The following is a 72,089-nucleotide window of genomic DNA, read 5'->3' as shown; positions in this document are numbered from 1 at the left end:
AGAGAGATAATTCCAAAAAGTGTCTGTGATTTTTAAGGATTGGCAAAAAGTGGGTTGTTTGGCTCTGGAAAATATCCAACCACTTGAGGATTTGATTTTTTCTACTCCTTGAGATTTTTGGCATCATTAGGCCACTTGCATCCTCAACATGTTTCTGGCATGCATGGACACCACATTTAAAGCATGTTAGGATCAGTTAGAACTCCCTTTCCTATAAAATTCCACCAAGCTAATTATTAGGGGGTTGTACTTGTGGAATTTCCCAAAAATGGATAACAAAACCTTGGAGTTTGTTTTTATAGTGCGTGAAATAATTTTCTTCACTTTTACATTTATTATGGTTTTCAAATTTTTTTTTGCATACATGGACTCTAAAATTTTTATTTTGTTGCGATCTATTTTGCCTCGTGTCTTTTTTGTTTACGAGAAAAATGGGAGAGTGAAAACTCAAGTTTGGATCTGAAAACAAAAAGTTGAACATCCACAATGCTGATAGAGATAATTCCAAAAAGTGTGTGTGATTTTTAAGGATAGGCAAAAAGTGGGTTGTTTGGCTCTGGTCAATATCCAACCAATTGAGGATTTGATTTTTTCTACTCCTTGAGATTTTTGCCATCATTAGGCCACTTGCATCCTCAACATGTTTCTGGCATGCATGGACACCACATTTAAAGCATGTTAGGATCTGTTAGAAGTCCCTTTCCTATAAAATTCCACCAAGCTAATTATTAGGGGGTTGTACTAGTGGAATTTTCCAAACATGGATAAGAAAACCTTGGAGTTTGTTTTTATAGTGCGTGAAATAATTTTCTTCACTTTTACGTTTATTATGGTTTTCAAATTTTTTTTTTGCATACATGGACTCTAAAATTTTCATTTTGTTGCGATCTATTTTGCCTTATATCGTTTTTGTTTACGAGAAAAACGGGAGAGTGAAAACTCAAGTTTTGATCTGAAAAAAAAAAGTTGAACATCCACAAATACCGAGAGAGATAATTCCAAAAAGTATCTGTGATTTTTAAGGATAATCAAAAAGTGGGTTGTTTGGCTCAGGTAAATATCCAACCACTTGAGTATTTGATTTTTTCTACTCCTTTAGATTTTTGGCATCATTAGGCCACTTGCATCCTCAACATGTTTCTGGCATGCATGGACACCACATTTAAAGCATGTTAGGATCAGTTAGAAGTCCCTTTCCTATAAAATTCCACCAAGATAATTATTAGGGGGTTGTACTAGTGGAATTTCCCATACAAGGATAACAAAACCTTGGAGTCTGTTTTTGTAGTGCGTGAAATAATTTTCTTCACTTTTACATTTATTATGGTTTTCAATTTTTTTTTTGTATACATGGACTCTAAAATTTTCATTTTGTTGCGATCTATTTTGCCTTATATCGTTTTTGTTTACGAGAAAAATGGGAGAGTGAATACTCAAGTTTGGATCTGAAAAAAAAAAGTTGAACATCCACAAATACTGAGAGAGATAATTCCAAAAAGTGTCTGTGATTTTTAAGGATAGGCAAAAAGTGGGTTGTTTGGCTCTGGTAAATATCCAACCACTTGAGGATTTGATTTTTTCTACTCCTTGAGATTTTTGGCATCATTAGGCCACTTGCATCCTCAACATGTTTCTGGCATGCATGGACACCACATTTAAAGCGTGTTAGGATGAGTTAGAAGTCCCTTTCCTAAAAAATTCCACCAAGCTAATTATTAGGGGGTTGTACTAGTGGAATTTCCCAAACATGGATAACAAAACCATGGAGTTCGTTTTTATAGTGCGTGAAATAATTTTCTTCACTTTTACGTTTATTATGGTTTTCAATTTTTTTTTTTTGCATACATGGACTCTAAAATTTTCATTTTGTTGCGATATATTTTGCCTTATATCGTTTTTGTTTACGAGAAAAATGGGAGAGTGAAAACTCAAGTTTGGATCTGAAAAAAAAAAAGTTGAACATCCACAAATACTAAGAGAGATAATTGCAAAAAGTATCTGTGATTTTGAAGGATAGGCAAAAAGTGGGTTGTTTGGCTCAGGTAAATATGCAACCACTTGAGGATTTGATTTTTTCTACTCCTTGAGATTTTTGGCATCATTAGGCCACTTGCATCCTCAACATGTTTCTGGCATGCATGGACACCACATTTAATGCATGTTAGGATCAGTTAGAAGTCCCTTTCCTATAAAATTCCACCAAGCTAATTATTAGGGGGTTGTACTTGTGGAATTTCCCATACATGGATAACAAAATCTTGGAGTTTGTTTTTATAGTGCGTGAAATAATTTTCTTCACTTTTACATTTATTATGGTTTTCAAGTTTTTTTTTTGGATACATGGACTCTAAAATTTTTATTTTGTTGCGATCTATTTATCCTCATGTCTTTTTTGTTTACGAGAAAAATGGGAGAGTGAAAACTCAAGTTTGGATCTGAAAAAGAAAAGTTGAACATCCACAAATGCTGAGAGAGATAATTCCAAAAAGCGTTTGTGATTTTTAAGGATAGGCAAAAAGTGGGTTGTTTGGCTCTGGTAAATATCCAACAACTTGAGGATTTGATTTTTTCTACTCCTTGAGATTTTTGGCATCATTAGGCCACTTGCATCCTCAACTTGTTTCTGGCATGCATGGACACCACATTTAAAGCATGTTAAGATCAGTTAGAAGTCCATTTCCTATAAAATTCCACCAAACTAATTATTAGGGGGTTGTACTTGTGGAATTTCGCAAACATGGATAACAAAACCTTGGAGTTCATTTTTATAGTGCGTGAAATAATTTTCTTTACTTTTACATTTATTATGGTTTTCAAATTTTTGTTTGCACACATGGACTCTAAAATTTTATTTTGTTGCGATCTATTTTGCCTTATGTCTTTTTTGTTTACGAGAAAAATGGGAGAGTGAAAACTCAAGTTTGGATCTGAAAAAACAAAAGTTGAACATCCACAAATGCTGAGAGAGATAATTCCAAAAAGTATCTGAGATTTTTAAGGATGGGCAAAAAGTGGGTCGTTTGGCTCTAATAAATATCTAACCACTTGAGGATTTGATTTTTTCTACTCCTTGAGATTTTTGGCATCATTAGGCCACTTGCATCCTCAACATGTTTCTGGCATACATGGACACCACATTTAAAGCGTGTTAGGATCAGTTAGAAGTCCCTTTCCTAAAAAATTCCACCAAGCTAATTATTAGGGGGTTGTACTAGTGGAATTTCCCAAACATGGATAACAAAACCTTGGTGTTCGTTTTTATAGTGCGTGAAATAATTTTCTTCACTTTTACATTTATTATGGTTTTCTATTTTTTTTTTTGCATACATGGACTCTAAAATTTTCATTTTCATGCGATCTATTTTGCCTCATGTCTTTTTTGTTTACGAGAAAAATGGGAGAGTGAAAACTCAAGTTTGGATCTGAAAAAGAAAAGTTGAACATCCACAAATGCTGAGAGAGATAATTCCAAAAAGTGTCTGTGATTTTTAAGGATTGGCAAAAAGTGGGTTGTTTGGCTCTGGAAAATATCCAACCACTTGAGGATTTGATTTTTTCTACTCCTTGAGATTTTTGGCATCATTAGGCCACTTGCATCCTCAACATGTTTCTGGCATGCATGGACACCACATTTAAAGCATGTTAGGATCAGTTAGAACTCCCTTTCCTATAAAATTCCACCAAGCTAATTATTAGGGGGTTGTACTTGTGGAATTTCCCATACATGGATAACAAAACCTTGGAGTTTGTTTTTATAGTGCGTGAAATAATTTTCTTCACTTTTACATTTATTATGGTTTTCAAATTTTTTTTTGCATACATGGACTCTAAAATTTTTATTTTGTTGCGATCTATTTTGCCTCGTGTCTTTTTTGTTTACGAGAAAAATGGGAGAGTGAAAACTCAAGTTTGGATCTGAAAACAAAAAGTTGAACATCCACAATGCTGATAGAGATAATTCCAAAAAGTGTGTGTGATTTTTAAGGATAGGCAAAAAGTGGGTTGTTTGGCTCTGGTCAATATCCAACCAATTGAGGATTTGATTTTTTCTACTCCTTGAGATTTTTGCCATCATTAGGCCACTTGCATCCTCAACATGTTTCTGGCATGCATGGACACCACATTTAAAGCATGTTAGGATCTGTTAGAAGTCCCTTTCCTATAAAATTCCACCAAGCTAATTATTAGGGGGTTGTACTAGTGGAATTTTCCAAACATGGATAAGAAAACCTTGGAGTTTGTTTTTATAGTGCGTGAAATAATTTTCTTCACTTTTACGTTTATTATGGTTTTCAAATTTTTTTTTTGCATACATGGACTCTAAAATTTTCATTTTGTTGCGATCTATTTTGCCTTATATCGTTTTTGTTTACGAGAAAAACGGGAGAGTGAAAACTCAAGTTTGGATCTGAAAAAAAAAAGTTGAACATCCACAAATACCGAGAGAGATAATTCCAAAAAGTATCTGTGATTTTTAAGGATAATCAAAAAGTGGGTTGTTTGGCTCAGGTAAATATCCAACCACTTGAGTATTTGATTTTTTCTACTCCTTTAGATTTTTGGCATCATTAGGCCACTTGCATCCTCAACATGTTTCTGGCATGCATGGACACCACATTTAAAGCATGTTAGGATCAGTTAGAAGTCCCTTTCCTATAAAATTCCACCAAGATAATTATTAGGGGGTTGTACTAGTGGAATTTCCCATACAAGGATAACAAAACCTTGGAGTCTGTTTTTGTAGTGCGTGAAATAATTTTCTTCACTTTTACATTTATTATGGTTTTCAATTTTTTTTTTGTATACATGGACTCTAAAATTTTCATTTTGTTGCGATCTATTTTGCCTTATATCGTTTTTGTTTACGAGAAAAATGGGAGAGTGAATACTCAAGTTTGGATCTGAAAAAAAAAAGTTGAACATCCACAAATACTGAGAGAGATAATTCCAAAAAGTGTCTGTGATTTTTAAGGATAGGCAAAAAGTGGGTTGTTTGGCTCTGGTAAATATCCAACCACTTGAGGATTTGATTTTTTCTACTCCTTGAGATTTTTGGCGTCATTAGGCCACTTGCATCCTCAACATGTTTCTGGCATGCATGGACACCACATTTAAAGCGTGTTAGGATGAGTTAGAAGTCCCTTTCCTAAAAAATTCCACCAAGCTAATTATTAGGGGGTTGTACTAGTGGAATTTCCCAAACATGGATAACAAAACCATGGAGTTCGTTTTTATAGTGCGTGAAATAATTTTCTTCACTTTTACGTTTATTATGGTTTTCAATTTTTTTTTTTTGCATACATGGACTCTAAAATTTTCATTTTGTTGCGATATATTTTGCCTTATATCGTTTTTGTTTACGAGAAAAATGGGAGAGTGAAAACTCAAGTTTGGATCTGAAAAAAAAAAGTTGAACATCCACAAATACTGAGAGAGATAATTGCAAAAAGTATCTGTGATTTTGAAGGATAGGCAAAAAGTGGGTTGTTTGGCTCTGGTAAATATGCAACCACTTGAGGATTTGATTTTTTCTACTCCTTGAGATTTTTGGCATCATTAGGCCACTTGCATGCTCAACATGTTTCTGGCATGCATGGACACCACATTTAATGCATGTTAGGATCAGTTAGAAGTCCCTTTCCTATAAAATTCCACCAAGCTAATTATTAGGGGGTTGTACTTGTGGAATTTCCCATACATGGATAACAAAATCTTGGAGTTTGTTTTTATAGTGCGTGAAATAATTTTCTTCACTTTTACATTTATTATGGTTTTCAAATTTTTTTTTTGGATACATGGACTCTAAAATTTTTCTTTTGTTGCGATCTATTTATCCTCATGTCTTTTTTGTTTACGAGAAAAATGGGAGAGTGAAAACTCAAGTTTGGATCTGAAAAAGAAAAGTTGAACATCCACAAATGCTGAGAGAGATAATTCCAAAAAGTGTTTGTGATTTTTAAGGATAGGCAAAAAGTGGGTTGTTTGGCTCAGGTAAATATCCAACAACTTGAGGATTTGATTTTTTCTACTCCTTGAGATTTTTGGCATCATTAGGCCACTTGCATCCTCAACTTGTTTCTGGCATGCATGGACACCACATTTAAAGCATGTTAAGATCAGTTAGAAGTCCATTTCCTATAAAATTCCACCAAACTAATTATTAGGGGGTTGTACTTGTGGAATTTCGCAAACATGGATAACAAAACCTTGGAGTTCATTTTTATAGTGCGTGAAATAATTTTCTTTACTTTTACATTTATTATGGTTTTCAAATTTTTGTTTGCACACATGGACTCTAAAATTTTATTTTGTTGCGATCTATTTTGCCTTATGTCTTTTTTGTTTACGAGAAAAATGGGAGAGTGAAAACTCAAGTTTGGATCTGAAAAAACAAAAGTTGAACATCCACAAATGCTGAGAGAGATAATTCCAAAAAGTATCTGAGATTTTTAAGGATAGGCAAAAAGTGGGTTGTTTGGCTCTAATAAATATCCAACCACTTGAGGATTTGATTCTTTCTACTCCTTGAGATTTTTGGCAACATTAGGCCACTTGCATCCTCAACATGTTTCTGGCATACATGGACACCACATTTAAAGCGTGTTAGGATCAGTTAGAAGTCCCTTTCCTAAAAAATTCCACCAAGCTAATTATTAGGGGGTTGTACTAGTGGAATTTCCCAAACGTGGATAACAAAACCTTGGGGTTCGTTTTTATAGTGCGTGAAATAATTTTCTTCACTTTTACATTTATTATGGTTTTCTATTTTTTTTTTTTGCATACATGGACTCTAAAATTTTCATTTTCATGCGATCTATTTTGCCTCATGTCTTTTTTGTTTACGAGAAAAATGGGAGAGTGAAAACTCAAGTTTGGATCTGAAAAAGAAAAGTTGAACATCCACAAATGCTGAGAGAGGTAATTCCAAAAAGTGTCTGTGATTTTTAAGGATTGGCAAAAAGTGGGTTGTTTGGCTCTGGAAAATATCCAACCACTTGAGGATTTGATTTTTTCTACTCCTTGAGATTTTTGGCATCATTAGGCCACTTGCATCCTCAACATGTTTCTGGCATGCATGGACACCACATTTAAAGCATGTTAGGATCAGTTAGAACTCCCTTTCCTATAAAATTCCACCAAGCTAATTATTAGGGGGTTGTACTTGTGGAATTTCCCATACATGGATAACAAAACCTTGGAGTTTGTTTTTATAGTGCGTGAAATAATTTTCTTCACTTTTACATTTATTATGGTTTTCAAATTTTTTTTTGCATACATGGACTCTAAAATTTTTATTTTGTTGCGATCTATTTTGCCTCGTGTCTTTTTTGTTTACGAGAAAAATGGGAGAGTGAAAACTCAAGTTTGGATCTGAAAACAAAAAGTTGAACATCCACAATGCTGATAGAGATAATTCCAAAAAGTGTGTGTGATTTTTAAGGATAGGCAAAAAGTGGGTTGTTTGGCTCTGGTCAATATCCAACCAATTGAGGATTTGATTTTTTCTACTCCTTGAGATTTTTGCCATCATTAGGCAACTTGCATCCTCAACATGTTTCTGGCATGCATGGACACCACATTTAAAGCATGTTAGGATCTGTTAGAAGTCCCTTTCCTATAAAATTCCACCAAGCTAATTATTAGGGGGTTGTACTAGTGGAATTTTCCAAACATGGATAAGAAAACCTTGGAGTTTGTTTTTATAGTGCGTGAAATAATTTTCTTCACTTTTACGTTTATTATGGTTTTCAAATTTTTTTTTTGCATACATGGACTCTAAAATTTTCATTTTGTTGCGATCTATTTTGCCTTATATCGTTTTTGTTTACGAGAAAAATGGGAGAGTGAAAACTCAAGTTTGGATCTGAAAAAAAAAAGTTGAACATCCACAAATACGGAGAGAGATAATTCCAAAAAGTATCTGTGATTTTTAAGGATAATCAAAAAGTGGGTTGTTTGGCTCAGGTAAATATCCAACCACTTGAGTATTTGATTTTTTCTACTCCTTTAGATTTTTGGCATCATTAGGCCACTTGCATCCTCAACATGTTTCTGGCATGCATGGACACCACATTTAAAGCATGTTAGGATCAGTTAGAAGTCCCTTTCCTATAAAATTCCACCAAGATAATTATTAGGGGGTTGTACTAGTGGAATTTCCCATACAAGGATAACAAAACCTTGGAGTCTGTTTTTGTAGTGCGTGAAATAATTTTCTTCACTTTTACATTTATTATGGTTTTCAATTTTTTTTTTGTATACATGGACTCTAAAATTTTCATTTTGTTGCGATCTATTTTGCCTTATATCGTTTTTGTTTACGAGAAAAATGGGAGAGTGAATACTCAAGTTTGGATCTGAAAAAAAAAAGTTGAACATCCACAAATACTGAGAGAGATAATTCCAAAAAGTGTCTGTGATTTTTAAGGATAGGCAAAAAGTGGGTTGTTTGGCTCTGGTAAATATCCAACCACTTGAGGATTTGATTTTTTCTACTCCTTGAGATTTTTGGCGTCATTAGGCCACTTGCATCCTCAACATGTTTCTGGCATGCATGGACACCACATTTAAAGCGTGTTAGGATGAGTTAGAAGTCCCTTTCCTAAAAAATTCCACCAAGCTAATTATTAGGGGGTTGTACTAGTGGAATTTCCCAAACATGGATAACAAAACCATGGAGTTCGTTTTTATAGTGCGTGAAATAATTTTCTTCACTTTTACGTTTATTATGGTTTTCAATTTTTTTTTTTTGCATACATGGACTCTAAAATTTTCATTTTGTTGCGATATATTTTGCCTTATATCGTTTTTGTTTACGAGAAAAATGGGAGAGTGAAAACTCAAGTTTGGATCTGAAAAAAAAAAAGTTGAACATCCACAAATACTGAGAGAGATAATTGCAAAAAGTATCTGTGATTTTGAAGGATAGGCAAAAAGTGGGTTGTTTGGCTCTGGTAAATATGCAACCACTTGAGGATTTGATTTTTTCTACTCCTTGAGATTTTTGGCATCATTAGGCCACTTGCATCCTCAACATGTTTCTGGCATGCACGGACACCACATTTAATGCATGTTAGGATCAGTTAGAACTCCCTTTCCTATAAAATTCCACCAAGCTAATTATTAGGGGGTTGTACTTGTGGAATTTCCCATACATGGATAACAAAATCTTGGAGTTTGTTTTTATAGTGCGTGAAATAATTTTCTTCACTTTTACATTTATTATGGTTTTCAAGTTTTTTTTTTGGATACATGGACTCTAAAATTTTTATTTTGTTGCGATCTATTTATCCTCATGTCTTTTTTGTTTACGAGAAAAATGGGAGAGTGAAAACTCAAGTTTGGATCTGAAAAAGAAAAGTTGAACATCCACAAATGCTGAGAGAGATAATTCCAAAAAGTGTTTGTGATTTTTAAGGATAGGCAAAAAGTGGGTTGTTTGGCTCTGGTATATATCCAACAACTTGAGGATTTGATTTTTTCTACTCCTTGAGATTTTTGGCATCATTAGGCCACTTGCATCCTCAACTTGTTTCTGGCATGCATGGACACCACATTTAAAGCATGTTAAGATCAGTTAGAAGTCCATTTCCTATAAAATTCCACCAAACTAATTATTAGGGGGTTGTACTTGTGGAATTTCGCAAACATGGATAACAAAACCTTGGAGTTCATTTTTATAGTGCGTGAAATAATTTTCTTTACTTTTACATTTATTATGGTTTTCAAATTTTTGTTTGCACACATGGACTCTAAAATTTTTATTTTGTTGCGATCTATTTATCCTCATGTCTTTTTTGTTTACGAGAAAAATGGGAGAGTGAAAACTCAAGTTTGGATCTGAAAAAACAAAAGTTGAACATCCACAAATGCTGAGAGAGATAATTCCAAAAAGTATCTGAGATTTTTAAGGATAGGCAAAAAGTGGGTTGTTTGGCTCTAATAAATATCCAACCACTTGAGGATTTGATTCTTTCTACTCCTTGAGATTTTTGGCATCATTAGGCCACTTGCATCCTCAACATGTTTCTGGCATACATGGACACCACATTTAAAGCGTGTTAGGATCAGTTAGAAGTCCCTTTCCTAAAAAATTCCACCAAGCTAATTATTAGGGGGTTGTACTAGTGGAATTTCCCAAACATGGATAACAAAACCTTGGGGTTCGTTTTTATAGTGCGTGAAATAATTTTCTTCACTTTTACATTTATTAAGGTTTTCTATTTTTTTTTTTGCATACATGGACTCTAAAATTTTCATTTTCATGCGATCTATTTTGCCTCATGTCTTTTTTGTTTACGAGAAAAATGGGAGAGTGAAAACTCAAGTTTGGATCTGAAAAAGAAAAGTTGAACATCCACAAATGCTGAGAGAGGTAATTCCAAAAAGTGTCTGTGATTTTTAAGGATTGGCAAAAAGTGGGTTGTTTGGCTCTGGAAAATATCCAACCACTTGAGGATTTGATTTTTTCTACTCCTTGAGATTTTTGGCATCATTAGGCCACTTGCATCCTCAACATGTTTCTGGCATGCATGGACACCACATTTAAAGCATGTTAGGATCAGTTAGAACTCCCTTTCCTATAAAATTCCACCAAGCTAATTATTAGGGGGTTGTACTTGTGGAATTTCCCATACATGGATAACAAAACCTTGGAGTTTGTTTTTATAGTGCGTGAAATAATTTTCTTCACTTTTACATTTATTATGGTTTTCAAATTTTTTTTTGCATACATGGACTCTAAAATTTTTATTTTGTTGCGATCTATTTTGCCTCGTGTCTTTTTTGTTTACGAGAAAAATGGGAGAGTGAAAACTCAAGTTTGGATCTGAAAACAAAAAGTTGAACATCCACAATGCTGATAGAGATAATTCCAAAAAGTGTGTGTGATTTTTAAGGATAGGCAAAAAGTGGGTTGTTTGGCTCTGGTCAATATCCAACCAATTGAGGATTTGATTTTTTCTACTCCTTGAGATTTTTGCCATCATTAGGCCACTTGCATCCTCAACATGTTTCTGGCATGCATGGACACCACATTTAAAGCATGTTAGGATCTGTTAGAAGTCCCTTTCCTATAAAATTCCACCAAGCTAATTATTAGGGGGTTGTACTAGTGGAATTTTCCAAACATGGATAAGAAAACCTTGGAGTTTGTTTTTATAGTGCGTGAAATAATTTTCTTCACTTTTACGTTTATTATGGTTTTCAAATTTTTTTTTTGCATACATGGACTCTAAAATTTTCATTTTGTTGCGATCTATTTTGCCTTATATCGTTTTTGTTTACGAGAAAAATGGGAGAGTGAAAACTCAAGTTTGGATCTGAAAAAAAAAAGTTGAACATCCACAAATACGGAGAGAGATAATTCCAAAAAGTATCTGTGATTTTTAAGGATAATCAAAAAGTGGGTTGTTTGGCTCAGGTAAATATCCAACCACTTGAGTATTTGATTTTTTCTACTCCTTTAGATTTTTGGCATCATTAGGCCACTTGCATCCTCAACATGTTTCTGGCATGCATGGACACCACATTTAAAGCATGTTAGGATCAGTTAGAAGTCCCTTTCCTATAAAATTCCACCAAGATAATTATTAGGGGGTTGTACTAGTGGAATTTCCCATACAAGGATAACAAAACCTTGGAGTCTGTTTTTGTAGTGCGTGAAATAATTTTCTTCACTTTTACATTTATTATGGTTTTCAATTTTTTTTTTGTATACATGGACTCTAAAATTTTCATTTTGTTGCGATCTATTTTGCCTTATATCGTTTTTGTTTACGAGAAAAATGGGAGAGTGAATACTCAAGTTTGGATCTGAAAAAAAAAAGTTGAACATCCACAAATACTGAGAGAGATAATTCCAAAAAGTGTCTGTGATTTTTAAGGATAGGCAAAAAGTGGGTTGTTTGGCTCTGGTAAATATCCAACCACTTGAGGATTTGATTTTTTCTACTCCTTGAGATTTTTGGCGTCATTAGGCCACTTGCATCCTCAACATGTTTCTGGCATGCATGGACACCACATTTAAAGCGTGTTAGGATGAGTTAGAAGTCCCTTTCCTAAAAAATTCCACCAAGCTAATTATTAGGGGGTTGTACTAGTGGAATTTCCCAAACATGGATAACAAAACCATGGAGTTCGTTTTTATAGTGCGTGAAATAATTTTCTTCACTTTTACGTTTATTATGGTTTTCAATTTTTTTTTTTTTGCATACATGGACTCTAAAATTTTCATTTTGTTGCGATATATTTTGCCTTATATCGTTTTTGTTTACGAGAAAAATGGGAGAGTGAAAACTCAAGTTTGGATCTGAAAAAAAAAAAGTTGAACATCCACAAATACTGAGAGAGATAATTGCAAAAAGTATCTGTGATTTTGAAGGATAGGCAAAAAGTGGGTTGTTTGGCTCTGGTAAATATGCAACCACTTGAGGATTTGATTTTTTCTACTCCTTGAGATTTTTGGCATCATTAGGCCACTTGCATCCTCAACATGTTTCTGGCATGCACGGACACCACATTTAATGCATGTTAGGATCAGTTAGAAGTCCCTTTCCTATAAAATTCCACCAAGCTAATTATTAGGGGGTTGTACTTGTGGAATTTCCCATACATGGATAACAAAATCTTGGAGTTTGTTTTTATAGTGCGTGAAATAATTTTCTTCACTTTTACATTTATTATGGTTTTCAAGTTTTTTTTTTGGATACATGGACTCTAAAATTTTTATTTTGTTGCGATCTATTTATCCTCATGTCTTTTTTGTTTACGAGAAAAATGGGAGAGTGAAAACTCAAGTTTGGATCTGAAAAAGAAAAGTTGAACATCCACAAATGCTGAGAGAGATAATTCCAAAAAGTGTTTGTGATTTTTAAGGATAGGCAAAAAGTGGGTTGTTTGGCTCTGGTATATATCCAACAACTTGAGGATTTGATTTTTTCTACTCCTTGAGATTTTTGGCATCATTAGGCCACTTGCATCCTCAACTTGTTTCTGGCATGCATGGACACCACATTTAAAGCATGTTAAGATCAGTTAGAAGTCCATTTCCTATAAAATTCCACCAAACTAATTATTAGGGGGTTGTACTTGTGGAATTTCGCAAACATGGATAACAAAACCTTGGAGTTCATTTTTATAGTGCGTGAAATAATTTTCTTTACTTTTACATTTATTATGGTTTTCAAATTTTTGTTTGCACACATGGACTCTAAAATTTTTATTTTGTTGCGATCTATTTATCCTCATGTCTTTTTTGTTTACGAGAAAAATGGGAGAGTGAAAACTCAAGTTTGGATCTGAAAAAACAAAAGTTGAACATCCACAAATGCTGAGAGAGATAATTCCAAAAAGTATCTGAGATTTTTAAGGATAGGCAAAAAGTGGGTTGTTTGGCTCTAATAAATATCCAACCACTTGAGGATTTGATTCTTTCTACTCCTTGAGATTTTTGGCATCATTAGGCCACTTGCATCCTCAACATGTTTCTGGCATACATGGACACCACATTTAAAGCGTGTTAGGATCAGTTAGAAGTCCCTTTCCTAAAAAATTCCACCAAGCTAATTATTAGGGGGTTGTACTAGTGGAATTTCCCAAACATGGATAACAAAACCTTGGGGTTCGTTTTTATAGTGCGTGAAATAATTTTCTTCACTTTTACATTTATTAAGGTTTTCTATTTTTTTTTTTTGCATACATGGACTCTAAAATTTTCATTTTCATGCGATCTATTTTGCCTCATGTCTTTTTTGTTTACGAGAAAAATGGGAGAGTGAAAACTCAAGTTTGGATCTGAAAAAGAAAAGTTGAACATCCACAAATGCTGAGAGAGGTAATTCCAAAAAGTGTCTGTGATTTTTAAGGATTGGCAAAAAGTGGGTTGTTTGGCTCTGGAAAATATCCAACCACTTGAGGATTTGATTTTTTCTACTCCTTGAGATTTTTGGCATCATTAGGCCACTTGCATCCTCAACATGTTTCTGGCATGCATGGACACCACATTTAAAGCATGTTAGGATCAGTTAGAACTCCCTTTCCTATAAAATTCCACCAAGCTAATTATTAGGGGGTTGTACTTGTGGAATTTCCCATACATGGATAACAAAACCTTGGAGTTTGTTTTTATAGTGCGTGAAATAATTTTCTTCACTTTTACATTTATTATGGTTTTCAAATTTTTTTTTGCATACATGGACTCTAAAATTTTTATTTTGTTGCGATCTATTTTGCCTCGTGTCTTTTTTGTTTACGAGAAAAATGGGAGAGTGAAAACTCAAGTTTGGATCTGAAAACAAAAAGTTGAACATCCACAATGCTGATAGAGATAATTCCAAAAAGTGTGTGTGATTTTTAAGGATAGGCAAAAAGTGGGTTGTTTGGCTCTGGTCAATATCCAACCAATTGAGGATTTGATTTTTTCTACTCCTTGAGATTTTTGCCATCATTAGGCCACTTGCATCCTCAACATGTTTCTGGCATGCATGGACACCACATTTAAAGCATGTTAGGATCTGTTAGAAGTCCCTTTCCTATAAAATTCCACCAAGCTAATTATTAGGGGGTTGTACTAGTGGAATTTTCCAAACATGGATAAGAAAACCTTGGAGTTTGTTTTTATAGTGCGTGAAATAATTTTCTTCACTTTTACGTTTATTATGGTTTTCAAATTTTTTTTTTGCATACATGGACTCTAAAATTTTCATTTTGTTGCGATCTATTTTGCCTTATATCGTTTTTGTTTACGAGAAAAATGGGAGAGTGAAAACTCAAGTTTGGATCTGAAAAAAAAAAGTTGAACATCCACAAATACGGAGAGAGATAATTCCAAAAAGTATCTGTGATTTTTAAGGATAATCAAAAAGTGGGTTGTTTGGCTCAGGTAAATATCCAACCACTTGAGTATTTGATTTTTTCTACTCCTTTAGATTTTTGGCATCATTAGGCCACTTGCATCCTCAACATGTTTCTGGCATGCATGGACACCACATTTAAAGCATGTTAGGATCAGTTAGAAGTCCCTTTCCTATAAAATTCCACCAAGATAATTATTAGGGGGTTGTACTAGTGGAATTTCCCATACAAGGATAACAAAACCTTGGAGTCTGTTTTTGTAGTGCGTGAAATAATTTTCTTCACTTTTACATTTATTATGGTTTTCAATTTTTTTTTTGTATACATGGACTCTAAAATTTTCATTTTGTTGCGATCTATTTTGCCTTATATCGTTTTTGTTTACGAGAAAAATGGGGGAGTGAATACTCAAGTTTGGATCTGAAAAAAAAAAGTTGAACATCCACAAATACTGAGAGAGATAATTCCAAAAAGTGTCTGTGATTTTTAAGGATAGGCAAAAAGTGGGTTGTTTGGCTCTGGTAAATATCCAACCACTTGAGGATTTGATTTTTTCTACTCCTTGAGATTTTTGGCGTCATTAGGCCACTTGCATCCTCAACATGTTTCTGGCATGCATGGACACCACATTTAAAGCGTGTTAGGATGAGTTAGAAGTCCCTTTCCTAAAAAATTCCACCAAGCTAATTATTAGGGGGTTGTACTAGTGGAATTTCCCAAACATGGATAACAAAACCATGGAGTTCGTTTTTATAGTGCGTGAAATAATTTTCTTCACTTTTACGTTTATTATGGTTTTCAATTTTTTTTTTTTTGCATACATGGACTCTAAAATTTTCATTTTGTTGCGATATATTTTGCCTTATATCGTTTTTGTTTACGAGAAAAATGGGAGAGTGAAAACTCAAGTTTGGATCTGAAAAAAAAAAAGTTGAACATCCACAAATACTGAGAGAGATAATTGCAAAAAGTATCTGTGATTTTGAAGGATAGGCAAAAAGTGGGTTGTTTGGCTCTGGTAAATATGCAACCACTTGAGGATTTGATTTTTTCTACTCCTTGAGATTTTTGGCATCATTAGGCCACTTGCATCCTCAACATGTTTCTGGCATGCACGGACACCACATTTAATGCATGTTAGGATCAGTTAGAAGTCCCTTTCCTATAAAATTCCACCAAGCTAATTATTAGGGGGTTGTACTTGTGGAATTTCCCATACATGGATAACAAAATCTTGGAGTTTGTTTTTATAGTGCGTGAAATAATTTTCTTCACTTTTACATTTATTATGGTTTTCAAGTTTTTTTTTTGGATACATGGACTCTAAAATTTTTATTTTGTTGCGATCTATTTATCCTCATGTCTTTTTTGTTTACGAGAAAAATGGGAGAGTGAAAACTCAAGTTTGGATCTGAAAAAGAAAAGTTGAACATCCACAAATGCTGAGAGAGATAATTCCAAAAAGTGTTTGTGATTTTTAAGGATAGGCAAAAAGTGGGTTGTTTGGCTCTGGTATATATCCAACAACTTGAGGATTTGATTTTTTCTACTCCTTGAGATTTTTGGCATCATTAGGCCACTTGCATCCTCAACTTGTTTCTGGCATGCATGGACACCACATTTAAAGCATGTTAAGATCAGTTAGAAGTCCATTTCCTATAAAATTCCACCAAACTAATTATTAGGGGGTTGTACTTGTGGAATTTCGCAAACATGGATAACAAAACCTTGGAGTTCATTTTTATAGTGCGTGAAATAATTTTCTTTACTTTTACATTTATTATGGTTTTCAAATTTTTGTTTGCACACATGGACTCTAAAATTTTTATTTTGTTGCGATCTATTTATCCTCATGTCTTTTTTGTTTACGAGAAAAATGGGAGAGTGAAAACTCAAGTTTGGATCTGAAAAAACAAAAGTTGAACATCCACAAATGCTGAGAGAGATAATTCCAAAAAGTATCTGAGATTTTTAAGGATAGGCAAAAAGTGGGTTGTTTGGCTCTAATAAATATCCAACCACTTGAGGATTTGATTCTTTCTACTCCTTGAGATTTTTGGCATCATTAGGCCACTTGCATCCTCAACATGTTTCTGGCATACATGGACACCACATTTAAAGCGTGTTAGGATCAGTTAGAAGTCCCTTTCCTAAAAAATTCCACCAAGCTAATTATTAGGGGGTTGTACTAGTGGAATTTCCCAAACATGGATAACAAAACCTTGGGGTTCGTTTTTATAGTGCGTGAAATAATTTTCTTCACTTTTACATTTATTAAGGTTTTCTATTTTTTTTTTTTGCATACATGGACTCTAAAATTTTCATTTTCATGCGATCTATTTTGCCTCATGTCTTTTTTGTTTACGAGAAAAATGGGAGAGTGAAAACTCAAGTTTGGATCTGAAAAAGAAAAGTTGAACATCCACAAATGCTGAGAGAGGTAATTCCAAAAAGTGTCTGTGATTTTTAAGGATTGGCAAAAAGTGGGTTGTTTGGCTCTGGAAAATATCCAACCACTTGAGGATTTGATTTTTTCTACTCCTTGAGATTTTTGGCATCATTAGGCCACTTGCATCCTCAACATGTTTCTGGCATGCATGGACACCACATTTAAAGCATGTTAGGATCAGTTAGAACTCCCTTTCCTATAAAATTCCACCAAGCTAATTATTAGGGGGTTGTACTTGTGGAATTTCCCATACATGGATAACAAAACCTTGGAGTTTGTTTTTATAGTGCGTGAAATAATTTTCTTCACTTTTACATTTATTATGGTTTTCAAATTTTTTTTTGCATACATGGACTCTAAAATTTTTATTTTGTTGCGATCTATTTTGCCTCGTGTCTTTTTTGTTTACGAGAAAAATGGGAGAGTGAAAACTCAAGTTTGGATCTGAAAACAAAAAGTTGAACATCCACAATGCTGATAGAGATAATTCCAAAAAGTGTGTGTGATTTTTAAGGATAGGCAAAAAGTGGGTTGTTTGGCTCTGGTCAATATCCAACCAATTGAGGATTTGATTTTTTCTACTCCTTGAGATTTTTGCCATCATTAGGCCACTTGCATCCTCAACATGTTTCTGGCATGCATGGACACCACATTTAAAGCATGTTAGGATCTGTTAGAAGTCCCTTTCCTATAAAATTCCACCAAGCTAATTATTAGGGGGTTGTACTAGTGGAATTTTCCAAACATGGATAAGAAAACCTTGGAGTTTGTTTTTATAGTGCGTGAAATAATTTTCTTCACTTTTACGTTTATTATGGTTTTCAAATTTTTTTTTTGCATACATGGACTCTAAAATTTTCATTTTGTTGCGATCTATTTTGCCTTATATCGTTTTTGTTTACGAGAAAAATGGGAGAGTGAAAACTCAAGTTTGGATCTGAAAAAAAAAAGTTGAACATCCACAAATACGGAGAGAGATAATTCCAAAAAGTATCTGTGATTTTTAAGGATAATCAAAAAGTGGGTTGTTTGGCTCAGGTAAATATCCAACCACTTGAGTATTTGATTTTTTCTACTCCTTTAGATTTTTGGCATCATTAGGCCACTTGCATCCTCAACATGTTTCTGGCATGCATGGACACCACATTTAAAGCATGTTAGGATCAGTTAGAAGTCCCTTTCCTATAAAATTCCACCAAGATAATTATTAGGGGGTTGTACTAGTGGAATTTCCCATACAAGGATAACAAAACCTTGGAGTCTGTTTTTGTAGTGCGTGAAATAATTTTCTTCACTTTTACATTTATTATGGTTTTCAATTTTTTTTTTGTATACATGGACTCTAAAATTTTCATTTTGTTGCGATCTATTTTGCCTTATATCGTTTTTGTTTACGAGAAAAATGGGAGAGTGAATACTCAAGTTTGGATCTGAAAAAAAAAAGTTGAACATCCACAAATACTGAGAGAGATAATTCCAAAAAGTGTCTGTGATTTTTAAGGATAGGCAAAAAGTGGGTTGTTTGGCTCTGGTAAATATCCAACCACTTGAGGATTTGATTTTTTCTACTCCTTGAGATTTTTGGCGTCATTAGGCCACTTGCATCCTCAACATGTTTCTGGCATGCATGGACACCACATTTAAAGCGTGTTAGGATGAGTTAGAAGTCCCTTTCCTAAAAAATTCCACCAAGCTAATTATTAGGGGGTTGTACTAGTGGAATTTCCCAAACATGGATAACAAAACCATGGAGTTCGTTTTTATAGTGCGTGAAATAATTTTCTTCACTTTTACGTTTATTATGGTTTTCAATTTTTTTTTTTTTGCATACATGGACTCTAAAATTTTCATTTTGTTGCGATATATTTTGCCTTATATCGTTTTTGTTTACGAGAAAAATGGGAGAGTGAAAACTCAAGTTTGGATCTGAAAAAAAAAAAGTTGAACATCCACAAATACTGAGAGAGATAATTGCAAAAAGTATCTGTGATTTTGAAGGATAGGCAAAAAGTGGGTTGTTTGGCTCTGGTAAATATGCAACCACTTGAGGATTTGATTTTTTCTACTCCTTGAGATTTTTGGCATCATTAGGCCACTTGCATCCTCAACATGTTTCTGGCATGCACGGACACCACATTTAATGCATGTTAGGATCAGTTAGAAGTCCCTTTCCTATAAAATTCCACCAAGCTAATTATTAGGGGGTTGTACTTGTGGAATTTCCCATACATGGATAACAAAATCTTGGAGTTTGTTTTTATAGTGCGTGAAATAATTTTCTTCACTTTTACATTTATTATGGTTTTCAAGTTTTTTTTTTGGATACATGGACTCTAAAATTTTTATTTTGTTGCGATCTATTTATCCTCATGTCTTTTTTGTTTACGAGAAAAATGGGAGAGTGAAAACTCAAGTTTGGATCTGAAAAAGAAAAGTTGAACATCCACAAATGCTGAGAGAGATAATTCCAAAAAGTGTTTGTGATTTTTAAGGATAGGCAAAAAGTGGGTTGTTTGGCTCTGGTATATATCCAACAACTTGAGGATTTGATTTTTTCTACTCCTTGAGATTTTTGGCATCATTAGGCCACTTGCATCCTCAACTTGTTTCTGGCATGCATGGACACCACATTTAAAGCATGTTAAGATCAGTTAGAAGTCCATTTCCTATAAAATTCCACCAAACTAATTATTAGGGGGTTGTACTTGTGGAATTTCGCAAACATGGATAACAAAACCTTGGAGTTCATTTTTATAGTGCGTGAAATAATTTTCTTTACTTTTACATTTATTATGGTTTTCAAATTTTTGTTTGCACACATGGACTCTAAAATTTTTATTTTGTTGCGATCTATTTATCCTCATGTCTTTTTTGTTTACGAGAAAAATGGGAGAGTGAAAACTCAAGTTTGGATCTGAAAAAACAAAAGTTGAACATCCACAAATGCTGAGAGAGATAATTCCAAAAAGTATCTGAGATTTTTAAGGATAGGCAAAAAGTGGGTTGTTTGGCTCTAATAAATATCCAACCACTTGAGGATTTGATTCTTTCTACTCCTTGAGATTTTTGGCATCATTAGGCCACTTGCATCCTCAACATGTTTCTGGCATACATGGACACCACATTTAAAGCGTGTTAGGATCAGTTAGAAGTCCCTTTCCTAAAAAATTCCACCAAGCTAATTATTAGGGGGTTGTACTAGTGGAATTTCCCAAACATGGATAACAAAACCTTGGGGTTCGTTTTTATAGTGCGTGAAATAATTTTCTTCACTTTTACATTTATTAAGGTTTTCTATTTTTTTTTTTTGCATACATGGACTCTAAAATTTTCATTTTCATGCGATCTATTTTGCCTCATGTCTTTTTTGTTTACGAGAAAAATGGGAGAGTGAAAACTCAAGTTTGGATCTGAAAAAGAAAAGTTGAACATCCACAAATGCTGAGAGAGGTAATTCCAAAAAGTGTCTGTGATTTTTAAGGATTGGCAAAAAGTGGGTTGTTTGGCTCTGGAAAATATCCAACCACTTGAGGATTTGATTTTTTCTACTCCTTGAGATTTTTGGCATCATTAGGCCACTTGCATCCTCAACATGTTTCTGGCATGCATGGACACCACATTTAAAGCATGTTAGGATCAGTTAGAACTCCCTTTCCTATAAAATTCCACCAAGCTAATTATTAGGGGGTTGTACTTGTGGAATTTCCCATACATGGATAACAAAACCTTGGAGTTTGTTTTTATAGTGCGTGAAATAATTTTCTTCACTTTTACATTTATTATGGTTTTCAAATTTTTTTTTGCATACATGGACTCTAAAATTTTTATTTTGTTGCGATCTATTTTGCCTCGTGTCTTTTTTGTTTACGAGAAAAATGGGAGAGTGAAAACTCAAGTTTGGATCTGAAAACAAAAAGTTGAACATCCACAATGCTGATAGAGATAATTCCAAAAAGTGTGTGTGATTTTTAAGGATAGGCAAAAAGTGGGTTGTTTGGCTCTGGTCAATATCCAACCAATTGAGGATTTGATTTTTTCTACTCCTTGAGATTTTTGCCATCATTAGGCCACTTGCATCCTCAACATGTTTCTGGCATGCATGGACACCACATTTAAAGCATGTTAGGATCTGTTAGAAGTCCCTTTCCTATAAAATTCCACCAAGCTAATTATTAGGGGGTTGTACTAGTGGAATTTTCCAAACATGGATAAGAAAACCTTGGAGTTTGTTTTTATAGTGCGTGAAATAATTTTCTTCACTTTTACGTTTATTATGGTTTTCAAATTTTTTTTTTGCATACATGGACTCTAAAATTTTCATTTTGTTGCGATCTATTTTGCCTTATATCGTTTTTGTTTACGAGAAAAATGGGAGAGTGAAAACTCAAGTTTGGATCTGAAAAAAAAAAGTTGAACATCCACAAATACGGAGAGAGATAATTCCAAAAAGTATCTGTGATTTTTAAGGATAATCAAAAAGTGGGTTGTTTGGCTCAGGTAAATATCCAACCACTTGAGTATTTGATTTTTTCTACTCCTTTAGATTTTTGGCATCATTAGGCCACTTGCATCCTCAACATGTTTCTGGCATGCATGGACACCACATTTAAAGCATGTTAGGATCAGTTAGAAGTCCCTTTCCTATAAAATTCCACCAAGATAATTATTAGGGGGTTGTACTAGTGGAATTTCCCATACAAGGATAACAAAACCTTGGAGTCTGTTTTTGTAGTGCGTGAAATAATTTTCTTCACTTTTACATTTATTATGGTTTTCAATTTTTTTTTTGTATACATGGACTCTAAAATTTTCATTTTGTTGCGATCTATTTTGCCTTATATCGTTTTTGTTTACGAGAAAAATGGGGGAGTGAATACTCAAGTTTGGATCTGAAAAAAAAAAGTTGAACATCCACAAATACTGAGAGAGATAATTCCAAAAAGTGTCTGTGATTTTTAAGGATAGGCAAAAAGTGGGTTGTTTGGCTCTGGTAAATATCCAACCACTTGAGGATTTGATTTTTTCTACTCCTTGAGATTTTTGGCGTCATTAGGCCACTTGCATCCTCAACATGTTTCTGGCATGCATGGACACCACATTTAAAGCGTGTTAGGATGAGTTAGAAGTCCCTTTCCTAAAAAATTCCACCAAGCTAATTATTAGGGGGTTGTACTAGTGGAATTTCCCAAACATGGATAACAAAACCATGGAGTTCGTTTTTATAGTGCGTGAAATAATTTTCTTCACTTTTACGTTTATTATGGTTTTCAATTTTTTTTTTTTTGCATACATGGACTCTAAAATTTTCATTTTGTTGCGATATATTTTGCCTTATATCGTTTTTGTTTACGAGAAAAATGGGAGAGTGAAAACTCAAGTTTGGATCTGAAAAAAAAAAAGTTGAACATCCACAAATACTGAGAGAGATAATTGCAAAAAGTATCTGTGATTTTGAAGGATAGGCAAAAAGTGGGTTGTTTGGCTCTGGTAAATATGCAACCACTTGAGGATTTGATTTTTTCTACTCCTTGAGATTTTTGGCATCATTAGGCCACTTGCATCCTCAACATGTTTCTGGCATGCACGGACACCACATTTAATGCATGTTAGGATCAGTTAGAAGTCCCTTTCCTATAAAATTCCACCAAGCTAATTATTAGGGGGTTGTACTTGTGGAATTTCCCATACATGGATAACAAAATCTTGGAGTTTGTTTTTATAGTGCGTGAAATAATTTTCTTCACTTTTACATTTATTATGGTTTTCAAGTTTTTTTTTTGGATACATGGACTCTAAAATTTTTATTTTGTTGCGATCTATTTATCCTCATGTCTTTTTTGTTTACGAGAAAAATGGGAGAGTGAAAACTCAAGTTTGGATCTGAAAAAGAAAAGTTGAACATCCACAAATGCTGAGAGAGATAATTCCAAAAAGTGTTTGTGATTTTTAAGGATAGGCAAAAAGTGGGTTGTTTGGCTCTGGTATATATCCAACAACTTGAGGATTTGATTTTTTCTACTCCTTGAGATTTTTGGCATCATTAGGCCACTTGCATCCTCAACTTGTTTCTGGCATGCATGGACACCACATTTAAAGCATGTTAAGATCAGTTAGAAGTCCATTTCCTATAAAATTCCACCAAACTAATTATTAGGGGGTTGTACTTGTGGAATTTCGCAAACATGGATAACAAAACCTTGGAGTTCATTTTTATAGTGCGTGAAATAATTTTCTTTACTTTTACATTTATTATGGTTTTCAAATTTTTGTTTGCACACATGGACTCTAAAATTTTTATTTTGTTGCGATCTATTTATCCTCATGTCTTTTTTGTTTACGAGAAAAATGGGAGAGTGAAAACTCAAGTTTGGATCTGAAAAAACAAAAGTTGAACATCCACAAATGCTGAGAGAGATAATTCCAAAAAGTATCTGAGATTTTTAAGGATAGGCAAAAAGTGGGTTGTTTGGCTCTAATAAATATCCAACCACTTGAGGATTTGATTCTTTCTACTCCTTGAGATTTTTGGCATCATTAGGCCACTTGCATCCTCAACATGTTTCTGGCATACATGGACACCACATTTAAAGCGTGTTAGGATCAGTTAGAAGTCCCTTTCCTAAAAAATTCCACCAAGCTAATTATTAGGGGGTTGTACTAGTGGAATTTCCCAAACATGGATAACAAAACCTTGGGGTTCGTTTTTATAGTGCGTGAAATAATTTTCTTCACTTTTACATTTATTAAGGTTTTCTATTTTTTTTTTTTGCATACATGGACTCTAAAATTTTCATTTTCATGCGATCTATTTTGCCTCATGTCTTTTTTGTTTACGAGAAAAATGGGAGAGTGAAAACTCAAGTTTGGATCTGAAAAAGAAAAGTTGAACATCCACAAATGCTGAGAGAGGTAATTCCAAAAAGTGTCTGTGATTTTTAAGGATTGGCAAAAAGTGGGTTGTTTGGCTCTGGAAAATATCCAACCACTTGAGGATTTGATTTTTTCTACTCCTTGAGATTTTTGGCATCATTAGGCCACTTGCATCCTCAACATGTTTCTGGCATGCATGGACACCACATTTAAAGCATGTTAGGATCAGTTAGAACTCCCTTTCCTATAAAATTCCACCAAGCTAATTATTAGGGGGTTGTACTTGTGGAATTTCCCATACATGGATAACAAAACCTTGGAGTTTGTTTTTATAGTGCGTGAAATAATTTTCTTCACTTTTACATTTATTATGGTTTTCAAATTTTTTTTTGCATACATGGACTCTAAAATTTTTATTTTGTTGCGATCTATTTTGCCTCGTGTCTTTTTTGTTTACGAGAAAAATGGGAGAGTGAAAACTCAAGTTTGGATCTGAAAACAAAAAGTTGAACATCCACAATGCTGATAGAGATAATTCCAAAAAGTGTGTGTGATTTTTAAGGATAGGCAAAAAGTGGGTTGTTTGGCTCTGGTCAATATCCAACCAATTGAGGATTTGATTTTTTCTACTCCTTGAGATTTTTGCCATCATTAGGCCACTTGCATCCTCAACATGTTTCTGGCATGCATGGACACCACATTTAAAGCATGTTAGGATCTGTTAGAAGTCCCTTTCCTATAAAATTCCACCAAGCTAATTATTAGGGGGTTGTACTAGTGGAATTTTCCAAACATGGATAAGAAAACCTTGGAGTTTGTTTTTATAGTGCGTGAAATAATTTTCTTCACTTTTACGTTTATTATGGTTTTCAAATTTTTTTTTTGCATACATGGACTCTAAAATTTTCATTTTGTTGCGATCTATTTTGCCTTATATCGTTTTTGTTTACGAGAAAAATGGGAGAGTGAAAACTCAAGTTTGGATCTGAAAAAAAAAAGTTGAACATCCACAAATACGGAGAGAGATAATTCCAAAAAGTATCTGTGATTTTTAAGGATAATCAAAAAGTGGGTTGTTTGGCTCAGGTAAATATCCAACCACTTGAGTATTTGATTTTTTCTACTCCTTTAGATTTTTGGCATCATTAGGCCACTTGCATCCTCAACATGTTTCTGGCATGCATGGACACCACATTTAAAGCATGTTAGGATCAGTTAGAAGTCCCTTTCCTATAAAATTCCACCAAGATAATTATTAGGGGGTTGTACTAGTGGAATTTCCCATACAAGGATAACAAAACCTTGGAGTCTGTTTTTGTAGTGCGTGAAATAATTTTCTTCACTTTTACATTTATTATGGTTTTCAATTTTTTTTTTGTATACATGGACTCTAAAATTTTCATTTTGTTGCGATCTATTTTGCCTTATATCGTTTTTGTTTACGAGAAAAATGGGAGAGTGAATACTCAAGTTTGGATCTGAAAAAAAAAAGTTGAACATCCACAAATACTGAGAGAGATAATTCCAAAAAGTGTCTGTGATTTTTAAGGATAGGCAAAAAGTGGGTTGTTTGGCTCTGGTAAATATCCAACCACTTGAGGATTTGATTTTTTCTACTCCTTGAGATTTTTGGCGTCATTAGGCCACTTGCATCCTCAACATGTTTCTGGCATGCATGGACACCACATTTAAAGCGTGTTAGGATGAGTTAGAAGTCCCTTTCCTAAAAAATTCCACCAAGCTAATTATTAGGGGGTTGTACTAGTGGAATTTCCCAAACATGGATAACAAAACCATGGAGTTCGTTTTTATAGTGCGTGAAATAATTTTCTTCACTTTTACGTTTATTATGGTTTTCAATTTTTTTTTTTTTGCATACATGGACTCTAAAATTTTCATTTTGTTGCGATATATTTTGCCTTATATCGTTTTTGTTTACGAGAAAAATGGGAGAGTGAAAACTCAAGTTTGGATCTGAAAAAAAAAAAGTTGAACATCCACAAATACTGAGAGAGATAATTGCAAAAAGTATCTGTGATTTTGAAGGATAGGCAAAAAGTGGGTTGTTTGGCTCTGGTAAATATGCAACCACTTGAGGATTTGATTTTTTCTACTCCTTGAGATTTTTGGCATCATTAGGCCACTTGCATCCTCAACATGTTTCTGGCATGCACGGACACCACATTTAATGCATGTTAGGATCAGTTAGAAGTCCCTTTCCTATAAAATTCCACCAAGCTAATTATTAGGGGGTTGTACTTGTGGAATTTCCCATACATGGATAACAAAATCTTGGAGTTTGTTTTTATAGTGCGTGAAATAATTTTCTTCACTTTTACATTTATTATGGTTTTCAAGTTTTTTTTTTGGATACATGGACTCTAAAATTTTTATTTTGTTGCGATCTATTTATCCTCATGTCTTTTTTGTTTACGAGAAAAATGGGAGAGTGAAAACTCAAGTTTGGATCTGAAAAAGAAAAGTTGAACATCCACAAATGCTGAGAGAGATAATTCCAAAAAGTGTTTGTGATTTTTAAGGATAGGCAAAAAGTGGGTTGTTTGGCTCTGGTATATATCCAACAACTTGAGGATTTGATTTTTTCTACTCCTTGAGATTTTTGGCATCATTAGGCCACTTGCATCCTCAACTTGTTTCTGGCATGCATGGACACCACATTTAAAGCATGTTAAGATCAGTTAGAAGTCCATTTCCTATAAAATTCCACCAAACTAATTATTAGGGGGTTGTACTTGTGGAATTTCGCAAACATGGATAACAAAACCTTGGAGTTCATTTTTATAGTGCGTGAAATAATTTTCTTTACTTTTACATTTATTATGGTTTTCAAATTTTTGTTTGCACACATGGACTCTAAAATTTTTATTTTGTTGCGATCTATTTATCCTCATGTCTTTTTTGTTTACGAGAAAAATGGGAGAGTGAAAACTCAAGTTTGGATCTGAAAAAACAAAAGTTGAACATCCACAAATGCTGAGAGAGATAATTCCAAAAAGTATCTGAGATTTTTAAGGATAGGCAAAAAGTGGGTTGTTTGGCTCTAATAAATATCCAACCACTTGAGGATTTGATTCTTTCTACTCCTTGAGATTTTTGGCATCATTAGGCCACTTGCATCCTCAACATGTTTCTGGCATACATGGACACCACATTTAAAGCGTGTTAGGATCAGTTAGAAGTCCCTTTCCTAAAAAATTCCACCAAGCTAATTATTAGGGGGTTGTACTAGTGGAATTTCCCAAACATGGATAACAAAACCTTGGGGTTCGTTTTTATAGTGCGTGAAATAATTTTCTTCACTTTTACATTTATTAAGGTTTTCTATTTTTTTTTTTTGCATACATGGACTCTAAAATTTTCATTTTCATGCGATCTATTTTGCCTCATGTCTTTTTTGTTTACGAGAAAAATGGGAGAGTGAAAACTCAAGTTTGGATCTGAAAAAGAAAAGTTGAACATCCACAAATGCTGAGAGAGGTAATTCCAAAAAGTGTCTGTGATTTTTAAGGATTGGCAAAAAGTGGGTTGTTTGGCTCTGGAAAATATCCAACCACTTGAGGATTTGATTTTTTCTACTCCTTGAGATTTTTGGCATCATTAGGCCACTTGCATCCTCAACATGTTTCTGGCATGCATGGACACCACATTTAAAGCATGTTAGGATCAGTTAGAACTCCCTTTCCTATAAAATTCCACCAAGCTAATTATTAGGGGGTTGTACTTGTGGAATTTCCCATACATGGATAACAAAACCTTGGAGTTTGTTTTTATAGTGCGTGAAATAATTTTCTTCACTTTTACATTTATTATGGTTTTCAAATTTTTTTTTGCATACATGGACTCTAAAATTTTTATTTTGTTGCGATCTATTTTGCCTCGTGTCTTTTTTGTTTACGAGAAAAATGGGAGAGTGAAAACTCAAGTTTGGATCTGAAAACAAAAAGTTGAACATCCACAATGCTGATAGAGATAATTCCAAAAAGTGTGTGTGATTTTTAAGGATAGGCAAAAAGTGGGTTGTTTGGCTCTGGTCAATATCCAACCAATTGAGGATTTGATTTTTTCTACTCCTTGAGATTTTTGCCATCATTAGGCCACTTGCATCCTCAACATGTTTCTGGCATGCATGGACACCACATTTAAAGCATGTTAGGATCTGTTAGAAGTCCCTTTCCTATAAAATTCCACCAAGCTAATTATTAGGGGGTTGTACTAGTGGAATTTTCCAAACATGGATAAGAAAACCTTGGAGTTTGTTTTTATAGTGCGTGAAATAATTTTCTTCACTTTTACGTTTATTATGGTTTTCAAATTTTTTTTTTGCATACATGGACTCTAAAATTTTCATTTTGTTGCGATCTATTTTGCCTTATATCGTTTTTGTTTACGAGAAAAATGGGAGAGTGAAAACTCAAGTTTGGATCTGAAAAAAAAAAGTTGAACATCCACAAATACGGAGAGAGATAATTCCAAAAAGTATCTGTGATTTTTAAGGATAATCAAAAAGTGGGTTGTTTGGCTCAGGTAAATATCCAACCACTTGAGTATTTGATTTTTTCTACTCCTTTAGATTTTTGGCATCATTAGGCCACTTGCATCCTCAACATGTTTCTGGCATGCATGGACACCACATTTAAAGCATGTTAGGATCAGTTAGAAGTCCCTTTCCTATAAAATTCCACCAAGATAATTATTAGGGGGTTGTACTAGTGGAATTTCCCATACAAGGATAACAAAACCTTGGAGTCTGTTTTTGTAGTGCGTGAAATAATTTTCTTCACTTTTACATTTATTATGGTTTTCAATTTTTTTTTTGTATACATGGACTCTAAAATTTTCATTTTGTTGCGATCTATTTTGCCTTATATCGTTTTTGTTTACGAGAAAAATGGGGGAGTGAATACTCAAGTTTGGATCTGAAAAAAAAAAGTTGAACATCCACAAATACTGAGAGAGATAATTCCAAAAAGTGTCTGTGATTTTTAAGGATAGGCAAAAAGTGGGTTGTTTGGCTCTGGTAAATATCCAACCACTTGAGGATTTGATTTTTTCTACTCCTTGAGATTTTTGGCGTCATTAGGCCACTTGCATCCTCAACATGTTTCTGGCATGCATGGACACCACATTTAAAGCGTGTTAGGATGAGTTAGAAGTCCCTTTCCTAAAAAATTCCACCAAGCTAATTATTAGGGGGTTGTACTAGTGGAATTTCCCAAACATGGATAACAAAACCATGGAGTTCGTTTTTATAGTGCGTGAAATAATTTTCTTCACTTTTACGTTTATTATGGTTTTCAATTTTTTTTTTTTTGCATACATGGACTCTAAAATTTTCATTTTGTTGCGATATATTTTGCCTTATATCGTTTTTGTTTACGAGAAAAATGGGAGAGTGAAAACTCAAGTTTGGATCTGAAAAAAAAAAAGTTGAACATCCACAAATACTGAGAGAGATAATTGCAAAAAGTATCTGTGATTTTGAAGGATAGGCAAAAAGTGGGTTGTTTGGCTCTGGTAAATATGCAACCACTTGAGGATTTGATTTTTTCTACTCCTTGAGATTTTTGGCATCATTAGGCCACTTGCATCCTCAACATGTTTCTGGCATGCACGGACACCACATTTAATGCATGTTAGGATCAGTTAGAAGTCCCTTTCCTATAAAATTCCACCAAGCTAATTATTAGGGGGTTGTACTTGTGGAATTTCCCATACATGGATAACAAAATCTTGGAGTTTGTTTTTATAGTGCGTGAAATAATTTTCTTCACTTTTACATTTATTATGGTTTTCAAGTTTTTTTTTTGGATACATGGACTCTAAAATTTTTATTTTGTTGCGATCTATTTATCCTCATGTCTTTTTTGTTTACGAGAAAAATGGGAGAGTGAAAACTCAAGTTTGGATCTGAAAAAGAAAAGTTGAACATCCACAAATGCTGAGAGAGATAATTCCAAAAAGTGTTTGTGATTTTTAAGGATAGGCAAAAAGTGGGTTGTTTGGCTCTGGTATATATCCAACAACTTGAGGATTTGATTTTTTCTACTCCTTGAGATTTTTGGCATCATTAGGCCACTTGCATCCTCAACTTGTTTCTGGCATGCATGGACACCACATTTAAAGCATGTTAAGATCAGTTAGAAGTCCATTTCCTATAAAATTCCACCAAACTAATTATTAGGGGGTTGTACTTGTGGAATTTCGCAAACATGGATAACAAAACCTTGGAGTTCATTTTTATAGTGCGTGAAATAATTTTCTTTACTTTTACATTTATTATGGTTTTCAAATTTTTGTTTGCACACATGGACTCTAAAATTTTTATTTTGTTGCGATCTATTTATCCTCATGTCTTTTTTGTTTACGAGAAAAATGGGAGAGTGAAAACTCAAGTTTGGATCTGAAAAAACAAAAGTTGAACATCCACAAATGCTGAGAGAGATAATTCCAAAAAGTATCTGAGATTTTTAAGGATAGGCAAAAAGTGGGTTGTTTGGCTCTAATAAATATCCAACCACTTGAGGATTTGATTCTTTCTACTCCTTGAGATTTTTGGCATCATTAGGCCACTTGCATCCTCAACATGTTTCTGGCATACATGGACACCACATTTAAAGCGTGTTAGGATCAGTTAGAAGTCCCTTTCCTAAAAAATTCCACCAAGCTAATTATTAGGGGGTTGTACTAGTGGAATTTCCCAAACATGGATAACAAAACCTTGGGGTTCGTTTTTATAGTGCGTGAAATAATTTTCTTCACTTTTACATTTATTAAGGTTTTCTATTTTTTTTTTTTGCATACATGGACTCTAAAATTTTCATTTTCATGCGATCTATTTTGCCTCATGTCTTTTTTGTTTACGAGAAAAATGGGAGAGTGAAAACTCAAGTTTGGATCTGAAAAAGAAAAGTTGAACATCCACAAATGCTGAGAGAGGTAATTCCAAAAAGTGTCTGTGATTTTTAAGGATTGGCAAAAAGTGGGTTGTTTGGCTCTGGAAAATATCCAACCACTTGAGGATTTGATTTTTTCTACTCCTTGAGATTTTTGGCATCATTAGGCCACTTGCATCCTCAACATGTTTCTGGCATGCATGGACACCACATTTAAAGCATGTTAGGATCAGTTAGAACTCCCTTTCCTATAAAATTCCACCAAGCTAATTATTAGGGGGTTGTACTTGTGGAATTTCCCATACATGGATAACAAAACCTTGGAGTTTGTTTTTATAGTGCGTGAAATAATTTTCTTCACTTTTACATTTATTATGGTTTTCAAATTTTTTTTTGCATACATGGACTCTAAAATTTTTATTTTGTTGCGATCTATTTTGCCTCGTGTCTTTTTTGTTTACGAGAAAAATGGGAGAGTGAAAACTCAAGTTTGGATCTGAAAACAAAAAGTTGAACATCCACAATGCTGATAGAGATAATTCCAAAAAGTGTGTGTGATTTTTAAGGATAGGCAAAAAGTGGGTTGTTTGGCTCTGGTCAATATCCAACCAATTGAGGATTTGATTTTTTCTACTCCTTGAGATTTTTGCCATCATTAGGCCACTTGCATCCTCAACATGTTTCTGGCATGCATGGACACCACATTTAAAGCATGTTAGGATCTGTTAGAAGTCCCTTTCCTATAAAATTCCACCAAGCTAATTATTAGGGGGTTGTACTAGTGGAATTTTCCAAACATGGATAAGAAAACCTTGGAGTTTGTTTTTATAGTGCGTGAAATAATTTTCTTCACTTTTACGTTTATTATGGTTTTCAAATTTTTTTTTTGCATACATGGACTCTAAAATTTTCATTTTGTTGCGATCTATTTTGCCTTATATCGTTTTTGTTTACGAGAAAAATGGGAGAGTGAAAACTCAAGTTTGGATCTGAAAAAAAAAAGTTGAACATCCACAAATACGGAGAGAGATAATTCCAAAAAGTATCTGTGATTTTTAAGGATAATCAAAAAGTGGGTTGTTTGGCTCAGGTAAATATCCAACCACTTGAGTATTTGATTTTTTCTACTCCTTTAGATTTTTGGCATCATTAGGCCACTTGCATCCTCAACATGTTTCTGGCATGCATGGACACCACATTTAAAGCATGTTAGGATCAGTTAGAAGTCCCTTTCCTATAAAATTCCACCAAGATAATTATTAGGGGGTTGTACTAGTGGAATTTCCCATACAAGGATAACAAAACCTTGGAGTCTGTTTTTGTAGTGCGTGAAATAATTTTCTTCACTTTTACATTTATTATGGTTTTCAATTTTTTTTTTGTATACATGGACTCTAAAATTTTCATTTTGTTGCGATCTATTTTGCCTTATATCGTTTTTGTTTACGAGAAAAATGGGAGAGTGAATACTCAAGTTTGGATCTGAAAAAAAAAAGTTGAACATCCACAAATACTGAGAGAGATAATTCCAAAAAGTGTCTGTGATTTTTAAGGATAGGCAAAAAGTGGGTTGTTTGGCTCTGGTAAATATCCAACCACTTGAGGATTTGATTTTTTCTACTCCTTGAGATTTTTGGCGTCATTAGGCCACTTGCATCCTCAACATGTTTCTGGCATGCATGGACACCACATTTAAAGCGTGTTAGGATGAGTTAGAAGTCCCTTTCCTAAAAAATTCCACCAAGCTAATTATTAGGGGGTTGTACTAGTGGAATTTCCCAAACATGGATAACAAAACCATGGAGTTCGTTTTTATAGTGCGTGAAATAATTTTCTTCACTTTTACGTTTATTATGGTTTTCAATTTTTTTTTTTTTGCATACATGGACTCTAAAATTTTCATTTTGTTGCGATATATTTTGCCTTATATCGTTTTTGTTTACGAGAAAAATGGGAGAGTGAAAACTCAAGTTTGGATCTGAAAAAAAAAAAGTTGAACATCCACAAATACTGAGAGAGATAATTGCAAAAAGTATCTGTGATTTTGAAGGATAGGCAAAAAGTGGGTTGTTTGGCTCTGGTAAATATGCAACCACTTGAGGATTTGATTTTTTCTACTCCTTGAGATTTTTGGCATCATTAGGCCACTTGCATCCTCAACATGTTTCTGGCATGCACGGACACCACATTTAATGCATGTTAGGATCAGTTAGAAGTCCCTTTCCTATAAAATTCCACCAAGCTAATTATTAGGGGGTTGTACTTGTGGAATTTCCCATACATGGATAACAAAATCTTGGAGTTTGTTTTTATAGTGCGTGAAATAATTTTCTTCACTTTTACATTTATTATGGTTTTCAAGTTTTTTTTTTGGATACATGGACTCTAAAATTTTTATTTTGTTGCGATCTATTTATCCTCATGTCTTTTTTGTTTACGAGAAAAATGGGAGAGTGAAAACTCAAGTTTGGATCTGAAAAAGAAAAGTTGAACATCCACAAATGCTGAGAGAGATAATTCCAAAAAGTGTTTGTGATTTTTAAGGATAGGCAAAAAGTGGGTTGTTTGGCTCTGGTATATATCCAACAACTTGAGGATTTGATTTTTTCTACTCCTTGAGATTTTTGGCATCATTAGGCCACTTGCATCCTCAACTTGTTTCTGGCATGCATGGACACCACATTTAAAGCATGTTAAGATCAGTTAGAAGTCCATTTCCTATAAAATTCCACCAAACTAATTATTAGGGGGTTGTACTTGTGGAATTTCGCAAACATGGATAACAAAACCTTGGAGTTCATTTTTATAGTGCGTGAAATAATTTTCTTTACTTTTACATTTATTATGGTTTTCAAATTTTTGTTTGCACACATGGACTCTAAAATTTTTATTTTGTTGCGATCTATTTATCCTCATGTCTTTTTTGTTTACGAGAAAAATGGGAGAGTGAAAACTCAAGTTTGGATCTGAAAAAACAAAAGTTGAACATCCACAAATGCTGAGAGAGATAATTCCAAAAAGTATCTGAGATTTTTAAGGATAGGCAAAAAGTGGGTTGTTTGGCTCTAATAAATATCCAACCACTTGAGGATTTGATTCTTTCTACTCCTTGAGATTTTTGGCATCATTAGGCCACTTGCATCCTCAACATGTTTCTGGCATACATGGACACCACATTTAAAGCGTGTTAGGATCAGTTAGAAGTCCCTTTCCTAAAAAATTCCACCAAGCTAATTATTAGGGGGTTGTACTAGTGGAATTTCCCAAACATGGATAACAAAACCTTGGGGTTCGTTTTTATAGTGCGTGAAATAATTTTCTTCACTTTTACATTTATTAAGGTTTTCTATTTTTTTTTTTTGCATACATGGACTCTAAAATTTTCATTTTCATGCGATCTATTTTGCCTCATGTCTTTTTTGTTTACGAGAAAAATGGGAGAGTGAAAACTCAAGTTTGGATCTGAAAAAGAAAAGTTGAACATCCACAAATGCTGAGAGAGGTAATTCCAAAAAGTGTCTGTGATTTTTAAGGATTGGCAAAAAGTGGGTTGTTTGGCTCTGGAAAATATCCAACCACTTGAGGATTTGATTTTTTCTACTCCTTGAGATTTTTGGCATCATTAGGCCACTTGCATCCTCAACATGTTTCTGGCATGCATGGACACCACATTTAAAGCATGTTAGGATCAGTTAGAACTCCCTTTCCTATAAAATTCCACCAAGCTAATTATTAGGGGGTTGTACTTGTGGAATTTCCCATACATGGATAACAAAACCTTGGAGTTTGTTTTTATAGTGCGTGAAATAATTTTCTTCACTTTTACATTTATTATGGTTTTCAAATTTTTTTTTGCATACATGGACTCTAAAATTTTTATTTTGTTGCGATCTATTTTGCCTCGTGTCTTTTTTGTTTACGAGAAAAATGGGAGAGTGAAAACTCAAGTTTGGATCTGAAAACAAAAAGTTGAACATCCACAATGCTGATAGAGATAATTCCAAAAAGTGTGTGTGATTTTTAAGGATAGGCAAAAAGTGGGTTGTTTGGCTCTGGTCAATATCCAACCAATTGAGGATTTGATTTTTTCTACTCCTTGAGATTTTTGCCATCATTAGGCCACTTGCATCCTCAACATGTTTCTGGCATGCATGGACACCACATTTAAAGCATGTTAGGATCTGTTAGAAGTCCCTTTCCTATAAAATTCCACCAAGCTAATTATTAGGGGGTTGTACTAGTGGAATTTTCCAAACATGGATAAGAAAACCTTGGAGTTTGTTTTTATAGTGCGTGAAATAATTTTCTTCACTTTTACGTTTATTATGGTTTTCAAATTTTTTTTTTGCATACATGGACTCTAAAATTTTCATTTTGTTGCGATCTATTTTGCCTTATATCGTTTTTGTTTACGAGAAAAATGGGAGAGTGAAAACTCAAGTTTGGATCTGAAAAAAAAAAGTTGAACATCCACAAATACGGAGAGAGATAATTCCAAAAAGTATCTGTGATTTTTAAGGATAATCAAAAAGTGGGTTGTTTGGCTCAGGTAAATATCCAACCACTTGAGTATTTGATTTTTTCTACTCCTTTAGATTTTTGGCATCATTAGGCCACTTGCATCCTCAACATGTTTCTGGCATGCATGGACACCACATTTAAAGCATGTTAGGATCAGTTAGAAGTCCCTTTCCTATAAAATTCCACCAAGATAATTATTAGGGGGTTGTACTAGTGGAATTTCCCATACAAGGATAACAAAACCTTGGAGTCTGTTTTTGTAGTGCGTGAAATAATTTTCTTCACTTTTACATTTATTATGGTTTTCAATTTTTTTTTTGTATACATGGACTCTAAAATTTTCATTTTGTTGCGATCTATTTTGCCTTATATCGTTTTTGTTTACGAGAAAAATGGGAGAGTGAATACTCAAGTTTGGATCTGAAAAAAAAAAGTTGAACATCCACAAATACTGAGAGAGATAATTCCAAAAAGTGTCTGTGATTTTTAAGGATAGGCAAAAAGTGGGTTGTTTGGCTCTGGTAAATATCCAACCACTTGAGGATTTGATTTTTTCTACTCCTTGAGATTTTTGGCGTCATTAGGCCACTTGCATCCTCAACATGTTTCTGGCATGCATGGACACCACATTTAAAGCGTGTTAGGATGAGTTAGAAGTCCCTTTCCTAAAAAATTCCACCAAGCTAATTATTAGGGGGTTGTACTAGTGGAATTTCCCAAACATGGATAACAAAACCATGGAGTTCGTTTTTATAGTGCGTGAAATAATTTTCTTCACTTTTACGTTTATTATGGTTTTCAATTTTTTTTTTTTTGCATACATGGACTCTAAAATTTTCATTTTGTTGCGATATATTTTGCCTTATATCGTTTTTGTTTACGAGAAAAATGGGAGAGTGAAAACTCAAGTTTGGATCTGAAAAAAAAAAAGTTGAACATCCACAAATACTGAGAGAGATAATTGCAAAAAGTATCTGTGATTTTGAAGGATAGGCAAAAAGTGGGTTGTTTGGCTCTGGTAAATATGCAACCACTTGAGGATTTGATTTTTTCTACTCCTTGAGATTTTTGGCATCATTAGGCCACTTGCATCCTCAACATGTTTCTGGCATGCACGGACACCACATTTAATGCATGTTAGGATCAGTTAGAAGTCCCTTTCCTATAAAATTCCACCAAGCTAATTATTAGGGGGTTGTACTTGTGGAATTTCCCATACATGGATAACAAAATCTTGGAGTTTGTTTTTATAGTGCGTGAAATAATTTTCTTCACTTTTACATTTATTATGGTTTTCAAGTTTTTTTTTTGGATACATGGACTCTAAAATTTTTATTTTGTTGCGATCTATTTATCCTCATGTCTTTTTTGTTTACGAGAAAAATGGGAGAGTGAAAACTCAAGTTTGGATCTGAAAAAGAAAAGTTGAACATCCACAAATGCTGAGAGAGATAATTCCAAAAAGTGTTTGTGATTTTTAAGGATAGGCAAAAAGTGGGTTGTTTGGCTCTGGTATATATCCAACAACTTGAGGATTTGATTTTTTCTACTCCTTGAGATTTTTGGCATCATTAGGCCACTTGCATCCTCAACTTGTTTCTGGCATGCATGGACACCACATTTAAAGCATGTTAAGATCAGTTAGAAGTCCATTTCCTATAAAATTCCACCAAACTAATTATTAGGGGGTTGTACTTGTGGAATTTCGCAAACATGGATAACAAAACCTTGGAGTTCATTTTTATAGTGCGTGAAATAATTTTCTTTACTTTTACATTTATTATGGTTTTCAAATTTTTGTTTGCACACATGGACTCTAAAATTTTTATTTTGTTGCGATCTATTTATCCTCATGTCTTTTTTGTTTACGAGAAAAATGGGAGAGTGAAAACTCAAGTTTGGATCTGAAAAAACAAAAGTTGAACATCCACAAATGCTGAGAGAGATAATTCCAAAAAGTATCTGAGATTTTTAAGGATAGGCAAAAAGTGGGTTGTTTGGCTCTAATAAATATCCAACCACTTGAGGATTTGATTCTTTCTACTCCTTGAGATTTTTGGCATCATTAGGCCACTTGCATCCTCAACATGTTTCTGGCATACATGGACACCACATTTAAAGCGTGTTAGGATCAGTTAGAAGTCCCTTTCCTAAAAAATTCCACCAAGCTAATTATTAGGGGGTTGTACTAGTGGAATTTCCCAAACATGGATAACAAAACCTTGGGGTTCGTTTTTATAGTGCGTGAAATAATTTTCTTCACTTTTACATTTATTAAGGTTTTCTATTTTTTTTTTTTGCATACATGGACTCTAAAATTTTCATTTTCATGCGATCTATTTTGCCTCATGTCTTTTTTGTTTACGAGAAAAATGGGAGAGTGAAAACTCAAGTTTGGATCTGAAAAAGAAAAGTTGAACATCCACAAATGCTGAGAGAGGTAATTCCAAAAAGTGTCTGTGATTTTTAAGGATTGGCAAAAAGTGGGTTGTTTGGCTCTGGAAAATATCCAACCACTTGAGGATTTGATTTTTTCTACTCCTTGAGATTTTTGGCATCATTAGGCCACTTGCATCCTCAACATGTTTCTGGCATGCATGGACACCACATTTAAAGCATGTTAGGATCAGTTAGAACTCCCTTTCCTATAAAATTCCACCAAGCTAATTATTAGGGGGTTGTACTTGTGGAATTTCCCATACATGGATAACAAAACCTTGGAGTTTGTTTTTATAGTGCGTGAAATAATTTTCTTCACTTTTACATTTATTATGGTTTTCAAATTTTTTTTTGCATACATGGACTCTAAAATTTTTATTTTGTTGCGATCTATTTTGCCTCGTGTCTTTTTTGTTTACGAGAAAAATGGGAGAGTGAAAACTCAAGTTTGGATCTGAAAACAAAAAGTTGAACATCCACAATGCTGATAGAGATAATTCCAAAAAGTGTGTGTGATTTTTAAGGATAGGCAAAAAGTGGGTTGTTTGGCTCTGGTCAATATCCAACCAATTGAGGATTTGATTTTTTCTACTCCTTGAGATTTTTGCCATCATTAGGCCACTTGCATCCTCAACATGTTTCTGGCATGCATGGACACCACATTTAAAGCATGTTAGGATCTGTTAGAAGTCCCTTTCCTATAAAATTCCACCAAGCTAATTATTAGGGGGTTGTACTAGTGGAATTTTCCAAACATGGATAAGAAAACCTTGGAGTTTGTTTTTATAGTGCGTGAAATAATTTTCTTCACTTTTACGTTTATTATGGTTTTCAAATTTTTTTTTTGCATACATGGACTCTAAAATTTTCATTTTGTTGCGATCTATTTTGCCTTATATCGTTTTTGTTTACGAGAAAAATGGGAGAGTGAAAACTCAAGTTTGGATCTGAAAAAAAAAAGTTGAACATCCACAAATACGGAGAGAGATAATTCCAAAAAGTATCTGTGATTTTTAAGGATAATCAAAAAGTGGGTTGTTTGGCTCAGGTAAATATCCAACCACTTGAGTATTTGATTTTTTCTACTCCTTTAGATTTTTGGCATCATTAGGCCACTTGCATCCTCAACATGTTTCTGGCATGCATGGACACCACATTTAAAGCATGTTAGGATCAGTTAGAAGTCCCTTTCCTATAAAATTCCACCAAGATAATTATTAGGGGGTTGTACTAGTGGAATTTCCCATACAAGGATAACAAAACCTTGGAGTCTGTTTTTGTAGTGCGTGAAATAATTTTCTTCACTTTTACATTTATTATGGTTTTCAATTTTTTTTTTGTATACATGGACTCTAAAATTTTCATTTTGTTGCGATCTATTTTGCCTTATATCGTTTTTGTTTACGAGAAAAATGGGAGAGTGAATACTCAAGTTTGGATCTGAAAAAAAAAAGTTGAACATCCACAAATACTGAGAGAGATAATTCCAAAAAGTGTCTGTGATTTTTAAGGATAGGCAAAAAGTGGGTTGTTTGGCTCTGGTAAATATCCAACCACTTGAGGATTTGATTTTTTCTACTCCTTGAGATTTTTGGCGTCATTAGGCCACTTGCATCCTCAACATGTTTCTGGCATGCATGGACACCACATTTAAAGCGTGTTAGGATGAGTTAGAAGTCCCTTTCCTAAAAAATTCCACCAAGCTAATTATTAGGGGGTTGTACTAGTGGAATTTCCCAAACATGGATAACAAAACCATGGAGTTCGTTTTTATAGTGCGTGAAATAATTTTCTTCACTTTTACGTTTATTATGGTTTTCAATTTTTTTTTTTTTGCATACATGGACTCTAAAATTTTCATTTTGTTGCGATATATTTTGCCTTATATCGTTTTTGTTTACGAGAAAAATGGGAGAGTGAAAACTCAAGTTTGGATCTGAAAAAAAAAAAGTTGAACATCCACAAATACTGAGAGAGATAATTGCAAAAAGTATCTGTGATTTTGAAGGATAGGCAAAAAGTGGGTTGTTTGGCTCTGGTAAATATGCAACCACTTGAGGATTTGATTTTTTCTACTCCTTGAGATTTTTGGCATCATTAGGCCACTTGCATCCTCAACATGTTTCTGGCATGCACGGACACCACATTTAATGCATGTTAGGATCAGTTAGAAGTCCCTTTCCTATAAAATTCCACCAAGCTAATTATTAGGGGGTTGTACTTGTGGAATTTCCCATACATGGATAACAAAATCTTGGAGTTTGTTTTTATAGTGCGTGAAATAATTTTCTTCACTTTTACATTTATTATGGTTTTCAAGTTTTTTTTTTGGATACATGGACTCTAAAATTTTTATTTTGTTGCGATCTATTTATCCTCATGTCTTTTTTGTTTACGAGAAAAATGGGAGAGTGAAAACTCAAGTTTGGATCTGAAAAAGAAAAGTTGAACATCCACAAATGCTGAGAGAGATAATTCCAAAAAGTGTTTGTGATTTTTAAGGATAGGCAAAAAGTGGGTTGTTTGGCTCTGGTATATATCCAACAACTTGAGGATTTGATTTTTTCTACTCCTTGAGATTTTTGGCATCATTAGGCCACTTGCATCCTCAACTTGTTTCTGGCATGCATGGACACCACATTTAAAGCATGTTAAGATCAGTTAGAAGTCCATTTCCTATAAAATTCCACCAAACTAATTATTAGGGGGTTGTACTTGTGGAATTTCGCAAACATGGATAACAAAACCTTGGAGTTCATTTTTATAGTGCGTGAAATAATTTTCTTTACTTTTACATTTATTATGGTTTTCAAATTTTTGTTTGCACACATGGACTCTAAAATTTTTATTTTGTTGCGATCTATTTATCCTCATGTCTTTTTTGTTTACGAGAAAAATGGGAGAGTGAAAACTCAAGTTTGGATCTGAAAAAACAAAAGTTGAACATCCACAAATGCTGAGAGAGATAATTCCAAAAAGTATCTGAGATTTTTAAGGATAGGCAAAAAGTGGGTTGTTTGGCTCTAATAAATATCCAACCACTTGAGGATTTGATTCTTTCTACTCCTTGAGATTTTTGGCATCATTAGGCCACTTGCATCCTCAACATGTTTCTGGCATACATGGACACCACATTTAAAGCGTGTTAGGATCAGTTAGAAGTCCCTTTCCTAAAAAATTCCACCAAGCTAATTATTAGGGGGTTGTACTAGTGGAATTTCCCAAACATGGATAACAAAACCTTGGGGTTCGTTTTTATAGTGCGTGAAATAATTTTCTTCACTTTTACATTTATTAAGGTTTTCTATTTTTTTTTTTTGCATACATGGACTCTAAAATTTTCATTTTCATGCGATCTATTTTGCCTCATGTCTTTTTTGTTTACGAGAAAAATGGGAGAGTGAAAACTCAAGTTTGGATCTGAAAAAGAAAAGTTGAACATCCACAAATGCTGAGAGAGGTAATTCCAAAAAGTGTCTGTGATTTTTAAGGATTGGCAAAAAGTGGGTTGTTTGGCTCTGGAAAATATCCAACCACTTGAGGATTTGATTTTTTCTACTCCTTGATATTTTTGGCATCATTAGGCCACTTGCATCCTCAACATGTTTCTGGCATGCATGGACACCACATTTAAAGCATGTTAGGATCAGTTAGAACTCCCTTTCCTATAAAATTCCACCAAGCTAATTATTAGGGGGTTGTACTTGTGGAATTTCCCATACATGGATAACAAAACCTTGGAGTTTGTTTTTATAGTGCGTGAAATAATTTTCTTCACTTTTACATTTATTATGGTTTTCAAATTTTTTTTTGCATACATGGACTCTAAAATTTTTATTTTGTTGCGATCTATTTTGCCTCGTGTCTTTTTTGTTTACGAGAAAAATGGGAGAGTGAAAACTCAAGTTTGGATCTGAAAACAAAAAGTTGAACATCCACAATGCTGATAGAGATAATTCCAAAAAGTGTGTGTGATTTTTAAGGATAGGCAAAAAGTGGGTTGTTTGGCTCTGGTCAATATCCAACCAATTGAGGATTTGATTTTTTCTACTCCTTGAGATTTTTGCCATCATTAGGCAACTTGCATCCTCAACATGTTTCTGGCATGCATGGACACCACATTTAAAGCATGTTAGGATCTGTTAGAAGTCCCTTTCCTATAAAATTCCACCAAGCTAATTATTAGGGGGTTGTACTAGTGGAATTTTCCAAACATGGATAAGAAAACCTTGGAGTTTGTTTTTATAGTGCGTGAAATAATTTTCTTCACTTTTACGTTTATTATGGTTTTCAAATTTTTTTTTTGCATACATGGACTCTAAAATTTTCATTTTGTTGCGATCTATTTTGCCTTATATCGTTTTTGTTTACGAGAAAAATGGGAGAGTGAAAACTCAAGTTTGGATCTGAAAAAAAAAAGTTGAACATCCACAAATACGGAGAGAGATAATTCCAAAAAGTATCTGTGATTTTTAAGGATAATCAAAAAGTGGGTTGTTTGGCTCAGGTAAATATCCAACCACTTGAGTATTTGATTTTTTCTACTCCTTTAGATTTTTGGCATCATTAGGCCACTTGCATCCTCAACATGTTTCTGGCATGCATGGACACCACATTTAAAGCATGTTAGGATCAGTTAGAAGTCCCTTTCCTATAAAATTCCACCAAGATAATTATTAGGGGGTTGTACTAGTGGAATTTCCCATACAAGGATAACAAAACCTTGGAGTCTGTTTTTGTAGTGCGTGAAATAATTTTCTTCACTTTTACATTTATTATGGTTTTCAATTTTTTTTTTGTATACATGGACTCTAAAATTTTCATTTTGTTGCGATCTATTTTGCCTTATATCGTTTTTGTTTACGAGAAAAATGGGAGAGTGAATACTCAAGTTTGGATCTGAAAAAAAAAAGTTGAACATCCACAAATACTGAGAGAGATAATTCCAAAAAGTGTCTGTGATTTTTAAGGATAGGCAAAAAGTGGGTTGTTTGGCTCTGGTAAATATCCAACCACTTGAGGATTTGATTTTTTCTACTCCTTGAGATTTTTGGCGTCATTAGGCCACTTGCATCCTCAACATGTTTCTGGCATGCATGGACACCACATTTAAAGCGTGTTAGGATGAGTTAGAAGTCCCTTTCCTAAAAAATTCCACCAAGCTAATTATTAGGGGGTTGTACTAGTGGAATTTCCCAAACATGGATAACAAAACCATGGAGTTCGTTTTTATAGTGCGTGAAATAATTTTCTTCACTTTTACGTTTATTATGGTTTTCAATTTTTTTTTTTTTGCATACATGGACTCTAAAATTTTCATTTTGTTGCGATATATTTTGCCTTATATCGTTTTTGTTTACGAGAAAAATGGGAGAGTGAAAACTCAAGTTTGGATCTGAAAAAAAAAAAGTTGAACATCCACAAATACTGAGAGAGATAATTGCAAAAAGTATCTGTGATTTTGAAGGATAGGCAAAAAGTGGGTTGTTTGGCTCTGGTAAATATGCAACCACTTGAGGATTTGATTTTTTCTACTCCTTGAGATTTTTGGCATCATTAGGCCACTTGCATCCTCAACATGTTTCTGGCATGCACGGACACCACATTTAATGCATGTTAGGATCAGTTAGAAGTCCCTTTCCTATAAAATTCCACCAAGCTAATTATTAGGGGGTTGTACTTGTGGAATTTCCCATACATGGATAACAAAATCTTGGAGTTTGTTTTTATAGTGCGTGAAATAATTTTCTTCACTTTTACATTTATTATGGTTTTCAAGTTTTTTTTTTGGATACATGGACTCTAAAATTTTTATTTTGTTGCGATCTATTTATCCTCATGTCTTTTTTGTTTACGAGAAAAATGGGAGAGTGAAAACTCAAGTTTGGATCTGAAAAAGAAAAGTTGAACATCCACAAATGCTGAGAGAGATAATTCCAAAAAGTGTTTGTGATTTTTAAGGATAGGCAAAAAGTGGGTTGTTTGGCTCTGGTATATATCCAACAACTTGAGGATTTGATTTTTTCTACTCCTTGAGATTTTTGGCATCATTAGGCCACTTGCATCCTCAACTTGTTTCTGGCATGCATGGACACCACATTTAAAGCATGTTAAGATCAGTTAGAAGTCCATTTCCTATAAAATTCCACCAAACTAATTATTAGGGGGTTGTACTTGTGGAATTTCGCAAACATGGATAACAAAACCTTGGAGTTCATTTTTATAGTGCGTGAAATAATTTTCTTTACTTTTACATTTATTATGGTTTTCAAATTTTTGTTTGCACACATGGACTCTAAAATTTTTATTTTGTTGCGATCTATTTATCCTCATGTCTTTTTTGTTTACGAGAAAAATGGGAGAGTGAAAACTCAAGTTTGGATCTGAAAAAACAAAAGTTGAACATCCACAAATGCTGAGAGAGATAATTCCAAAAAGTATCTGAGATTTTTAAGGATAGGCAAAAAGTGGGTTGTTTGGCTCTAATAAATATCCAACCACTTGAGGATTTGATTCTTTCTACTCCTTGAGATTTTTGGCATCATTAGGCCACTTGCATCCTCAACATGTTTCTGGCATACATGGACACCACATTTAAAGCGTGTTAGGATCAGTTAGAAGTCCCTTTCCTAAAAAATTCCACCAAGCTAATTATTAGGGGGTTGTACTAGTGGAATTTCCCAAACATGGATAACAAAACCTTGGGGTTCGTTTTTATAGTGCGTGAAATAATTTTCTTCACTTTTACATTTATTAAGGTTTTCTATTTTTTTTTTTTGCATACATGGACTCTAAAATTTTCATTTTCATGCGATCTATTTTGCCTCATGTCTTTTTTGTTTACGAGAAAAATGGGAGAGTGAAAACTCAAGTTTGGATCTGAAAAAGAAAAGTTGAACATCCACAAATGCTGAGAGAGGTAATTCCAAAAAGTGTCTGTGATTTTTAAGGATTGGCAAAAAGTGGGTTGTTTGGCTCTGGAAAATATCCAACCACTTGAGGATTTGATTTTTTCTACTCCTTGAGATTTTTGGCATCATTAGGCCACTTGCATCCTCAACATGTTTCTGGCATGCATGGACACCACATTTAAAGCATGTTAGGATCAGTTAGAACTCCCTTTCCTATAAAATTCCACCAAGCTAATTATTAGGGGGTTGTACTTGTGGAATTTCCCATACATGGATAACAAAACCTTGGAGTTTGTTTTTATAGTGCGTGAAATAATTTTCTTCACTTTTACATTTATTATGGTTTTCAAATTTTTTTTTGCATACATGGACTCTAAAATTTTTATTTTGTTGCGATCTATTTTGCCTCGTGTCTTTTTTGTTTACGAGAAAAATGGGAGAGTGAAAACTCAAGTTTGGATCTGAAAACAAAAAGTTGAACATCCACAATGCTGATAGAGATAATTCCAAAAAGTGTGTGTGATTTTTAAGGATAGGCAAAAAGTGGGTTGTTTGGCTCTGGTCAATATCCAACCAATTGAGGATTTGATTTTTTCTACTCCTTGAGATTTTTGCCATCATTAGGCCACTTGCATCCTCAACATGTTTCTGGCATGCATGGACACCACATTTAAAGCATGTTAGGATCTGTTAGAAGTCCCTTTCCTATAAAATTCCACCAAGCTAATTATTAGGGGGTTGTACTAGTGGAATTTTCCAAACATGGATAAGAAAACCTTGGAGTTTGTTTTTATAGTGCGTGAAATAATTTTCTTCACTTTTACGTTTATTATGGTTTTCAAATTTTTTTTTTGCATACATGGACTCTAAAATTTTCATTTTGTTGCGATCTATTTTGCCTTATATCGTTTTTGTTTACGAGAAAAATGGGAGAGTGAAAACTCAAGTTTGGATCTGAAAAAAAAAAGTTGAACATCCACAAATACGGAGAGAGATAATTCCAAAAAGTATCTGTGATTTTTAAGGATAATCAAAAAGTGGGTTGTTTGGCTCAGGTAAATATCCAACCACTTGAGTATTTGATTTTTTCTACTCCTTTAGATTTTTGGCATCATTAGGCCACTTGCATCCTCAACATGTTTCTGGCATGCATGGACACCACATTTAAAGCATGTTAGGATCAGTTAGAAGTCCCTTTCCTATAAAATTCCACCAAGATAATTATTAGGGGGTTGTACTAGTGGAATTTCCCATACAAGGATAACAAAACCTTGGAGTCTGTTTTTGTAGTGCGTGAAATAATTTTCTTCACTTTTACATTTATTATGGTTTTCAATTTTTTTTTTGTATACATGGACTCTAAAATTTTCATTTTGTTGCGATCTATTTTGCCTTATATCGTTTTTGTTTACGAGAAAAATGGGAGAGTGAATACTCAAGTTTGGATCTGAAAAAAAAAAGTTGAACATCCACAAATACTGAGAGAGATAATTCCAAAAAGTGTCTGTGATTTTTAAGGATAGGCAAAAAGTGGGTTGTTTGGCTCTGGTAAATATCCAACCACTTGAGGATTTGATTTTTTCTACTCCTTGAGATTTTTGGCGTCATTAGGCCACTTGCATCCTCAACATGTTTCTGGCATGCATGGACACCACATTTAAAGCGTGTTAGGATGAGTTAGAAGTCCCTTTCCTAAAAAATTCCACCAAGCTAATTATTAGGGGGTTGTACTAGTGGAATTTCCCAAACATGGATAACAAAACCATGGAGTTCGTTTTTATAGTGCGTGAAATAATTTTCTTCACTTTTACGTTTATTATGGTTTTCAATTTTTTTTTTTTTGCATACATGGACTCTAAAATTTTCATTTTGTTGCGATATATTTTGCCTTATATCGTTTTTGTTTACGAGAAAAATGGGAGAGTGAAAACTCAAGTTTGGATCTGAAAAAAAAAAAGTTGAACATCCACAAATACTGAGAGAGATAATTGCAAAAAGTATCTGTGATTTTGAAGGATAGGCAAAAAGTGGGTTGTTTGGCTCTGGTAAATATGCAACCACTTGAGGATTTGATTTTTTCTACTCCTTGAGATTTTTGGCATCATTAGGCCACTTGCATCCTCAACATGTTTCTGGCATGCACGGACACCACATTTAATGCATGTTAGGATCAGTTAGAAGTCCCTTTCCTATAAAATTCCACCAAGCTAATTATTAGGGGGTTGTACTTGTGGAATTTCCCATACATGGATAACAAAATCTTGGAGTTTGTTTTTATAGTGCGTGAAATAATTTTCTTCACTTTTACATTTATTATGGTTTTCAAGTTTTTTTTTTGGATACATGGACTCTAAAATTTTTATTTTGTTGCGATCTATTTATCCTCATGTCTTTTTTGTTTACGAGAAAAATGGGAGAGTGAAAACTCAAGTTTGGATCTGAAAAAGAAAAGTTGAACATCCACAAATGCTGAGAGAGATAATTCCAAAAAGTGTTTGTGATTTTTAAGGATAGGCAAAAAGTGGGTTGTTTGGCTCTGGTATATATCCAACAACTTGAGGATTTGATTTTTTCTACTCCTTGAGATTTTTGGCATCATTAGGCCACTTGCATCCTCAACTTGTTTCTGGCATGCATGGACACCACATTTAAAGCATGTTAAGATCAGTTAGAAGTCCATTTCCTATAAAATTCCACCAAACTAATTATTAGGGGGTTGTACTTGTGGAATTTCGCAAACATGGATAACAAAACCTTGGAGTTCATTTTTATAGTGCGTGAAATAATTTTCTTTACTTTTACATTTATTATGGTTTTCAAATTTTTGTTTGCACACATGGACTCTAAAATTTTTATTTTGTTGCGATCTATTTATCCTCATGTCTTTTTTGTTTACGAGAAAAATGGGAGAGTGAAAACTCAAGTTTGGATCTGAAAAAACAAAAGTTGAACATCCACAAATGCTGAGAGAGATAATTCCAAAAAGTATCTGAGATTTTTAAGGATAGGCAAAAAGTGGGTTGTTTGGCTCTAATAAATATCCAACCACTTGAGGATTTGATTCTTTCTACTCCTTGAGATTTTTGGCATCATTAGGCCACTTGCATCCTCAACATGTTTCTGGCATACATGGACACCACATTTAAAGCGTGTTAGGATCAGTTAGAAGTCCCTTTCCTAAAAAATTCCACCAAGCTAATTATTAGGGGGTTGTACTAGTGGAATTTCCCAAACATGGATAACAAAACCTTGGGGTTCGTTTTTATAGTGCGTGAAATAATTTTCTTCACTTTTACATTTATTAAGGTTTTCTATTTTTTTTTTTTGCATACATGGACTCTAAAATTTTCATTTTCATGCGATCTATTTTGCCTCATGTCTTTTTTGTTTACGAGAAAAATGGGAGAGTGAAAACTCAAGTTTGGATCTGAAAAAGAAAAGTTGAACATCCACAAATGCTGAGAGAGGTAATTCCAAAAAGTGTCTGTGATTTTTAAGGATTGGCAAAAAGTGGGTTGTTTGGCTCTGGAAAATATCCAACCACTTGAGGATTTGATTTTTTCTACTCCTTGATATTTTTGGCATCATTAGGCCACTTGCATCCTCAACATGTTTCTGGCATGCATGGACACCACATTTAAAGCATGTTAGGATCAGTTAGAACTCCCTTTCCTATAAAATTCCACCAAGCTAATTATTAGGGGGTTGTACTTGTGGAATTTCCCATACATGGATAACAAAACCTTGGAGTTTGTTTTTATAGTGCGTGAAATAATTTTCTTCACTTTTACATTTATTATGGTTTTCAAATTTTTTTTTGCATACATGGACTCTAAAATTTTTATTTTGTTGCGATCTATTTTGCCTCGTGTCTTTTTTGTTTACGAGAAAAATGGGAGAGTGAAAACTCAAGTTTGGATCTGAAAACAAAAAGTTGAACATCCACAATGCTGATAGAGATAATTCCAAAAAGTGTGTGTGATTTTTAAGGATAGGCAAAAAGTGGGTTGTTTGGCTCTGGTCAATATCCAACCAATTGAGGATTTGATTTTTTCTACTCCTTGAGATTTTTGCCATCATTAGGCAACTTGCATCCTCAACATGTTTCTGGCATGCATGGACACCACATTTAAAGCATGTTAGGATCTGTTAGAAGTCCCTTTCCTATAAAATTCCACCAAGCTAATTATTAGGGGGTTGTACTAGTGGAATTTTCCAAACATGGATAAGAAAACCTTGGAGTTTGTTTTTATAGTGCGTGAAATAATTTTCTTCACTTTTACGTTTATTATGGTTTTCAAATTTTTTTTTTGCATACATGGACTCTAAAATTTTCATTTTGTTGCGATCTATTTTGCCTTATATCGTTTTTGTTTACGAGAAAAATGGGAGAGTGAAAACTCAAGTTTGGATCTGAAAAAAAAAAGTTGAACATCCACAAATACGGAGAGAGATAATTCCAAAAAGTATCTGTGATTTTTAAGGATAATCAAAAAGTGGGTTGTTTGGCTCAGGTAAATATCCAACCACTTGAGTATTTGATTTTTTCTACTCCTTTAGATTTTTGGCATCATTAGGCCACTTGCATCCTCAACATGTTTCTGGCATGCATGGACACCACATTTAAAGCATGTTAGGATCAGTTAGAAGTCCCTTTCCTATAAAATTCCACCAAGATAATTATTAGGGGGTTGTACTAGTGGAATTTCCCATACAAGGATAACAAAACCTTGGAGTCTGTTTTTGTAGTGCGTGAAATAATTTTCTTCACTTTTACATTTATTATGGTTTTCAATTTTTTTTTTGTATACATGGACTCTAAAATTTTCATTTTGTTGCGATCTATTTTGCCTTATATCGTTTTTGTTTACGAGAAAAATGGGAGAGTGAATACTCAAGTTTGGATCTGAAAAAAAAAAGTTGAACATCCACAAATACTGAGAGAGATAATTCCAAAAAGTGTCTGTGATTTTTAAGGATAGGCAAAAAGTGGGTTGTTTGGCTCTGGTAAATATCCAACCACTTGAGGATTTGATTTTTTCTACTCCTTGAGATTTTTGGCGTCATTAGGCCACTTGCATCCTCAACATGTTTCTGGCATGCATGGACACCACATTTAAAGCGTGTTAGGATGAGTTAGAAGTCCCTTTCCTAAAAAATTCCACCAAGCTAATTATTAGGGGGTTGTACTAGTGGAATTTCCCAAACATGGATAACAAAACCATGGAGTTCGTTTTTATAGTGCGTGAAATAATTTTCTTCACTTTTACGTTTATTATGGTTTTCAATTTTTTTTTTTTTGCATACATGGACTCTAAAATTTTCATTTTGTTGCGATATATTTTGCCTTATATCGTTTTTGTTTACGAGAAAAATGGGAGAGTGAAAACTCAAGTTTGGATCTGAAAAAAAAAAAGTTGAACATCCACAAATACTGAGAGAGATAATTGCAAAAAGTATCTGTGATTTTGAAGGATAGGCAAAAAGTGGGTTGTTTGGCTCTGGTAAATATGCAACCACTTGAGGATTTGATTTTTTCTACTCCTTGAGATTTTTGGCATCATTAGGCCACTTGCATCCTCAACATGTTTCTGGCATGCACGGACACCACATTTAATGCATGTTAGGATCAGTTAGAAGTCCCTTTCCTATAAAATTCCACCAAGCTAATTATTAGGGGGTTGTACTTGTGGAATTTCCCATACATGGATAACAAAATCTTGGAGTTTGTTTTTATAGTGCGTGAAATAATTTTCTTCACTTTTACATTTATTATGGTTTTCAAGTTTTTTTTTTGGATACATGGACTCTAAAATTTTTATTTTGTTGCGATCTATTTATCCTCATGTCTTTTTTGTTTACGAGAAAAATGGGAGAGTGAAAACTCAAGTTTGGATCTGAAAAAGAAAAGTTGAACATCCACAAATGCTGAGAGAGATAATTCCAAAAAGTGTTTGTGATTTTTAAGGATAGGCAAAAAGTGGGTTGTTTGGCTCTGGTATATATCCAACAACTTGAGGATTTGATTTTTTCTACTCCTTGAGATTTTTGGCATCATTAGGCCACTTGCATCCTCAACTTGTTTCTGGCATGCATGGACACCACATTTAAAGCATGTTAAGATCAGTTAGAAGTCCATTTCCTATAAAATTCCACCAAACTAATTATTAGGGGGTTGTACTTGTGGAATTTCGCAAACATGGATAACAAAACCTTGGAGTTCATTTTTATAGTGCGTGAAATAATTTTCTTTACTTTTACATTTATTATGGTTTTCAAATTTTTGTTTGCACACATGGACTCTAAAATTTTTATTTTGTTGCGATCTATTTATCCTCATGTCTTTTTTGTTTACGAGAAAAATGGGAGAGTGAAAACTCAAGTTTGGATCTGAAAAAACAAAAGTTGAACATCCACAAATGCTGAGAGAGATAATTCCAAAAAGTATCTGAGATTTTTAAGGATAGGCAAAAAGTGGGTTGTTTGGCTCTAATAAATATCCAACCACTTGAGGATTTGATTCTTTCTACTCCTTGAGATTTTTGGCATCATTAGGCCACTTGCATCCTCAACATGTTTCTGGCATACATGGACACCACATTTAAAGCGTGTTAGGATCAGTTAGAAGTCCCTTTCCTAAAAAATTCCACCAAGCTAATTATTAGGGGGTTGTACTAGTGGAATTTCCCAAACATGGATAACAAAACCTTGGGGTTCGTTTTTATAGTGCGTGAAATAATTTTCTTCACTTTTACATTTATTAAGGTTTTCTATTTTTTTTTTTTGCATACATGGACTCTAAAATTTTCATTTTCATGCGATCTATTTTGCCTCATGTCTTTTTTGTTTACGAGAAAAATGGGAGAGTGAAAACTCAAGTTTGGATCTGAAAAAGAAAAGTTGAACATCCACAAATGCTGAGAGAGGTAATTCCAAAAAGTGTCTGTGATTTTTAAGGATTGGCAAAAAGTGGGTTGTTTGGCTCTGGAAAATATCCAACCACTTGAGGATTTGATTTTTTCTACTCCTTGAGATTTTTGGCATCATTAGGCCACTTGCATCCTCAACATGTTTCTGGCATGCATGGACACCACATTTAAAGCATGTTAGGATCAGTTAGAACTCCCTTTCCTATAAAATTCCACCAAGCTAATTATTAGGGGGTTGTACTTGTGGAATTTCCCATACATGGATAACAAAACCTTGGAGTTTGTTTTTATAGTGCGTGAAATAATTTTCTTCACTTTTACATTTATTATGGTTTTCAAATTTTTTTTTGCATACATGGACTCTAAAATTTTTATTTTGTTGCGATCTATTTTGCCTCGTGTCTTTTTTGTTTACGAGAAAAATGGGAGAGTGAAAACTCAAGTTTGGATCTGAAAACAAAAAGTTGAACATCCACAATGCTGATAGAGATAATTCCAAAAAGTGTGTGTGATTTTTAAGGATAGGCAAAAAGTGGGTTGTTTGGCTCTGGTCAATATCCAACCAATTGAGGATTTGATTTTTTCTACTCCTTGAGATTTTTGCCATCATTAGGCCACTTGCATCCTCAACATGTTTCTGGCATGCATGGACACCACATTTAAAGCATGTTAGGATCTGTTAGAAGTCCCTTTCCTATAAAATTCCACCAAGCTAATTATTAGGGGGTTGTACTAGTGGAATTTTCCAAACATGGATAAGAAAACCTTGGAGTTTGTTTTTATAGTGCGTGAAATAATTTTCTTCACTTTTACGTTTATTATGGTTTTCAAATTTTTTTTTTGCATACATGGACTCTAAAATTTTCATTTTGTTGCGATCTATTTTGCCTTATATCGTTTTTGTTTACGAGAAAAATGGGAGAGTGAAAACTCAAGTTTGGATCTGAAAAAAAAAAGTTGAACATCCACAAATACGGAGAGAGATAATTCCAAAAAGTATCTGTGATTTTTAAGGATAATCAAAAAGTGGGTTGTTTGGCTCAGGTAAATATCCAACCACTTGAGTATTTGATTTTTTCTACTCCTTTAGATTTTTGGCATCATTAGGCCACTTGCATCCTCAACATGTTTCTGGCATGCATGGACACCACATTTAAAGCATGTTAGGATCAGTTAGAAGTCCCTTTCCTATAAAATTCCACCAAGATAATTATTAGGGGGTTGTACTAGTGGAATTTCCCATACAAGGATAACAAAACCTTGGAGTCTGTTTTTGTAGTGCGTGAAATAATTTTCTTCACTTTTACATTTATTATGGTTTTCAATTTTTTTTTTGTATACATGGACTCTAAAATTTTCATTTTGTTGCGATCTATTTTGCCTTATATCGTTTTTGTTTACGAGAAAAATGGGAGAGTGAATACTCAAGTTTGGATCTGAAAAAAAAAAGTTGAACATCCACAAATACTGAGAGAGATAATTCCAAAAAGTGTCTGTGATTTTTAAGGATAGGCAAAAAGTGGGTTGTTTGGCTCTGGTAAATATCCAACCACTTGAGGATTTGATTTTTTCTACTCCTTGAGATTTTTGGCGTCATTAGGCCACTTGCATCCTCAACATGTTTCTGGCATGCATGGACACCACATTTAAAGCGTGTTAGGATGAGTTAGAAGTCCCTTTCCTAAAAAATTCCACCAAGCTAATTATTAGGGGGTTGTACTAGTGGAATTTCCCAAACATGGATAACAAAACCATGGAGTTCGTTTTTATAGTGCGTGAAATAATTTTCTTCACTTTTACGTTTATTATGGTTTTCAATTTTTTTTTTTTTGCATACATGGACTCTAAAATTTTCATTTTGTTGCGATATATTTTGCCTTATATCGTTTTTGTTTACGAGAAAAATGGGAGAGTGAAAACTCAAGTTTGGATCTGAAAAAAAAAAAGTTGAACATCCACAAATACTGAGAGAGATAATTGCAAAAAGTATCTGTGATTTTGAAGGATAGGCAAAAAGTGGGTTGTTTGGCTCTGGTAAATATGCAACCACTTGAGGATTTGATTTTTTCTACTCCTTGAGATTTTTGGCATCATTAGGCCACTTGCATCCTCAACATGTTTCTGGCATGCACGGACACCACATTTAATGCATGTTAGGATCAGTTAGAAGTCCCTTTCCTATAAAATTCCACCAAGCTAATTATTAGGGGGTTGTACTTGTGGAATTTCCCATACATGGATAACAAAATCTTGGAGTTTGTTTTTATAGTGCGTGAAATAATTTTCTTCACTTTTACATTTATTATGGTTTTCAAGTTTTTTTTTTGGATACATGGACTCTAAAATTTTTATTTTGTTGCGATCTATTTATCCTCATGTCTTTTTTGTTTACGAGAAAAATGGGAGAGTGAAAACTCAAGTTTGGATCTGAAAAAGAAAAGTTGAACATCCACAAATGCTGAGAGAGATAATTCCAAAAAGTGTTTGTGATTTTTAAGGATAGGCAAAAAGTGGGTTGTTTGGCTCTGGTATATATCCAACAACTTGAGGATTTGATTTTTTCTACTCCTTGAGATTTTTGGCATCATTAGGCCACTTGCATCCTCAACTTGTTTCTGGCATGCATGGACACCACATTTAAAGCATGTTAAGATCAGTTAGAAGTCCATTTCCTATAAAATTCCACCAAACTAATTATTAGGGGGTTGTACTTGTGGAATTTCGCAAACATGGATAACAAAACCTTGGAGTTCATTTTTATAGTGCGTGAAATAATTTTCTTTACTTTTACATTTATTATGGTTTTCAAATTTTTGTTTGCACACATGGACTCTAAAATTTTTATTTTGTTGCGATCTATTTATCCTCATGTCTTTTTTGTTTACGAGAAAAATGGGAGAGTGAAAACTCAAGTTTGGATCTGAAAAAACAAAAGTTGAACATCCACAAATGCTGAGAGAGATAATTCCAAAAAGTATCTGAGATTTTTAAGGATAGGCAAAAAGTGGGTTGTTTGGCTCTAATAAATATCCAACCACTTGAGGATTTGATTCTTTCTACTCCTTGAGATTTTTGGCATCATTAGGCCACTTGCATCCTCAACATGTTTCTGGCATACATGGACACCACATTTAAAGCGTGTTAGGATCAGTTAGAAGTCCCTTTCCTAAAAAATTCCACCAAGCTAATTATTAGGGGGTTGTACTAGTGGAATTTCCCAAACATGGATAACAAAACCTTGGGGTTCGTTTTTATAGTGCGTGAAATAATTTTCTTCACTTTTACATTTATTAAGGTTTTCTATTTTTTTTTTTTGCATACATGGACTCTAAAATTTTCATTTTCATGCGATCTATTTTGCCTCAAGTCTTTTTTGTTTACGAGAAAAATGGGAGAGTGAAAACTCAAGTTTGGATCTGAAAAAGAAAAGTTGAACATCCACAAATGCTGAGAGAGGTAATTCCAAAAAGTGTCTGTGATTTTTAAGGATTGGCAAAAAGTGGGTTGTTTGGCTCTGGAAAATATCCAACCACTTGAGGATTTGATTTTTTCTACTCCTTGAGATTTTTGGCATCATTAGGCCACTTGCATCCTCAACATGTTTCTGGCATGCATGGACACCACATTTAAAGCATGTTAGGATCAGTTAGAACTCCCTTTCCTATAAAATTCCACCAAGCTAATTATTAGGGGGTTGTACTTGTGGAATTTCCCATACATGGATAACAAAACCTTGGAGTTTGTTTTTATAGTGCGTGAAATAATTTTCTTCACTTTTACATTTATTATGGTTTTCAAATTTTTTTTTGCATACATGGACTCTAAAATTTTTATTTTGTTGCGATCTATTTTGCCTCGTGTCTTTTTTGTTTACGAGAAAAATGGGAGAGTGAAAACTCAAGTTTGGATCTGAAAACAAAAAGTTGAACATCCACAATGCTGATAGAGATAATTCCAAAAAGTGTGTGTGATTTTTAAGGATAGGCAAAAAGTGGGTTGTTTGGCTCTGGTCAATATCCAACCAATTGAGGATTTGATTTTTTCTACTCCTTGAGATTTTTGCCATCATTAGGCCACTTGCATCCTCAACATGTTTCTGGCATGCATGGACACCACATTTAAAGCATGTTAGGATCTGTTAGAAGTCCCTTTCCTATAAAATTCCACCAAGCTAATTATTAGGGGGTTGTACTAGTGGAATTTTCCAAACATGGATAAGAAAACCTTGGAGTTTGTTTTTATAGTGCGTGAAATAATTTTCTTCACTTTTACGTTTATTATGGTTTTCAAATTTTTTTTTTGCATACATGGACTCTAAAATTTTCATTTTGTTGCGATCTATTTTGCCTTATATCGTTTTTGTTTACGAGAAAAATGGGAGAGTGAAAACTCAAGTTTGGATCTGAAAAAAAAAAGTTGAACATCCACAAATACGGAGAGAGATAATTCCAAAAAGTATCTGTGATTTTTAAGGATAATCAAAAAGTGGGTTGTTTGGCTCAGGTAAATATCCAACCACTTGAGTATTTGATTTTTTCTACTCCTTTAGATTTTTGGCATCATTAGGCCACTTGCATCCTCAACATGTTTCTGGCATGCATGGACACCACATTTAAAGCATGTTAGGATCAGTTAGAAGTCCCTTTCCTATAAAATTCCACCAAGATAATTATTAGGGGGTTGTACTAGTGGAATTTCCCATACAAGGATAACAAAACCTTGGAGTCTGTTTTTGTAGTGCGTGAAATAATTTTCTTCACTTTTACATTTATTATGGTTTTCAATTTTTTTTTTGTATACATGGACTCTAAAATTTTCATTTTGTTGCGATCTATTTTGCCTTATATCGTTTTTGTTTACGAGAAAAATGGGAGAGTGAATACTCAAGTTTGGATCTGAAAAAAAAAAGTTGAACATCCACAAATACTGAGAGAGATAATTCCAAAAAGTGTCTGTGATTTTTAAGGATAGGCAAAAAGTGGGTTGTTTGGCTCTGGTAAATATCCAACCACTTGAGGATTTGATTTTTTCTACTCCTTGAGATTTTTGGCGTCATTAGGCCACTTGCATCCTCAACATGTTTCTGGCATGCATGGACACCACATTTAAAGCGTGTTAGGATGAGTTAGAAGTCCCTTTCCTAAAAAATTCCACCAAGCTAATTATTAGGGGGTTGTACTAGTGGAATTTCCCAAACATGGATAACAAAACCATGGAGTTCGTTTTTATAGTGCGTGAAATAATTTTCTTCACTTTTACGTTTATTATGGTTTTCAATTTTTTTTTTTTTGCATACATGGACTCTAAAATTTTCATTTTGTTGCGATATATTTTGCCTTATATCGTTTTTGTTTACGAGAAAAATGGGAGAGTGAAAACTCAAGTTTGGATCTGAAAAAAAAAAAGTTGAACATCCACAAATACTGAGAGAGATAATTGCAAAAAGTATCTGTGATTTTGAAGGATAGGCAAAAAGTGGGTTGTTTGGCTCTGGTAAATATGCAACCACTTGAGGATTTGATTTTTTCTACTCCTTGAGATTTTTGGCATCATTAGGCCACTTGCATCCTCAACATGTTTCTGGCATGCACGGACACCACATTTAATGCATGTTAGGATCAGTTAGAAGTCCCTTTCCTATAAAATTCCACCAAGCTAATTATTAGGGGGTTGTACTTGTGGAATTTCCCATACATGGATAACAAAATCTTGGAGTTTGTTTTTATAGTGCGTGAAATAATTTTCTTCACTTTTACATTTATTATGGTTTTCAAGTTTTTTTTTTGGATACATGGACTCTAAAATTTTTATTTTGTTGCGATCTATTTATCCTCATGTCTTTTTTGTTTACGAGAAAAATGGGAGAGTGAAAACTCAAGTTTGGATCTGAAAAAGAAAAGTTGAACATCCACAAATGCTGAGAGAGATAATTCCAAAAAGTGTTTGTGATTTTTAAGGATAGGCAAAAAGTGGGTTGTTTGGCTCTGGTATATATCCAACAACTTGAGGATTTGATTTTTTCTACTCCTTGAGATTTTTGGCATCATTAGGCCACTTGCATCCTCAACTTGTTTCTGGCATGCATGGACACCACATTTAAAGCATGTTAAGATCAGTTAGAAGTCCATTTCCTATAAAATTCCACCAAACTAATTATTAGGGGGTTGTACTTGTGGAATTTCGCAAACATGGATAACAAAACCTTGGAGTTCATTTTTATAGTGCGTGAAATAATTTTCTTTACTTTTACATTTATTATGGTTTTCAAATTTTTGTTTGCACACATGGACTCTAAAATTTTTATTTTGTTGCGATCTATTTATCCTCATGTCTTTTTTGTTTACGAGAAAAATGGGAGAGTGAAAACTCAAGTTTGGATCTGAAAAAACAAAAGTTGAACATCCACAAATGCTGAGAGAGATAATTCCAAAAAGTATCTGAGATTTTTAAGGATAGGCAAAAAGTGGGTTGTTTGGCTCTAATAAATATCCAACCACTTGAGGATTTGATTCTTTCTACTCCTTGAGATTTTTGGCATCATTAGGCCACTTGCATCCTCAACATGTTTCTGGCATACATGGACACCACATTTAAAGCGTGTTAGGATCAGTTAGAAGTCCCTTTCCTAAAAAATTCCACCAAGCTAATTATTAGGGGGTTGTACTAGTGGAATTTCCCAAACATGGATAACAAAACCTTGGGGTTCGTTTTTATAGTGCGTGAAATAATTTTCTTCACTTTTACATTTATTAAGGTTTTCTATTTTTTTTTTTTGCATACATGGACTCTAAAATTTTCATTTTCATGCGATCTATTTTGCCTCAAGTCTTTTTTGTTTACGAGAAAAATGGGAGAGTGAAAACTCAAGTTTGGATCTGAAAAAGAAAAGTTGAACATCCACAAATGCTGAGAGAGGTAATTCCAAAAAGTGTCTGTGATTTTTAAGGATTGGCAAAAAGTGGGTTGTTTGGCTCTGGAAAATATCCAACCACTTGAGGATTTGATTTTTTCTACTCCTTGAGATTTTTGGCATCATTAGGCCACTTGCATCCTCAACATGTTTCTGGCATGCATGGACACCACATTTAAAGCATGTTAGGATCAGTTAGAACTCCCTTTCCTATAAAATTCCACCAAGCTAATTATTAGGGGGTTGTACTTGTGGAATTTCCCATACATGGATAACAAAACCTTGGAGTTTGTTTTTATAGTGCGTGAAATAATTTTCTTCACTTTTACATTTATTATGGTTTTCAAATTTTTTTTTGCATACATGGACTCTAAAATTTTTATTTTGTTGCGATCTATTTTGCCTCGTGTCTTTTTTGTTTACGAGAAAAATGGGAGAGTGAAAACTCAAGTTTGGATCTGAAAACAAAAAGTTGAACATCCACAATGCTGATAGAGATAATTCCAAAAAGTGTGTGTGATTTTTAAGGATAGGCAAAAAGTGGGTTGTTTGGCTCTGGTCAATATCCAACCAATTGAGGATTTGATTTTTTCTACTCCTTGAGATTTTTGCCATCATTAGGCCACTTGCATCCTCAACATGTTTCTGGCATGCATGGACACCACATTTAAAGCATGTTAGGATCTGTTAGAAGTCCCTTTCCTATAAAATTCCACCAAGCTAATTATTAGGGGGTTGTACTAGTGGAATTTTCCAAACATGGATAAGAAAACCTTGGAGTTTGTTTTTATAGTGCGTGAAATAATTTTCTTCACTTTTACGTTTATTATGGTTTTCAAATTTTTTTTTTGCATACATGGACTCTAAAATTTTCATTTTGTTGCGATCTATTTTGCCTTATATCGTTTTTGTTTACGAGAAAAATGGGAGAGTGAAAACTCAAGTTTGGATCTGAAAAAAAAAAGTTGAACATCCACAAATACGGAGAGAGATAATTCCAAAAAGTATCTGTGATTTTTAAGGATAATCAAAAAGTGGGTTGTTTGGCTCAGGTAAATATCCAACCACTTGAGTATTTGATTTTTTCTACTCCTTTAGATTTTTGGCATCATTAGGCCACTTGCATCCTCAACATGTTTCTGGCATGCATGGACACCACATTTAAAGCATGTTAGGATCAGTTAGAAGTCCCTTTCCTATAAAATTCCACCAAGATAATTATTAGGGGGTTGTACTAGTGGAATTTCCCATACAAGGATAACAAAACCTTGGAGTCTGTTTTTGTAGTGCGTGAAATAATTTTCTTCACTTTTACATTTATTATGGTTTTCAATTTTTTTTTTGTATACATGGACTCTAAAATTTTCATTTTGTTGCGATCTATTTTGCCTTATATCGTTTTTGTTTACGAGAAAAATGGGAGAGTGAATACTCAAGTTTGGATCTGAAAAAAAAAAGTTGAACATCCACAAATACTGAGAGAGATAATTCCAAAAAGTGTCTGTGATTTTTAAGGATAGGCAAAAAGTGGGTTGTTTGGCTCTGGTAAATATCCAACCACTTGAGGATTTGATTTTTTCTACTCCTTGAGATTTTTGGCGTCATTAGGCCACTTGCATCCTCAACATGTTTCTGGCATGCATGGACACCACATTTAAAGCGTGTTAGGATGAGTTAGAAGTCCCTTTCCTAAAAAATTCCACCAAGCTAATTATTAGGGGGTTGTACTAGTGGAATTTCCCAAACATGGATAACAAAACCATGGAGTTCGTTTTTATAGTGCGTGAAATAATTTTCTTCACTTTTACGTTTATTATGGTTTTCAATTTTTTTTTTTTTGCATACATGGACTCTAAAATTTTCATTTTGTTGCGATATATTTTGCCTTATATCGTTTTTGTTTACGAGAAAAATGGGAGAGTGAAAACTCAAGTTTGGATCTGAAAAAAAAAAAGTTGAACATCCACAAATACTGAGAGAGATAATTGCAAAAAGTATCTGTGATTTTGAAGGATAGGCAAAAAGTGGGTTGTTTGGCTCTGGTAAATATGCAACCACTTGAGGATTTGATTTTTTCTACTCCTTGAGATTTTTGGCATCATTAGGCCACTTGCATCCTCAACATGTTTCTGGCATGCACGGACACCACATTTAATGCATGTTAGGATCAGTTAGAAGTCCCTTTCCTATAAAATTCCACCAAGCTAATTATTAGGGGGTTGTACTTGTGGAATTTCCCATACATGGATAACAAAATCTTGGAGTTTGTTTTTATAGTGCGTGAAATAATTTTCTTCACTTTTACATTTATTATGGTTTTCAAGTTTTTTTTTTGGATACATGGACTCTAAAATTTTTATTTTGTTGCGATCTATTTATCCTCATGTCTTTTTTGTTTACGAGAAAAATGGGAGAGTGAAAACTCAAGTTTGGATCTGAAAAAGAAAAGTTGAACATCCACAAATGCTGAGAGAGATAATTCCAAAAAGTGTTTGTGATTTTTAAGGATAGGCAAAAAGTGGGTTGTTTGGCTCTGGTATATATCCAACAACTTGAGGATTTGATTTTTTCTACTCCTTGAGATTTTTGGCATCATTAGGCCACTTGCATCCTCAACTTGTTTCTGGCATGCATGGACACCACATTTAAAGCATGTTAAGATCAGTTAGAAGTCCATTTCCTATAAAATTCCACCAAACTAATTATTAGGGGGTTGTACTTGTGGAATTTCGCAAACATGGATAACAAAACCTTGGAGTTCATTTTTATAGTGCGTGAAATAATTTTCTTTACTTTTACATTTATTATGGTTTTCAAATTTTTGTTTGCACACATGGACTCTAAAATTTTTATTTTGTTGCGATCTATTTATCCTCATGTCTTTTTTGTTTACGAGAAAAATGGGAGAGTGAAAACTCAAGTTTGGATCTGAAAAAACAAAAGTTGAACATCCACAAATGCTGAGAGAGATAATTCCAAAAAGTATCTGAGATTTTTAAGGATAGGCAAAAAGTGGGTTGTTTGGCTCTAATAAATATCCAACCACTTGAGGATTTGATTCTTTCTACTCCTTGAGATTTTTGGCATCATTAGGCCACTTGCATCCTCAACATGTTTCTGGCATACATGGACACCACATTTAAAGCGTGTTAGGATCAGTTAGAAGTCCCTTTCCTAAAAAATTCCACCAAGCTAATTATTAGGGGGTTGTACTAGTGGAATTTCCCAAACATGGATAACAAAACCTTGGGGTTCGTTTTTATAGTGCGTGAAATAATTTTCTTCACTTTTACATTTATTAAGGTTTTCTATTTTTTTTTTTTGCATACATGGACTCTAAAATTTTCATTTTCATGCGATCTATTTTGCCTCATGTCTTTTTTGTTTACGAGAAAAATGGGAGAGTGAAAACTCAAGTTTGGATCTGAAAAAGAAAAGTTGAACATCCACAAATGCTGAGAGAGGTAATTCCAAAAAGTGTCTGTGATTTTTAAGGATTGGCAAAAAGTGGGTTGTTTGGCTCTGGAAAATATCCAACCACTTGAGGATTTGATTTTTTCTACTCCTTGAGATTTTTGGCATCATTAGGCCACTTGCATCCTCAACATGTTTCTGGCATGCATGGACACCACATTTAAAGCATGTTAGGATCAGTTAGAACTCCCTTTCCTATAAAATTCCACCAAGCTAATTATTAGGGGGTTGTACTTGTGGAATTTCCCATACATGGATAACAAAACCTTGGAGTTTGTTTTTATAGTGCGTGAAATAATTTTCTTCACTTTTACATTTATTATGGTTTTCAAATTTTTTTTTGCATACATGGACTCTAAAATTTTTATTTTGTTGCGATCTATTTTGCCTCGTGTCTTTTTTGTTTACGAGAAAAATGGGAGAGTGAAAACTCAAGTTTGGATCTGAAAACAAAAAGTTGAACATCCACAATGCTGATAGAGATAATTCCAAAAAGTGTGTGTGATTTTTAAGGATAGGCAAAAAGTGGGTTGTTTGGCTCTGGTCAATATCCAACCAATTGAGGATTTGATTTTTTCTACTCCTTGAGATTTTTGCCATCATTAGGCCACTTGCATCCTCAACATGTTTCTGGCATGCATGGACACCACATTTAAAGCATGTTAGGATCTGTTAGAAGTCCCTTTCCTATAAAATTCCACCAAGCTAATTATTAGGGGGTTGTACTAGTGGAATTTTCCAAACATGGATAAGAAAACCTTGGAGTTTGTTTTTATAGTGCGTGAAATAATTTTCTTCACTTTTACGTTTATTATGGTTTTCAAATTTTTTTTTTGCATACATGGACTCTAAAATTTTCATTTTGTTGCGATCTATTTTGCCTTATATCGTTTTTGTTTACGAGAAAAATGGGAGAGTGAAAACTCAAGTTTGGATCTGAAAAAAAAAAGTTGAACATCCACAAATACGGAGAGAGATAATTCCAAAAAGTATCTGTGATTTTTAAGGATAATCAAAAAGTGGGTTGTTTGGCTCAGGTAAATATCCAACCACTTGAGTATTTGATTTTTTCTACTCCTTTAGATTTTTGGCATCATTAGGCCACTTGCATCCTCAACATGTTTCTGGCATGCATGGACACCACATTTAAAGCATGTTAGGATCAGTTAGAAGTCCCTTTCCTATAAAATTCCACCAAGATAATTATTAGGGGGTTGTACTAGTGGAATTTCCCATACAAGGATAACAAAACCTTGGAGTCTGTTTTTGTAGTGCGTGAAATAATTTTCTTCACTTTTACATTTATTATGGTTTTCAATTTTTTTTTTGTATACATGGACTCTAAAATTTTCATTTTGTTGCGATCTATTTTGCCTTATATCGTTTTTGTTTACGAGAAAAATGGGAGAGTGAATACTCAAGTTTGGATCTGAAAAAAAAAAGTTGAACATCCACAAATACTGAGAGAGATAATTCCAAAAAGTGTCTGTGATTTTTAAGGATAGGCAAAAAGTGGGTTGTTTGGCTCTGGTAAATATCCAACCACTTGAGGATTTGATTTTTTCTACTCCTTGAGATTTTTGGCGTCATTAGGCCACTTGCATCCTCAACATGTTTCTGGCATGCATGGACACCACATTTAAAGCGTGTTAGGATGAGTTAGAAGTCCCTTTCCTAAAAAATTCCACCAAGCTAATTATTAGGGGGTTGTACTAGTGGAATTTCCCAAACATGGATAACAAAACCATGGAGTTCGTTTTTATAGTGCGTGAAATAATTTTCTTCACTTTTACGTTTATTATGGTTTTCAATTTTTTTTTTTTTGCATACATGGACTCTAAAATTTTCATTTTGTTGCGATATATTTTGCCTTATATCGTTTTTGTTTACGAGAAAAATGGGAGAGTGAAAACTCAAGTTTGGATCTGAAAAAAAAAAAGTTGAACATCCACAAATACTGAGAGAGATAATTGCAAAAAGTATCTGTGATTTTGAAGGATAGGCAAAAAGTGGGTTGTTTGGCTCTGGTAAATATGCAACCACTTGAGGATTTGATTTTTTCTACTCCTTGAGATTTTTGGCATCATTAGGCCACTTGCATCCTCAACATGTTTCTGGCATGCACGGACACCACATTTAATGCATGTTAGGATCAGTTAGAAGTCCCTTTCCTATAAAATTCCACCAAGCTAATTATTAGGGGGTTGTACTTGTGGAATTTCCCATACATGGATAACAAAATCTTGGAGTTTGTTTTTATAGTGCGTGAAATAATTTTCTTCACTTTTACATTTATTATGGTTTTCAAGTTTTTTTTTTGGATACATGGACTCTAAAATTTTTATTTTGTTGCGATCTATTTATCCTCATGTCTTTTTTGTTTACGAGAAAAATGGGAGAGTGAAAACTCAAGTTTGGATCTGAAAAAGAAAAGTTGAACATCCACAAATGCTGAGAGAGATAATTCCAAAAAGTGTTTGTGATTTTTAAGGATAGGCAAAAAGTGGGTTGTTTGGCTCTGGTATATATCCAACAACTTGAGGATTTGATTTTTTCTACTCCTTGAGATTTTTGGCATCATTAGGCCACTTGCATCCTCAACTTGTTTCTGGCATGCATGGACACCACATTTAAAGCATGTTAAGATCAGTTAGAAGTCCATTTCCTATAAAATTCCACCAAACTAATTATTAGGGGGTTGTACTTGTGGAATTTCGCAAACATGGATAACAAAACCTTGGAGTTCATTTTTATAGTGCGTGAAATAATTTTCTTTACTTTTACATTTATTATGGTTTTCAAATTTTTGTTTGCACACATGGACTCTAAAATTTTTATTTTGTTGCGATCTATTTATCCTCATGTCTTTTTTGTTTACGAGAAAAATGGGAGAGTGAAAACTCAAGTTTGGATCTGAAAAAACAAAAGTTGAACATCCACAAATGCTGAGAGAGATAATTCCAAAAAGTATCTGAGATTTTTAAGGATAGGCAAAAAGTGGGTTGTTTGGCTCTAATAAATATCCAACCACTTGAGGATTTGATTCTTTCTACTCCTTGAGATTTTTGGCATCATTAGGCCACTTGCATCCTCAACATGTTTCTGGCATACATGGACACCACATTTAAAGCGTGTTAGGATCAGTTAGAAGTCCCTTTCCTAAAAAATTCCACCAAGCTAATTATTAGGGGGTTGTACTAGTGGAATTTCCCAAACATGGATAACAAAACCTTGGGGTTCGTTTTTATAGTGCGTGAAATAATTTTCTTCACTTTTACATTTATTAAGGTTTTCTATTTTTTTTTTTTGCATACATGGACTCTAAAATTTTCATTTTCATGCGATCTATTTTGCCTCATGTCTTTTTTGTTTACGAGAAAAATGGGAGAGTGAAAACTCAAGTTTGGATCTGAAAAAGAAAAGTTGAACATCCACAAATGCTGAGAGAGGTAATTCCAAAAAGTGTCTGTGATTTTTAAGGATTGGCAAAAAGTGGGTTGTTTGGCTCTGGAAAATATCCAACCACTTGAGGATTTGATTTTTTCTACTCCTTGAGATTTTTGGCATCATTAGGCCACTTGCATCCTCAACATGTTTCTGGCATGCATGGACACCACATTTAAAGCATGTTAGGATCAGTTAGAACTCCCTTTCCTATAAAATTCCACCAAGCTAATTATTAGGGGGTTGTACTTGTGGAATTTCCCATACATGGATAACAAAACCTTGGAGTTTGTTTTTATAGTGCGTGAAATAATTTTCTTCACTTTTACATTTATTATGGTTTTCAAATTTTTTTTTGCATACATGGACTCTAAAATTTTTATTTTGTTGCGATCTATTTTGCCTCGTGTCTTTTTTGTTTACGAGAAAAATGGGAGAGTGAAAACTCAAGTTTGGATCTGAAAACAAAAAGTTGAACATCCACAATGCTGATAGAGATAATTCCAAAAAGTGTGTGTGATTTTTAAGGATAGGCAAAAAGTGGGTTGTTTGGCTCTGGTCAATATCCAACCAATTGAGGATTTGATTTTTTCTACTCCTTGAGATTTTTGCCATCATTAGGCCACTTGCATCCTCAACATGTTTCTGGCATGCATGGACACCACATTTAAAGCATGTTAGGATCTGTTAGAAGTCCCTTTCCTATAAAATTCCACCAAGCTAATTATTAGGGGGTTGTACTAGTGGAATTTTCCAAACATGGATAAGAAAACCTTGGAGTTTGTTTTTATAGTGCGTGAAATAATTTTCTTCACTTTTACGTTTATTATGGTTTTCAAATTTTTTTTTTGCATACATGGACTCTAAAATTTTCATTTTGTTGCGATCTATTTTGCCTTATATCGTTTTTGTTTACGAGAAAAATGGGAGAGTGAAAACTCAAGTTTGGATCTGAAAAAAAAAAGTTGAACATCCACAAATACGGAGAGAGATAATTCCAAAAAGTATCTGTGATTTTTAAGGATAATCAAAAAGTGGGTTGTTTGGCTCAGGTAAATATCCAACCACTTGAGTATTTGATTTTTTCTACTCCTTTAGATTTTTGGCATCATTAGGCCACTTGCATCCTCAACATGTTTCTGGCATGCATGGACACCACATTTAAAGCATGTTAGGATCAGTTAGAAGTCCCTTTCCTATAAAATTCCACCAAGATAATTATTAGGGGGTTGTACTAGTGGAATTTCCCATACAAGGATAACAAAACCTTGGAGTCTGTTTTTGTAGTGCGTGAAATAATTTTCTTCACTTTTACATTTATTATGGTTTTCAATTTTTTTTTTGTATACATGGACTCTAAAATTTTCATTTTGTTGCGATCTATTTTGCCTTATATCGTTTTTGTTTACGAGAAAAATGGGAGAGTGAATACTCAAGTTTGGATCTGAAAAAAAAAAGTTGAACATCCACAAATACTGAGAGAGATAATTCCAAAAAGTGTCTGTGATTTTTAAGGATAGGCAAAAAGTGGGTTGTTTGGCTCTGGTAAATATCCAACCACTTGAGGATTTGATTTTTTCTACTCCTTGAGATTTTTGGCGTCATTAGGCCACTTGCATCCTCAACATGTTTCTGGCATGCATGGACACCACATTTAAAGCGTGTTAGGATGAGTTAGAAGTCCCTTTCCTAAAAAATTCCACCAAGCTAATTATTAGGGGGTTGTACTAGTGGAATTTCCCAAACATGGATAACAAAACCATGGAGTTCGTTTTTATAGTGCGTGAAATAATTTTCTTCACTTTTACGTTTATTATGGTTTTCAATTTTTTTTTTTTTGCATACATGGACTCTAAAATTTTCATTTTGTTGCGATATATTTTGCCTTATATCGTTTTTGTTTACGAGAAAAATGGGAGAGTGAAAACTCAAGTTTGGATCTGAAAAAAAAAAAGTTGAACATCCACAAATACTGAGAGAGATAATTGCAAAAAGTATCTGTGATTTTGAAGGATAGGCAAAAAGTGGGTTGTTTGGCTCTGGTAAATATGCAACCACTTGAGGATTTGATTTTTTCTACTCCTTGAGATTTTTGGCATCATTAGGCCACTTGCATCCTCAACATGTTTCTGGCATGCACGGACACCACATTTAATGCATGTTAGGATCAGTTAGAAGTCCCTTTCCTATAAAATTCCACCAAGCTAATTATTAGGGGGTTGTACTTGTGGAATTTCCCATACATGGATAACAAAATCTTGGAGTTTGTTTTTATAGTGCGTGAAATAATTTTCTTCACTTTTACATTTATTATGGTTTTCAAGTTTTTTTTTTGGATACATGGACTCTAAAATTTTTATTTTGTTGCGATCTATTTATCCTCATGTCTTTTTTGTTTACGAGAAAAATGGGAGAGTGAAAACTCAAGTTTGGATCTGAAAAAGAAAAGTTGAACATCCACAAATGCTGAGAGAGATAATTCCAAAAAGTGTTTGTGATTTTTAAGGATAGGCAAAAAGTGGGTTGTTTGGCTCTGGTATATATCCAACAACTTGAGGATTTGATTTTTTCTACTCCTTGAGATTTTTGGCATCATTAGGCCACTTGCATCCTCAACTTGTTTCTGGCATGCATGGACACCACATTTAAAGCATGTTAAGATCAGTTAGAAGTCCATTTCCTATAAAATTCCACCAAACTAATTATTAGGGGGTTGTACTTGTGGAATTTCGCAAACATGGATAACAAAACCTTGGAGTTCATTTTTATAGTGCGTGAAATAATTTTCTTTACTTTTACATTTATTATGGTTTTCAAATTTTTGTTTGCACACATGGACTCTAAAATTTTTATTTTGTTGCGATCTATTTATCCTCATGTCTTTTTTGTTTACGAGAAAAATGGGAGAGTGAAAACTCAAGTTTGGATCTGAAAAAACAAAAGTTGAACATCCACAAATGCTGAGAGAGATAATTCCAAAAAGTATCTGAGATTTTTAAGGATAGGCAAAAAGTGGGTTGTTTGGCTCTAATAAATATCCAACCACTTGAGGATTTGATTCTTTCTACTCCTTGAGATTTTTGGCATCATTAGGCCACTTGCATCCTCAACATGTTTCTGGCATACATGGACACCACATTTAAAGCGTGTTAGGATCAGTTAGAAGTCCCTTTCCTAAAAAATTCCACCAAGCTAATTATTAGGGGGTTGTACTAGTGGAATTTCCCAAACATGGATAACAAAACCTTGGGGTTCGTTTTTATAGTGCGTGAAATAATTTTCTTCACTTTTACATTTATTAAGGTTTTCTATTTTTTTTTTTTGCATACATGGACTCTAAAATTTTCATTTTCATGCGATCTATTTTGCCTCATGTCTTTTTTGTTTACGAGAAAAATGGGAGAGTGAAAACTCAAGTTTGGATCTGAAAAAGAAAAGTTGAACATCCACAAATGCTGAGAGAGGTAATTCCAAAAAGTGTCTGTGATTTTTAAGGATTGGCAAAAAGTGGGTTGTTTGGCTCTGGAAAATATCCAACCACTTGAGGATTTGATTTTTTCTACTCCTTGAGATTTTTGGCATCATTAGGCCACTTGCATCCTCAACATGTTTCTGGCATGCATGGACACCACATTTAAAGCATGTTAGGATCAGTTAGAACTCCCTTTCCTATAAAATTCCACCAAGCTAATTATTAGGGGGTTGTACTTGTGGAATTTCCCATACATGGATAACAAAACCTTGGAGTTTGTTTTTATAGTGCGTGAAATAATTTTCTTCACTTTTACATTTATTATGGTTTTCAAATTTTTTTTTGCATACATGGACTCTAAAATTTTTATTTTGTTGCGATCTATTTTGCCTCGTGTCTTTTTTGTTTACGAGAAAAATGGGAGAGTGAAAACTCAAGTTTGGATCTGAAAACAAAAAGTTGAACATCCACAATGCTGATAGAGATAATTCCAAAAAGTGTGTGTGATTTTTAAGGATAGGCAAAAAGTGGGTTGTTTGGCTCTGGTCAATATCCAACCAATTGAGGATTTGATTTTTTCTACTCCTTGAGATTTTTGCCATCATTAGGCCACTTGCATCCTCAACATGTTTCTGGCATGCATGGACACCACATTTAAAGCATGTTAGGATCTGTTAGAAGTCCCTTTCCTATAAAATTCCACCAAGCTAATTATTAGGGGGTTGTACTAGTGGAATTTTCCAAACATGGATAAGAAAACCTTGGAGTTTGTTTTTATAGTGCGTGAAATAATTTTCTTCACTTTTACGTTTATTATGGTTTTCAAATTTTTTTTTTGCATACATGGACTCTAAAATTTTCATTTTGTTGCGATCTATTTTGCCTTATATCGTTTTTGTTTACGAGAAAAATGGGAGAGTGAAAACTCAAGTTTGGATCTGAAAAAAAAAAGTTGAACATCCACAAATACGGAGAGAGATAATTCCAAAAAGTATCTGTGATTTTTAAGGATAATCAAAAAGTGGGTTGTTTGGCTCAGGTAAATATCCAACCACTTGAGTATTTGATTTTTTCTACTCCTTTAGATTTTTGGCATCATTAGGCCACTTGCATCCTCAACATGTTTCTGGCATGCATGGACACCACATTTAAAGCATGTTAGGATCAGTTAGAAGTCCCTTTCCTATAAAATTCCACCAAGATAATTATTAGGGGGTTGTACTAGTGGAATTTCCCATACAAGGATAACAAAACCTTGGAGTCTGTTTTTGTAGTGCGTGAAATAATTTTCTTCACTTTTACATTTATTATGGTTTTCAATTTTTTTTTTGTATACATGGACTCTAAAATTTTCATTTTGTTGCGATCTATTTTGCCTTATATCGTTTTTGTTTACGAGAAAAATGGGAGAGTGAATACTCAAGTTTGGATCTGAAAAAAAAAAGTTGAACATCCACAAATACTGAGAGAGATAATTCCAAAAAGTGTCTGTGATTTTTAAGGATAGGCAAAAAGTGGGTTGTTTGGCTCTGGTAAATATCCAACCACTTGAGGATTTGATTTTTTCTACTCCTTGAGATTTTTGGCGTCATTAGGCCACTTGCATCCTCAACATGTTTCTGGCATGCATGGACACCACATTTAAAGCGTGTTAGGATGAGTTAGAAGTCCCTTTCCTAAAAAATTCCACCAAGCTAATTATTAGGGGGTTGTACTAGTGGAATTTCCCAAACATGGATAACAAAACCATGGAGTTCGTTTTTATAGTGCGTGAAATAATTTTCTTCACTTTTACGTTTATTATGGTTTTCAATTTTTTTTTTTTTGCATACATGGACTCTAAAATTTTCATTTTGTTGCGATATATTTTGCCTTATATCGTTTTTGTTTACGAGAAAAATGGGAGAGTGAAAACTCAAGTTTGGATCTGAAAAAAAAAAAGTTGAACATCCACAAATACTGAGAGAGATAATTGCAAAAAGTATCTGTGATTTTGAAGGATAGGCAAAAAGTGGGTTGTTTGGCTCTGGTAAATATGCAACCACTTGAGGATTTGATTTTTTCTACTCCTTGAGATTTTTGGCATCATTAGGCCACTTGCATCCTCAACATGTTTCTGGCATGCACGGACACCACATTTAATGCATGTTAGGATCAGTTAGAAGTCCCTTTCCTATAAAATTCCACCAAGCTAATTATTAGGGGGTTGTACTTGTGGAATTTCCCATACATGGATAACAAAATCTTGGAGTTTGTTTTTATAGTGCGTGAAATAATTTTCTTCACTTTTACATTTATTATGGTTTTCAAGTTTTTTTTTTGGATACATGGACTCTAAAATTTTTATTTTGTTGCGATCTATTTATCCTCATGTCTTTTTTGTTTACGAGAAAAATGGGAGAGTGAAAACTCAAGTTTGGATCTGAAAAAGAAAAGTTGAACATCCACAAATGCTGAGAGAGATAATTCCAAAAAGTGTTTGTGATTTTTAAGGATAGGCAAAAAGTGGGTTGTTTGGCTCTGGTATATATCCAACAACTTGAGGATTTGATTTTTTCTACTCCTTGAGATTTTTGGCATCATTAGGCCACTTGCATCCTCAACTTGTTTCTGGCATGCATGGACACCACATTTAAAGCATGTTAAGATCAGTTAGAAGTCCATTTCCTATAAAATTCCACCAAACTAATTATTAGGGGGTTGTACTTGTGGAATTTCGCAAACATGGATAACAAAACCTTGGAGTTCATTTTTATAGTGCGTGAAATAATTTTCTTTACTTTTACATTTATTATGGTTTTCAAATTTTTGTTTGCACACATGGACTCTAAAATTTTTATTTTGTTGCGATCTATTTATCCTCATGTCTTTTTTGTTTACGAGAAAAATGGGAGAGTGAAAAC

The sequence above is a fragment of the Aristolochia californica genome, unplaced genomic scaffold (genome assembly GCF_029961685.1).
Source record: "Aristolochia californica isolate CCGP_79_NKW_82.1479 unplaced genomic scaffold, dmAriCali1.0.hap1 SCAF_8, whole genome shotgun sequence".
NCBI lineage: Eukaryota > Viridiplantae > Streptophyta > Magnoliopsida > Piperales > Aristolochiaceae > Aristolochia > Aristolochia californica.
This window is presented reverse-complemented; position numbering follows the sequence as displayed.